General features: G+C 44.9%; 1 protein-coding gene across 1 annotated transcript; it reads right to left on the bottom strand.

Moving 5' to 3' along the window:
* Positions 1-19,168: 19,168 nt before the first annotated feature.
* Positions 19,169-21,074, bottom strand: LOC103698631 (transcription factor LAF1-like). The gene is made up of 3 exons (XM_017840943.3): positions 20,792-21,074; positions 20,339-20,468; positions 19,169-20,106 (listed from the first exon to the last, which is right to left on the bottom strand). Exons 1-3 carry the CDS (start codon positions 20,925-20,927, stop codon positions 19,491-19,493), a joined length of 882 nt encoding a protein of 293 aa, XP_017696432.1. The 5' UTR covers positions 20,928-21,074; the 3' UTR covers positions 19,169-19,490.
* Positions 21,075-72,089: the final 51,015 nt, after the last annotated feature.

The following is a 72,089-nucleotide window of genomic DNA, read 5'->3' on the forward strand; positions in this document are numbered from 1 at the left end:
GATACTCATTTTTTTTGAAAAAAAAAATATCAATTGGGCATCATATGACCAAATTGTGGCCTCTTGAAGATGGAAGAATTGCGAAAATAAGGCTTATATCCTATTTTCTTTTATTGATTCTTCAAAAGAAATAAGATACATAACTTTTATTTATAATGTGAGGTCCTCCTTAACATAATTTGGGGCGAATTCCTCTTCTTAATCCTAGTAGAACTTTTTTTTTCTTAAATAAACATATCTTAAAAAAATAAAAATCTCAAAAAGATAGATATCAATTTCTACATCAATTCTACCTGCTGTCACTCCATCTAATTTTTCTTAGATAGAGAGCTATGCCCGGTCAAAGTTTTATCCGAAAAGAAAACTTTCAGTTTGACTAGCCCATTTTGGGGTCTAACGGTGGAGTTTCATCCCAATTTTACCTCCTAATTGTCTAATCTCGAAAAGATACCTAATTTTTTTAAAAAACGTTTGTCTCAATTGGGCATCCTATGACCAAATTATGGCCTCTTGAAGTTTGGCTTGCGACTCGACTTTTCGATGTGGCGGAGCTTTTTCCGAATTCTGTCCAGCCTTGCTCGCAGTAGTCAAAGTGATCAATATCGAGTTTGGAGATCCTTCTGAATAATTATAGCGACCAAAGTATTTTACATCGAGTTTGGTGATCCCCTTGGATACTCGTAATGGCCAAAGTGATCCACATCGAATTTGGTGATTCTCTTTATTGCTGGTGGTCCAAACCGAGAACGATTGACACAGCGGTGTGAACGGGGTTCCGTCTGAGTTGTCTTGGTTGGTGTTGGTTACGCTCCACCTTCCACCGGGAAACCTGCAAGCAAGCCTCGCACCACCACTGGGGTAGTGGGGGCCCTCCGACGATCAAGTCAGAGGAGATTGGAGGAGGAGGAGAGATGATAATCGCAAGCAAGAGAGTGCTCTGGAAGATATTGCTTACCCCCCCCTTCTCCCTCCAGCCGCATATATACCTGGCTGGGGGGTCTCTCAGGGGGGTTTGTCATCGTGGGGCGCGATGGAGTGGCCACTGACATGGCCGTTACAGGGCGTCGTGGAGCAGCGCTGGGTACGGCCATGACAGGGCGTAGTGGAGTTCCGCTTTGTACGGTTGATACAGGAGATCGTGGAACAGCATCGGATACAGCCGTTGCAGGGAGTAGTGGAGCAGGAGGCCTCGGCGTGCCTCTGGGAAGCAGCCTGTCGTTATCAAGAGATCTCCGACTTGGGGTCAGATTGCTGGATCAAAGGACAGCCGTAGTCTTCATGGGCGCGCGTGCCGGTCACGTGGAGCATGGCGGCTTAGTTCCCCCGTAACAGTAGCCCCCCACTTCCGAGCCTGGAACCAGAAGGGGAACGGGTGAAGGGAGTGATGCTTCGAGATTGCCGCCATCCCTCGGAGAGGCGCGCGCGCTTCGAGCTCCCCGCCTTCTTTATGGCGTATGGCGGTTGTTGCTGATCTGGCAGTCTGAGGATTTCGGCGGACATCCTTCCTTAATGGTGTCGATTTGCCTTTGGGGCGCGAGCGACCCTTCGGCGGCCAGGCGTCCTCTGGCGTCATCGAGGCATCACCCGCCTTTCCGCCTATTTAACCGGGGATCCTCCCCCGTCCGTCTTTCTCTTTATAGACATTTTCGAGTTTCCCCTTTGCGCTGCCGTTGTTGCCGTCGGACTGTTCGCTTGCTTCTCCTTTGACGCTCTCGGAGCCGTTCTTCCTTCTCTTCCGGTGAGTTACCCCATTCTTCTGCTTAGGGCTCTTCATACTTTCTCCTTTTGTACTAGTGTACCCCAGTCGTCCCGGTCTTTCCCCCCTTCTTGTCCCCGTCCTGACCGTAGGTTTATTGGCCATTAGGAATGGGCGAAGTGAGAGCAGACCACATTAAGTCGGAGCTGGTCGCCGAGGACTTAGACAAACTCGTGGCTCGGTACCACCTTCCCGAGGCCTGCAACGTTACGCTCCCGGAGCCTGAGGAGAGGATGTCCCATCCTCCTCCAGGGAAGATCGCCATCAATGAGGGCATTCTCCAGGCTGGGTTCTGCTTTCCCCCTTCGGACTTAGTCGTGCAGGTACTCCGGGGTTTAAGAGTTGCGCCGACGCAACTGGTGCCGAACTCGTGGCGTGTCCTGACGGTCTTCCAGGTTTTCTGCCGCATGCACGAGATTCCCGCCACTCTGAATGTTTTTTGGGAGTTCTACAGCCTGAGTGGCCACCCCCAGGACAAAGGGTGGTGGTGCTTTGCGGCGCGGCGAGGGTGCAGCCTCGTCAAAGAGGCTCCTTCCTCCATTCACGGCTGGAAGGAGCGTTTCTTCTTCATCGATGTAGATCCCTCTTGGGGAATCAGGGCGACCTGGGAGACGCCGATGAAGTCCCCGATCGGCCTATCGAGACTGTCGAGGGAGGAATCCGATGGCTTGGCCGCCTTGAAGGGGTTGGTTGCCGAGGGCCAGCTCCCCCCGGTGGCCCGCCTTATTTCCGAGGATACCTTGGTGAATGTCGGTCTGAGCTCGGTCCCCACCGATCGTGAGCCCGCCACCATTTCTTTTTTGACTCTTTTCTCCTCTTTCGTCTCGTTCTTTCCTTCGGTTTCTCAGCCCTCGACCATCTCGTTCTTGTTGCAGAGATTGACGACGTCATGCGGTCGGACAAGGGACCGGCTGTTGGTAGGTCATCCCTACTGGAAGCGGTCCGGAGGAGGAAACGAGCTCCTCCGAGCGGGGCCCCGCCGGCGAAGAAGTCCCGCAAGGAGGTGCCCCCGACGCCGACCGACGAGTCCGGGCCCACCGATCAGGGAGACGCCGTGGGCACGGACCGGCAGCTGACGCTGTATCAGCCCTCCGGTGGTGAGACTGCCGCTATTCCGGAGGTATCATCCGAGCCCGCTCGAGACGGACGGGTCGGACGTGATCGGTCCCCGGCCCGGCCTTCGACTCAGCCGGCTCCTGATGATCCGAGGAGGGACGCGCCGAGGCCCCGGCCGAGCGGGGCCCTATCAATTCCTGGAGTGACCCCCGCCCCGAGCACAATCAGCAGGACTCTTCCCCAGGCGATGGATAATGGTAAGGCTGCAGAACCACCATCCGACTCCGGGGAGAAATCGGGGTCGGCCTTCACTACCGATGGCGCCCGAAACCTCATCGAAACAGTGCTGCTGGAGAAGGACCGTCGGCGGGTCCGGGAGTTGGGGGTCTCTGACGTCGGGGCTGCCAGCTGTGTCTGTCTCATGTCGGTGAGTGTTCTTCTGGCCGCTTTTCACCATTTATTAGCTCTGTTGTTCTCCGCCTGACGCCCTCACTTTTCCTATCTCTTAGCTCGCCCAGTACATGATCCGTCTAGAGGAGTGCTACAAGGAACAGGCGGGGCTTCTGGCGAAGGCCGAGGACCGACTGAAAGCAGTGGAAGAGGGAGGCCAGGCTGTGGCGGGCAGGACGACCGGGGACCTCGAGGCGAGGCTCCGGGAGGCCGAAGAGCAGGCACTCGGCTTCGCCGCCCTCGAGAAGCAACTGTTGGAAGCTCGGGAGCAACTCAAAGTCGCCTCGGGCCTCGAAAGCAGGGTTAAGAAGGCGGAGGAACGAGCTGAAAAGCAGTCCCGGAAGGTCGCGGACTATCGAGAGAGGTGGGAGAAGGCTCAGCGGTCTGCCGACAGCGCCCGCAACCGAACCCGGTCTCTTGAAGCCAAACTGGGCGAATTGGAGTCAGCCTTGGAGAGGTCCCGCGCGAACGACCAAGAGCTCCGTTCGCGCCTGGAGGAAGCTGAGGCCGCTCGCACTGCTGCCGAGGCAGAGCGTAAGGAGGCTCAGGCTAATCTGCTGAGGGTCTCCTCCGAGGCTGAAGACCGGATTGTGGCGAAGGTCTTGGAGGCTAAGGCTCAGATTACGGAGCGAGCAGAGGCGGCGCTGACCGAGAAGAGTGCGGAGATCGGGCGCCAGGCGGTACAGGCTTATCGTCAGTCCGCCGAGTTCACCCGTGATATGTCGGAGGCGGTACGGGCCTATCGTCAGTCTGACGAGTTCGTCCGTGACGTGTCGGACGCGGGGTCCGAATCCTTCATCTTAGGCTTCGAGGAGGGCCTGGCAAGGGTGTCGGCTAAGTACCCCGAAGTTGACCTGAGTGGGATTTCCCTTCTCGACTCCTCTCCGGCGCCATCGCCTGCTGATTCTCCTACCGCCTCCCTACCCCCTGCGGACGAGCCCGACGCTCCCGACCCGGGGGTTCCTCCAAGCTGACCTCTTGTACCTTTCGTTGTCCTCTTTTTTTGTATGTCGGCATTTTGCCAAATTGTATGGGCCTTGGCCCTGAAATAATGAAAATTAATACAAGTCGAATGTTTCTTCATCTCGCTTTCGTCCTCCTCTTTTTTTTTTCTTTTTAACCCTTGGCAGCGTCTTGCCGACTCCTGACTCTCGAAGTTCTTCCGGCCCTAAGCCAGGCATCCGAGGGTTAGGCCTCAGAAAATTCTTCCGGCGCTAAGCCAGGCATCCGAGGGTTAGGCCTCAGGAAATTCTTCCGGCACTAAGCCAGGCATCCGAGGGTTAGGCCTCAGAAAATTCTTCCGGCGCTAAGCCAGGCATCCGAGGGTTAGGCCTCAGGAAATTCTTCCAGCACTAAGCCAGGCATCCGAGGGTTAGGCCTCAGGAAATTCTTCCGGCACTAAGCCAGGCATCCGAGGGTTAGGCCTCAGGAAATTCTTCCGGCACTAAGCCAGGGATCCGAGGGTTAGGCCTCAGGAAATTCTTCCGGCACTAAGCCAGGGATCCGAGGGTTAGGCCTCAGGAAATTCTTCCGGCGCTAAGCCAGGGATCCGAGGGTTAGGCCTCAGGAAATTCTTCCGGCGCTAAGCCAGGCATCCGAGGGTTAGGCCTCAGGAAATTCTTCCGGCACTAAGCCAGGCATCCGAGGGTTAGGCCTCAGGAAATTCTTCCGGCGCTAAGCCAGGCATCCGAGGGTTAGGCCTCAGGAAATTCTTCCGGCGCTAAGCCAGGCATCCGAGGGTTAGGCCTCAGGAAATTCTTCCGGCGCTAAGCCAGGCATCCGAGGGTTAGGCCTCAGGAAATTCTTCCGGCGCTAAGCCAGGCATCCGAGGGTTAGGCCTCAGGAAATTCTTCCGGCGCTAAGCCAGGCATCCGAGGGTTAGGCCTCAGGAAATTCTTCCGGCGCTAAGCCAGGCATCCGAGGGTTAGGCCTCAGGAAATTCTTCCGGCGCTAAGCCAGGCATCCGAGGGTTAGGCCTCAGAAAATTCTTCCGGCACTAAGCCAGGCATCCGAGGGTTAGGCCTCAGAAAATTCTTCCGGCACTAAGCCAGGCATCCGAGGGTTAGGCCTCAGGAAATTCTTCCGGCGCTAAGCCAGGCATCCGAGGGTTAGGCCTCAGAAATTCTTCCGGCGCTAAGCCAGGCATCCGAGGGTTAGGCCTCAGGAAATTCTTCCGGCGCTAAGCCAGGCATCCGAGGGTTAGGCCTCAGGAAATTCTTCCGGCACTAAGCAGGCTCGAGGTTGCCAGGAATTCTCCGGACTTAAGCCAGGCAAGGGGGGTTAGGCCTCAGGAAATTCTTCCGGCACTAAGCCAGGCATCCGAGGGTTAGGCCTCAGGAAATTCTTCCGGCGCTAAGCCAGGCATCCGAGGGTTAGGCCTCAGAAAATTCTTCCGGCACTAAGCCAGGCATCCGAGGGTTAGGCCTCAGGAAATTTCGCTCGTTGGTCGGCCAAGGCTGGCGCAAGCCGAGGCGACCGGTCGGGGCTTCAGGCTAGTCTGGTCCCGGGATGGTCATCGGGTTAGCCTGGCATCCGAGGGCCGAGCCTCGGGAGATTCCGCTCGTTGGTCGGCCAAGGCTGGCGCAAGCCGAGGCGACCGGTCGGGGCTTCAGGCTAGTCTGCTCCCGGGATGGTCATCGGGTTAGCCTGGCATCCGAGGGCCGAGCCTCGGGAGATTCCGCTCGTTGGTCGGCCAAGGCTGGCGCAAGCCGAGGAGACCGGTCGGGGCTTCAGGCTAGTCTGGTCCCGGGATGGTCATCGGGTTAGCCTGGCATCCGAGGGCCGAGCCTCGGGAGATTCCGCTCGTTGGTCGGCCAAGGCTAGCGCAAGCCGAGGCGACCGGTCGGGGCTTCAGGCTAGTCTGGTCCCGGGATGGTCATCGGGTTAGCCTGGCATCCGAGGGCCGAGCCTCGGGAGATTCCGCTCGTTGGTCGGCCAAGGCTGGCGCAAGCCAAGGCGACCGGTCGGGGCTTCAGGCTAGTCTGCTCCCGGGATGATCATCGGGTTAGCCTGGCATCCGAGGGCCGAGCCTCGGAAGATTCCGCTCGTTGGTCGGCCAAGGCTGGCGCAAGCCAAGGCGACCGGTCGGGGCTTCAGGCTAGTCTGCTCCCGGGATGATCATCGGGTTAGCCTGGCATCCGAGGGCCGTGCCTCGGAAAATTCCGCTCGTTGGCCATGCGCCTGTCGCTTGCAGCCCGACGGGGTTTCTCCGTGGCCAGCTGCGATCGTGTTTCTCCTCTTCTCCAAGCGTTGCCTGGGGAACACCAGAAGGGCATTAAACGCTAATTGATGCGTTACCTGGGAAATCGGATCGCCAGTTGCTGCTTGCGAGGAGTGTCAGTTAAGCGGCCGCGATGCGCGCGTTCTTCGAAGCGGATGCGGCCTGGGCGCGAGCGGAGTTACGTGGACCTAGGGGTACAGGCCACCCGGAGTGTCCTGCACAAAAAATGCGATTAAGGAGAATGACGCTTAGGAAATCGCGGGAAGATACGCCTTGAGAGCCGGATCGGCTCCGGATTCAATGCGCCCGCATTTATTGGAGCCACCCGTATCGGAACGACCGGGGGGCCGCAGTTTGGCTATAAATATAGGTGCAGGTGCGATGGAGCCTGCCAAGCCGGAGCTGTTCAAGTTGCCATGGATCGTGGACCTTCTCTCTGGCGCATGGCTGAGAGACTCCTGCCGAAGGAACGGGAGGCGCGCCCCTCGCGACTTCAGCCAACTAGCCGTTTCATCTGGGATCAGCAAGGAGGGTCTCCCCGGCGGAACTCCGCTCTAGGCGTTTCATCCGGGATCACATCTCCCCTCCTTGAAGTTCAGCCTCCCGATTGAGCTCTGCACCAGACGCCTGATCCGGGACCGCGCCTCCATATGCTCTTCCCCCTCGTATTCCTTCTCTCCCCTAACACTGGGGAGGACCAGAATATCCCTTGGAGGTGGCGTTCCTCTGGAGGCAGCGGGAGCTTCGTCGGCGGCGGCTCCTCATCCTCTTCGTGGGGCGTGGATGGCGCCTCCGGTTGGAGGCAGTGTGGACTTCTCCTTCGTCCACTTCTTCTTCATCCGCGCCGGCTCTTCATCTCTTTCGTGAGACGCCGATGGCGCCTCCGGTTGGAAGCACCCACTTCCGACGGGATTGCAACCGCTTCAGATGGAGGTTTCGGGATCCCAGATCTTCAGCTCCTCGGAGTCTCCACCTCTTCTTTACTTTCTTTACACCCTAATTCCCCCCTGGGAATTCCTTGTAATCACACGAGCACGCCGTTGTAACCAGAAATTATTGAAATGCAAAGTGTTATACATTTTTGAACTGTCTTTCTGGCATCGTCGTTCTACTGGTAATACATCCGCAGGTTAGCGGAATTCCAGCTCCTTAGAATTTCTCGACCATCTAGGGCCTCCAGCTGGTAGGAGCCAGGTCGGTTTACCCAGCGAACCTTATATGGGCCTTCCCAATTTGGCGCTAGCTTCCCACCTTCCGCAGGTCGAGATGCTTTAGCTCGCCTTAGCACCAGATCTCCGATTCTGAAAAGCTTCGGTCGGACCTTGGAGTTGTAATATCGGGCCACCCTCCGCTGATACATCGCCATCCGAACCTGCGCCATTTCCCTCGCTTCTTCCAAGAGATCCAGGTTCCCTCGGAGTTGTTCCGAATTGGCCTCGGGTCGGTGCGCGGCCACCCGAGGTGAGGGGAGTCCGAGCTCCACGGGGACAACGGCTTCCGTGCCATAGGTTAGGCTGAAAGGCGTCTCCCCGGTAGGGGTCCGATGCGTGGTCCGATACGCCCAAAGGACATTCTCGAGTTCTTCGACCCAAGCTTGCCCCGTCCGACCGATTCGCGCTTTGATTCCTTGGAGGATTGTCCGATTTGTGACCTCGGCCTCGCCGTTGGTTTGGGGATGCGACACAGATGTGAACCGATGCTCGATCCCGAACTCCTCGCAGAAGTCACGGAAATGCTTGTTGTCGAACTGTCGACCATTATCCGAGATGAGGACCCGAGGTACCCCAAATCGGACAATGATGTTCTTCTTCACGAACTTCCGGACTTGCACCTCCGTGATAGTGGCCAGCGGCTCTGCCTCCACCCACTTGGTGAAGTAGTCGATTGCAACAATCAAAAATTTCTGCTGAGCTGAAGCGACGGGGAATGGTCCGAGGATATCCATTCCCCACTGGGCGAAGGGCCAGGGTGCAGTGATTGGTGCCAAGGGGACAGAAGGGACTCTCTGGACGTTGGCGTGGCGCTGGCAGGCGTCGCATTTCCGCACATGATCCTTTGAGTCCTCCAACAAGGTAGGCCAATAATAGCCTTGCCTCATGATCTTATGCGCCAAGGACCTAGCCCCCAGGTGCGATCCGCAGATGCCTTCGTGGACTTCGCTGAGGGCATAGGCCGCTTCCGAGGGGCGGAGGCACCTTAAGAGGGGGGCGGTGAACGAGGTCCGATACAGCCTCCCTTCATAGAGTACGTAGTGGGCGGACTTCATGACGAGTCGCCGAGCTTGATCTTCGTCCTCTGGGAGGATCCCTTCGGCGAGGTAGGCGACGAGCGGGTCCATCCAAGATGGCTCCGGATCAATCGCCATCACCGCTCCGGCCTCGCCGATGCTCGGGGCATCCAGGGTCTCCAGGTAGATCGCCCTCGACAAGTTGTGCGCGTCTGCGCCCACCAAGCGGGACAGCCTGTCGGCCCTGGCATTTTCGCTTCTTGGGACCTGCTGAATGTCAACACTGCCGAGGTCGGGAATGAGTGCTTGCACCTTCCAGACATAGCTCTGCATGGTCGGGCTCCGAGCCTCGAACTCCCCTCGGACCTGCCCGACCACCAGCTGGGAGTCGGTGAAGACCTTCAAACGCCGGATGCCGAGCTCCTTGGTGAGTTTGAGTCCTGTGACTAGGGCCTCGTATTCCGCCTCGTTGTTGGTCACTGGAAATCCGAACCTCAAGGCATACTCGGCTATCACTCCATCGGGACTGGTAAGGACCAGCCCGGCCCCTCCACCTTCGGGGTTCGACGACCCATCAATGTGAAGCGTCCAGATTGGGAGGTCGAGGCTGGGTGTTTCTGGCGGCCTAGGTTCCGCCTCCTGCACAGTGCACTCAGCGAGGAAGTCCGCGAGCACCTGGGCCTTGATGGCGGGTTGGGGCTGGTAGCGGATGTCGAACTCACCAAGTTCTACTGCCCACTTCACCAGCCGTCCCGCATTCTCAGGATTGCTGAGGATCTGCCGCAGTGGTTGATCGGTCAAGAGGGTGACGGGATGAGCCTGGAAATAGGGGCGAAGCCTCCTGGCCGCGGTGAGCAGCGCGAAGGCGATCTTTTCCGCCTTCGTATACCGCGTCTCGGCATCCCGTAGGACCCGGCTGATGTAGTACACAGGCTTCTGGAGCTTTGCCTCTTCCCGAACCAGTACTGCGCTGACTGCGGTTGGGGAGACCGCCAGATAGAGGTAGAGCATCTCCCCCTCTTGCGGCTTGGACAGCAGGGGAGGAGACGCCAAGTACTCTTTGAGTTGGTCGAATGCCACTTGACATTCGGCCGTCCAAAGGAAGTCTTTCGGGCGCTTCAACACCTTGAAGAACGGTTGGCAGCGTTCGGCCGATTTTGCCACAAATCGTCCGAGCGCGGCGACCCTTCCAGCGAGCTCCTGAACCTCCTTCACTTTGGTCGGAGGGGACATATCTTGGATGGCCTTGATTTTGTCAGGGTTGGCTTCGATCCCCCGCTGGTTGACAATGAAACCGAGGAACCTCCCGGCCGAAGCGCCAAAGGCGCACTTCGCTGGGTTCAGCTTCATGCGAAACTTCCGCAGGGTGGCAAAAGTCTCCTCCAGATCCGCGATGTGCTGGTCGGCATGGCGGCTCTTCACCAGCATATCGTCCACGTACACCTCCATGTTCCGGCCGATTTGCCCTTTGAAGATTTTGTTGACGAGGCGCTGGTAAGTGGCGCCAGCATTCTTCAGACCAAAGGGCATTACCTTGTAACAGTACAGCCCCCGGTCTGTTATAAAGGCAGTTTTCTCCTCGTCCTGTGGAGCCATCATTATTTGGTTGTAGCCGGAGAAGGCGTCCATGAAAGACAGCAGCTGATATCCGGAAGTCGCGTCGACCAGTTGGTCTATCCGTGGAAGCGGAAAGCTATCCTTGGGGCACGCCTTGTTCAGATCGGTGTAGTCGACGCACATCCTCCACTTCCCGCTCGCCTTCCGGACAAGTACGACATTTGCCAGCCATTCGGGGTAGCTGACCTCCCTTATGAATCCTGCCTCCAAGAGCTTGTCTACCTCCTGGTCGACCACTCGGATCCGATCCGGGGCACAGTGTCTCTTCTTCTGCTTTACTGGTCGGTGGGTTGGGTCGACGTTGAGGGCGTGAGAAATGACCTCCGGGTCGATCCCAGGTACATCGGCCGCCGACCAGGCAAATACATCAGCATTGGCTCGGAGGAATTCCACTAACCTGAGCCGAGCTTCCGAGTCGAGGTTGGCACCGACCCGGACCGTACGGTCCGGGCGACCCTCTTCAAGGGGAACTTCGATCACACCCTCGGCCGGCTCCCCGTGCCGCAAAGCCACCTCGTCTCTGGCGTCAAGGGACTCGACGCTTAGGGCCTCCACGGGCTTCTTCCCTTTGAGAGTTGCTAGGAAACATTGCCGTGCGGTCGGTTGGTCACCTCGGACCTCTCCAATCCCGGCCGCCGTGGGGAACCGCATTAGCAAATGGTATGTAGAGACTACCGCGCGAAGGGCGTTCAGTCCGGGTCGTCCGAGGATAGCGTTGTAGGCCGAGGGAACACGGACGACCAAGAACCCGAGCCGCACCGTGGCTTCTGCGGGTGCAACGCCCGCAGTCACATGCAGCTCAACGACACCTTCGGCCGAGATAGCATCTCCAGTGAATCCTATGAGGGGGGTGGATGTTTTGTGCAACACTTGTCGGGACAAGCTCATCTTTTGGAAGGCCTCGTAAAACAAAATATCAGCTGAGCTTCCACTATCCACAAGAACACGCCTTACATCATAGTTCGCCATAGTGAGGGAGATCACCATGGCATCATCATGGGGGGTCTGAACCCCCTTTACATCCTCATCACAAAAAGTGATTACATTTCCGACCCGCTGCCTCTTCGCGATGGCCACCCCTGATGCTTCCACCGAGCCCCCTGCGTTCCTCACGGGCCGAGAGCAGCCCCCAGTGATGGTGTGGATCACGCCCGCGACGGGTCGATTCTGCTCCCGAGGCTCCTGAGGGGCCGGGTCGGCCGGACGCGGGTCTGCGGGGGGACGTCGGTCGTTTACATATCGACCGAGACGCCCTCGGCGGATGAGAGCCTCGATCTCGTCCCGAAGCTGGAAGCAGTCTTCGGTGTCGTGGCCGTGGTCTCGGTGGTACTCACAGTACGCTCGAGAGGGCCTCCTCCCAGGGATTTTCTTCATCTGCCTCGGGACCGGGAGGTTCTCCCGCCCCTTGACCTCCATAAGGATCTGGGCCCGGGGGGCCAGGAGTGGGGTGTACCGGTTGAAGCGTCGGTGCGGAGAACGAGGGCGTGGGGTGCCGTGGTTCCTCGCCGGTGACGGGCTTCTGCGCCGATGTTGAGGCGTCGGGCTCCTCCTCTGGGGTGCCTCTTTTCGCCTTTTCTTCCCGAGCTTTAGAGGGGCCTCGGCGGCCTCCTTGTTCCGGTGGGCGGCTGCCTCCTCGGCGTCTGCATACTGGTTCGCCCGAGACAACAGCTCCGGGAAGCTCCGCGGCAGGCGTTTGTCCAGGAAGAAGGTGAGTCTGCCCTTCCGGAAGCCATGCTTCAGGGCTGAGAGAGCCACCTCCTGGCTCAGGTTCCGGATCTCCAATGTAGCCTTGTTGAAGCGGGTAAGGTAATCCCGCAGGCTTTCTCCCTCGTTTTGCCGGACATCAAAGAGGGAGTCGGAAACCAATCGCCGCCGGCTACTGACGGCGAAATGGCTGATGAAGAGGCGAGTGAACTGGTCAAAGGACTGGATAGAGTCAGCCTCCAGGCCGGCGAACCACGCCCTGGCTGGGCCACGGAGGGTCGCCGGGAAGGCCTTACAGAGGAGAGGATCTGATGCTCCATGGAGGAGCATAAGAGTCCTGAAACTCTCCACGTGATCCCGCGGGTCCGCCGCCCCGTCATAGGGCTCGATCGCCGGCATTTTGAATCCCGGCGGATTTGGGGTCCGCAGGATCCTCGAGGCAAGCGCCGGTTGGGAGGAGATCTCCAAGTCGGCGAAGGGATCTTTAGAGTGGCCCTTCAGGACCTGGAGTTGTCGGTGGAGATCGTCCACCCGCCGGTCCAGGGAGCGCGACCGATGGGTGGGGGACAAGGAGCACCGAGAGGGGGACCGACTGGAGCGCGGGTTCCTTGAGGACTGGGGGGTCTGGGAACGCGCCCGGGCCCGCCTCTTGTACCCCGCGCAGCTTCGATGGGACGGTCCCGGCAGAATGGACCGTGCTCGAGAATCTCCCTCGCGCCGGCGCTCCTCCCCATGGGAGAGGAAGGAGCGCGGGTTAAGGAGGACGGGTGAGCGCTCAGGGAGCAGCGGCTCCTGGGCCCGCTGCGGCGCCCGAGACATCACACCCTGCAGGTTCTGCACCGCCTCCGCGAGGGTGCGGACCTGCTGGGCTAACTGGTCGAACTGAGCGGCTTCGACCATCTGAATCGGGGGTGGAACGGTGGAGTGTTGCTGAGAATGTGTTGGAGACGCAGCGGCCTCCCGACCGGAGGCGTGAGAGGCCCCGCGACCGGAGGCATTGGAAGCTCCACGACCACCTCGCCGTGCCATTACGATCGCTCTGAGATCAAGCCCTCCTTCTAGCGCCAACTGTTGCTGGTGGTCCAAACCGAGAACGATTGACACAGCGGTGTGAACGGGGTTCCGTCTGAGTTGTCTTGGTTGGTGTTGGTTACGCTCCACCTTCCACCGGGAAACCTGCAAGCAAGCCTCGCACCACCACTGGGGTAGTGGGGGCCCTCCGACGATCAAGTCAGAGGAGATTGGAGGAGGAGGAGAGATGATAATCGCAAGCAAGAGAGTGCTCTGGAAGATATTGCTTACCCCCCCTTCTCCCCCCAGCCGCATATATACCTGGCTGGGGGGTCTCTCAGGGGGGTTTGTCATCGTGGGGCGCGATGGAGTGGCCACTGACATGGCCGTTACAGGGCGTCGTGGAGCAGCGCTGGGTACGGCCATGACAGGGCGTAGTGGAGTTCCGCTTTGTACGGTTGATACAGGAGATCGTGGAACAGCATCGGATACAGCCGTTGCAGGGAGTAGTGGAGCAGGAGGCCTCGGCGTGCCTCTGGGAAGCAGCCTGTCGTTATCAAGAGATCTCCGACTCGGGGTCGGATTGCTGGATCAAAGGACAGCCGTAGTCTTCATGGGCGCGCGTGCCGGTCACGTGGAGCATGGCGGCTTAGTTCCCCCGTAACACTCTTAAATACTCGTAGTGGCCAAAGTGGTACACATCGAGTCCGGTGATCCTTCTAGATCACTCTTATTTTTTATTTTTTGTTCTTTTATTTCTCTCTTTCGTTACCATTTCTTCTATAAAATGTAAGGTGACCACCCAACATTTTTCTCAAAATATATTATTATGTAAATAATAAACTAGATTCTTATATCATCATGACTGACTAGAATATATTAGTAAACAAGTTTTGAATTTTAAATGTTGGCATGCTCTAACACTACTTGGTTTTACTTTAGAATCAAGTAAAGTAACTATAGTTTGATATTCTATTAGTAGTCCTTGATGTAGACATGTATGCATTCAATATTAATCCAAGCTCTTACGAAAGCTTACATATATTCAACCTATTATTGAAGAATAGATCTTTGTATGATATTTCTTTTTATTAATCTAAATAGTGTATCTTTTGATTAGTATTCTTCTCAACTCAACCCATCTAAACTCAACTAAGCTTTAATCTGAAATTAGATAGAGTAGGCTACATGAATCTTTTTCTTCTATTCCACACTATTTAAAGTCATACTTTCTAAGAGATGTTGAGATATCAAATCCTTCTTTAGTATTTTATTCTATATGATTTTCAGCCTATGCCTTTCCCTCTTTCTTTCTACATGTATCAAATCATACCTTCGTACTGGCACATTCCTTTAGCATATATTCATTACGTCTAAACCATCTAAGATGTCTTTCTCTCAATTCATCCTTTATTGATGGTACTTTCATCTTGATATGAATGACTTCATTTTGTATTCTATATTTTCATGTATTACCATACACTATCTCATTATTCTCATTTTGTCCATACTCATCTTGTGTATATATTATTTTCTAAATATTCTGTATCATAATACATAGCTAGTTGTTATAGCGGTCCTATAAAATTTTTCCTTTCACTTAGTATATATCTTACAATCACATAATATCTCAGTTGTACTTTTTCCGTTTATCCAACCTACTTTAGTCCAGTAGATAATATCCTCATCGTTCTCCCACTTCTTATGAATAATCAATCCTAAATACTGAAAGTGATAATTCTTAGAATTTCATGATCCTTAATTTTTATGCCAACTTCATCTCTATTTCTAATTTTATTAAAATTATATTTTATTATACCCTCTTAGTTTTACTTAACCTAAAATTCTTAGATTTTGATATACTTCTCCAAAAATATTCTAATTTCATCCACTAAGACTATATCATTTGTAAATAACATGTGCAAAAAAATATCATCTTTAATAGGACTAATAAAGCCTCATCCATAACTAGCATAGAAAGGTAAAGATTTAGAGTAAATTTTTGATATAAATCTATTATGATTAGAAATTCACTAGTACTTTCAGTAGTTGACTCTATTTTATATTTCTTTAAATCAATAATAATTAAATGAAGATCTTGTCTCTTTTTTCTATACTTCTCTATTAACCTCCCAAGGAGAAAAGTAGCTTTCCTTGTCGACCTTCCTAGCATAAAATCAAAATAGTCCTTCGATATTTTTGTATCACTTGCTTAGTCAATACCATAATAGTTAGAGCAATTTAAATATCCCATTTATTCTTATAAATCAGTATTATAGTGCTCTTCCACCATTCAACAAGTATCTTTTTGGTTTTTAAAATTTTAATTAAATAAATTAGTCAACCATGTTACTTCGACATCATCCAAATACATTCAAATCTCGAGAGGACCCGTGCGGGTATATGTTTAGTCCTATTTCGACTATATATTGGATAGATCTTAGCTACTTATGTAAGGCCAATAAATCTAAATAATAGCTTCTAGCTAGCCTTCTTTTAGATGACGTCTTAGGTTATTATCAATGGTATCGGAGCAGACCCATCTTATGTCCCATATGGACTAGGAGATACTCTAGCACAGGCTTGTTTTAAATTGACCATAAGCTGATTGTGGTATTTATGATTGGATATATGGTGCTTATGAATAGATTTGGAACCTTAGCATGATGAAGATCCTAGGGCTTAAATGAGATGAGTATGTGAGGACCCGTGAGGAGTGTGTTTAGTCTCACAATGACTATGCATTGGATGAATCTTGGACACTTATATAGGACTAAGAAACCTAAATAAAACTTTTGGCTAGCCTTTTTTTTTTTTTGATGAGGTCTTGGGTTGTTACACATTCTCTTCAATTTTCTAAAACACACATCCAAAATTATCATTCTATGTTGAGTGGTTAAAATTTCATCCAGTATAGCCTTACAATCTTTATAGAAAATTCTCATTCGGTGATGTTTTGAAAGTTAGCAACTAAGAGTCCTTCTTTCTAAAATAATGTTAGCCAATATTAGGTCATATGCTATTGCAAACTCTAAAATAGCATCTCTTTCCTTGTTTCTATCTCCAAAATTGTAAGCTCCTACTGCAACCTTTTTCTTTATCCCATCTTGGAGTGACTATGTACAAAATATAGGTAGAATATAGAACATACTATATGCATTTTTAGTATTTTAGTACACTAATTGATCAAAAGTATAGTTACCTTTACCTTCCTTTTCTAAATATTTAGATATATGAATATATATTTTTTCTTTTTTAAAGGTCACCTTTTGTTTCATTAAAAATTATATGTTATGTTTTTTTTTTCGGTACCTGATTGCCTTCAACTAATATTGGCTATAGAACCACAACCTGAAAGATAAGTGTTTTTTTATTGGCGAGAGAAGATAAATGTTCATTATTGTCAAGAGATTTAGTCATAAAGAAAATAAGGCAATTCTATCAATTCAGTTAATTTGGATCTTACAAATAAATAATAAAAAATAGGGTTCTATGTTCCTTCTACTTTTATTAATTAAATAAAAAATTTGATTACAATGCTTATATCTATAGTAGTGAGGTCTGAGTCTCCAAATTCGAGTTACTTTTCTTTACTATTTGAAAGATATTAAAGTTTTAAAATAATAAATAACTAGTAGAAAAATTACATCCAAGGTAAATCTCTCTTTAGGTATATCTCGAAGCCTACATTAATTTTGCATTATGTTATATCACCTATTTTTTTTGGATTGCCAAAAATGATAAAATTTAGTTTGACTAGATATCTTGTAGGCCTAAATGATCATGGAATAGTGTTGTTGGGAGTCTGGCGGGCCTCTTGGTTGATTCCTATCTGAAAAATTACTCAAATTTGAAAAATATGTCAAAATAGACATTGGCTGTATTTGTGCTCTCCGAAAGTTTTGGTGCATGAGCTAGTTATAGGTATAGCGGTCTTGCTCCCGAATCTTATTGAGATCTATCGAAAGTGGCAAATGTTTACCACCATGGTTCTAGTTATCTACAATGGGTGCAGTGATCCTTCTAAATCAAGATCTTTTGTATTGTGGGTCTAGTGATCAGTGGGTCTTCCAACCTTCAACTCTAGCTGAGTCACTCGGCACTAATGAAAACAAATCATTATTTCTTTGCATCATTGGTTGTGCCAGCATTACAGATGGCATTTATCACCACGTCAAGCTCTGATTCATAGGACATTCTTGTCTCCACCATAAGCTTCTTCTAGGAAGGTGAATAATATTCATTGGCGCTTCTTTCGGGCAGAGTCGCTCTGGAGGAGAAGAAAGCAAAATTGATGCTCGTCCTCCATGGTCCAGTCCATTACAATATCTTTGTGAGGATCCATGCAGACGTGTATTTAGTTTCACAGCAGTTATTCGCTGGATAGATATTGGGTACTTATACAGGATCAAGGAATCCAAATAATACCTTCCAGGTAGCCATTTTGGGTAAGATTTTGAGTTGTTACAAATGGTATCAGAGTGGATCCAGCCCATAATCTATGTGGACTAGGAAACACTGCAGCACGGATTCATTAGAGCTGACCACGGGCCGATCGTGGTATTTGTGATTAGATTTGAATAGATTTAAATTCTTAACCTGATGAGGACATCAGGGCTTAAACGAGAGGAGTATGTAAGGACTCATGCGGGCATGTGTTTAGTCCCACATCGGTTATTCGCTGGGTAGATATTGGGTACTTATACAAGATCAAGAAACCTAAATAATACCTTCCGGCTAGCCATTTTGGGTGAGGTCTTGGGTTGTTACAGTCTTCCTCTCCTTGCATATGCCCTGTGGCTATTTTTCGTTTCTTGGGTGTAACAGGGCCCCTAGCTCTGCTTTTGTTTTTGCTTGTTGCATTGGGATGTTGCCTGGTTCCCTACATAATGGTAAGGGACTGATATGGGTGTTAGGTTAAGATGCTTTCTGAGAGGGAAGTGTGACAACCCAGAACTTCACCCAAAATGACTAGCTGAAAGGTATTATTTGGGTTCTTTGATCCTATATAAGTATTCAAGATCTACCTAGCGAATAACCGATATGGGACTAAACACACATCCATATGGGTCCTCACATACTTCCTCCGTTCAAGCTCTGACATTCTTGTCAGGTTAAAGGTTCAAATTTATTCAAATCTAATCACAAACACCACGATCGGCTCGTAGTCAGTTCAATGGATCTGTGCCGCAGTGTCTCCTAGTCTACATAGATTATGGGCTGGGTCTACTCTGATACCATTTGTGACAACTTAGGATCTCACCCAAAATGGCTAGCCGGAAGGTATTATTTAGGTTTATTGATCCTGTATAAGTATCCAAGATCTACCTAACAATAATCAATATGGAATTAAACACACGTCCGCATGGATCTTTACTGGAAGGATTGTTGTTTTCCCTCCATCTGGGTCAGGTCACCCTCCTGATTTCTTTCTTTTCTGTTTCTTTGAACCGGTCTCTGTTTGGGTTAGGCAGCCTCGCTTTTTGTTATCATTTTATAATAGTCTATGAAATGGTGGCTACTCCCATTGATTCCTCTTCCGAAAATATGTAGTTACAATTGTGGACACTCGAACTGAATTTGTTCTCTTATTATATAAACAGCTAAGGGTAGCCGTTTGAACACTTTTCATGCTCTTCAAGAGGCCAAACAAAAGACTTCTGCGCTGCGACCATTCAACCACCAAACTCTCACAATTCACAAATGAGTAGTTAGTAATATTTTTCTTGCATCTCTCGGACATTTCATTCTTTTATCATAATTTTATCCTATTATATTGGTGAAAGCTACTGGTTCCTTAACTTCTACTCATTAGTCGTATTGGATAAAAAAATGATGAATGAATGTACGGCAAAAATTAAAATATGGGATACTTGCAGAGTTCAAACGCTAAGGAATGGTCGTATCAGACCCTTCACTCTCTTTGCCAACTCTTTCATAAAAATCGAGCCGTTTATATAGCATAATCATCCATATTAATTTATTCAGTGTCTTTTTTATACATTATTTGTCAGAAAAAATGGAGTACTTAAACAGTTTTTTTGTATGAAATGCTGATGAAGTGCATTGTTTTTATGAAAGAGTTGGTAAAGAGAGTAAAGCCTCTGATAATTCGGAACACTTGCTATGACGAATGATAGAAGAATTTATGCTGATGGAAGATGAAGCTTTTGGCAAGAAAGATATGCTGAAAAGTTGATAAACTTCTACATTCAATTTCGAATCAAACATGGTCCCTAGTCCATGTTTCTTCCAGTATTTGGACTTCTTTTTTCTTGATTTATTATATTTTTGCCATGCTTCCTGCACAAAGATTTCTCAAATGACAATGCCACATTTTCTCTCATGAAATGCATTGATGGGTAACCCCATCCTTCTCTTCAAGTCAATGACATGTTTATTCACAAGTAGAGCAGTTCCTACCGCATTCATAATCTTGTCTATATGAATCAATAAATTACATCCTGGTTTGTGTCAAAACTACGACCAGTCTCATCCATGGGCAAATCATCATAAAATGCCCCTCCTAGGATCTGACCTCCAGGCTCATACTGTAACTGAAACTCCCCATAGATGCTTGTGTCTCCAAATCCATGAAGAAAATCACTGCTAGATGGATCATCAACCCGAGACGATCCATACTGGAAGACATCGGCATTCAGATTGAAGTCCCATTGGCAATTCATTCCACCATCTGTGTTTGGTAAGCTCTGGCTGGTCGCATGGTCCATGGATAACCAATCTGCAAACAAAACTTTGGGCAAGGGAGGATGGAGTGTCCCTCTACAAGAATCATGGTCGATACTACATTGCGCGGATGGGCGTGAGTCCACCGAAGATGATTCTAGTGGCTCAAGAAAACTGGAACCTAGAATTTGTTTACTCACTTCTTCAGGAATTTGGCTCATTTTTGGACTTTGGTTACCTGATTCTTGAGATTTGGTTCCTGAGGCATAAGAATTTGATCCCTCAAACTTTACTACCTTCTTCTTAAGATAGGAGTTCCTGTAGTTCTTCACTTCATTATCAGTCCTTCCCGGTAGGTGCATTGCTATCCGAGACCACCTATGACATCAAAAGCTGAATGCATTAAGCTAATTTGCTTATATTGCAAGAATTACCATAGAAAACAAGAGATGATATGATGGATAAATCGACATGGCATGCTCATCACTGAGGAAGAAAGAGGAGGAAAAAGAAGCTAGACTAGCTTTCTGTAAAAAAGCTGAGACCTAAGTGATAGTTGGTCTTGGTTAAATAGAACACAAAGATCAAATGCACGTTGACAACTGCTTACTTGTTGCCCCACATGGCGTGAAGGTTTATGACTGCTTCCTCCTCCTCAGCAGAGAAAATGCCACGTTTTAGTCCGGGTCTCAGGTAGTTGATCCACCTCAATCTGCAGCTCTTTCCATTTCGTTGTAAGCCTAGAAAAAAAATGAAGCGGATTAATTTCGAAGACAATGGTTTGATGAGTATTGGTGCGGATGGAATTCTTAGTTGTCTTTTACCTTAAATCCTTCTACAAAGTTAATTAACAAAGAATGCAAAGCCTTCTAATTTTTGTAGCTAAGAAAAAAGCCAAAAGAATGATCAATGGACCAGCAAATACCCAAGTACATAAACTGTTTCTTTACGATAAAAATGAAAGCAAATTTGTCACATTGTATGCCTTGAGACATGATTTCTGCAGTACAAATTAATGTTGACCGTTTGGAAGGCTTTGATGGATGGAAAGGTGGAGACTCACCAGCTTTGGCAGCAACTGTGCTCCAGCAGCCATGGCCATGCTTAAGGATGTAATCCCTCAGCCTTTGGTCCTCCTCAGGCGACCACAACCCCTTCCGATAATTTACCTTCGGTTTCTCGCATCTCCCGCATCCCATTGCCGGCCAGCAGATGCTTGCAGGGCCAGCAATCCAATTTGGATAGTTGAGCAAGTATGAGAGAACTCAGCCTCAAGGGTCTAGCCTTTGTGACGAACTGGGAGAAGAGGGCTAGAATTTAAAGGGCGATAGCTCGGAGAATTTTCATAGCAGACTAACAAATTAAACAATTACATGGAAATAAAACAATGCAATACTAAGCGAGTGACAAGGTCTTCTGCCAATGTTTTCTACTCTTTGCGCTGCACGCGTTTGTGGAGTCTTACTTAATTACCTAGGGATCAGATGGTTAGCTAGCCCTACCAACATTCATTTAATTTAGTGGTGTTTGCAAAAGAAAAATGAATGAGTACTCCATGTTTCAGAAGTTAAATTTAATGGTGTTTGTAGGCTCCTTCAGCATAAAGTATCAATAAGTAATCAATCGTTGTGGGTATAACAAACTTCTAGATGTGTAACATCAAAAGAAGACTTAAAAGCCACAGGCTCCCTGCCACGTTTTACAATGCTGCTAACCTTTTAGACCATTAGTATGGAAACGGATGGAATCTCAGGAACAAGGATAGGCCTGCCCCTTGGCGAGGAGCAATTGAAAATAAAATGAACCCGTAAGCATATATTGGAATGACTTGTAACTATTAAAGTCAGCTCTGTACTTTGTCATGACAAAACACCACCATCCAACTAATCTCTATGCTTTTGTCTCAATTTTCTTCTCGCGTGTTCTCCAAATGCATAGTGCTGTTAGGTTTCTAGAAATATATTACAGATTGTCCTCACACAATTAGGAAAATCTTTGAGCCATTCTTGTAGCTCAAACCCTAATAATAGTATATGCATTTTTTGAGTGCCATACCCACAAAAGAATTCACTGCCGATGCTGTACCTCCTCTTCCATGCTTTCTTGTTGCATTTTGTCAGACATTGGGATTTACCCTCCGTTTGGGAGTTTTGGGGAGAAAAGAAAAGAAATAAAAACTTTAATAAGGAAGGAAAAAAAAAAAGGAATAGAATAGACTTTCCTCTCCTTTTGTTTGAGAGTTTTAGGAGGGAAGATGAAGTACTTTCCTTCTTTTTGTTTGGGAGTTTAGAGAAAAAAGAAAAGAAAGCATATCTTTTTAACATTTTAACTAAAATATCCTTATTATAAAAGGAGCATGCTTATAAGTAGAGGTGCAAATGGATCAGGTCGGACCGGGTCATGAGTGACCCCGACTCAACCTGGATCCTTGCTCGGGTCCTAATTTTAAACCCAGACCCAACCCACTAGAAAATCAGGTCGGGTCGGATCGGATCGGGTTGGGTCCCTAGGATATATTTGTCCTTTTAATTTGGTACTTCTTTAATTTAAGGGTAAAATAAGTATTATAAAAAAAATATTAAGTTTCACTTCTTTTTTCTCCAAATCCTCCCACTTATGGGAGGAAAGAAAGGAGAGAATTGAAGCCCAAAATTTTTCCTCCTATTCCCTCCTTTTCTTTTCCTTTTCCTCAATTAAAAAACTCCCAAACATTAAAATTTTTAACTTTTCCTTTCATTCTATTCCTTTCTCCCCAATTCCAAGTTTTCAAACTGAGCATGTCCAAAGTGAGCAAATTCATATCATTTTAGCTGCCCGACTCTTCATATATATGTATTTCATCCTTTGAAGCTCAATGGGTGAGCTAGTGAAGAGGCGTATGCTTGATAATTGAAAAACCAAAAGTTCGGCAATTAAAAGCCATAAAATGGCTAATTAAATTGAATTAGTGGGATGGTTCATTTCTTATGAGTTTCACTAGGGTCGGCTCGTAAAAGGGCTGGTTTTTACCGCTTTCTATTTTTTGTCTACGGCCACTCTGAGGTTGACTCAACTTATGCTGGGGTCGACTCGTGCTTAGTAGGAGTCGACTCATGATTCTTCAGGGTTGACTTATCCACTATAAAAACTCTCAAAACTCTTCAAAAAATTTCTCCATGCTTCTCTAATCTTTCAACTTCTTCGAGCTTCCTATAATACAAATTAACTACTCTAAGAACAGAAAAATCATTAGTATCATACTCAAATATTTTGTTCTCATTAAAATCAATCCATTGGGTCAACAATAAGAGATCTTGGAGAGCCTCATCTATTCCATGACAGCACCTATACAACCTACGCAAGGAAGTATCCAACAACACCAAAAGGATCTTGATGCCTATGAGACATTGTGCAAGAATGATTAAATTGTGCGCTTTACTATGTTAAGCAGTATGCATAATGATCTGATTGGTGAGTTTGAAGAGTACCAAACTGCGCGTTTGATGTGGGATGCTCTCATACTAAGGTTTGGTGGCACTATGGCCACTAAACTACATGGATTGACCATGAAATTTGACTCCTACAAGATGCATGCTCAGCATAAGATGAAGTTGTATTCTAGGGTGATGATATCCATGATCCAACAGATGAAGGCTATTGGAAATAACTTAACTGATGAGCAGTAAGTTCAGGTTGTGCTATGCTCTCCTCCCAAATCTTAGAAGACTATGTGCCAAAATTTCACGTACAATGAGAATGTTAAAACATTTGAGGATGTAAAACATCATTTAGAATATGAGTCTGTGCTTGGCAGCTGCTAAACCAGTAGAGAGTTCTACTTATGTGGCCAAGTTGAGCTTGTGCAAGCATAAGCACAAGAATCCAAGAAATGGCCCTAAAAAGGGTGCAACTGATGACATGGCACCTAAGAAGGTGACTGCAACGAAGCCCAAATAGGGGCAAGCATAGGAAGAAAGACGAGTATGCTGGAGTGCTTTGTTGGGAACCCGCCCATGCTGCAGAAAATTTTAAAAAATTCAGATGCAGCGGAAGAGGCATGCACGGGATCAACCGTTCATCGCATGAACGTTGTTGCAAGAACCTATGTAGATAGATTAGAATTAAAAACTTTTAAAATAATTGGAAGATCAGATCTTCACCTTGTGCGGATAGATGATCACCGCAAACTGGAGTTCATGGTTTTAGGATGAAGGTTCGCTTGAAGCCGCACAAGCGTCCGGCCTCTACGGGTATCCACACGAAGCAGAGGACCAATCCAAATGCTCCAATCTCCTCAGGGTGCTAGCTTCCTTGCAGAGATTACTTTGATGGCTGATCACCTCCCTTTCAATCAACCCTTGAATGCTAGAGGAAGGAGGAAGAAGATGAAGGGATCAAGGGAGAAGATCCAAAAGGCTAGATGCGGCCTTTCCTTTCCCTTGCGTTGAATCCCAAACGGAGGAGGAAGAAGGAGACCGCCAAGGGTCTTTTTCTCTTCTTGCTTGCGGCTGATCCAAGAGGAGAGGAGAGGGGGCGTACGGCACAAGGAGAAGGGCTTTTAATACCCTAGGTGCTGCCCCCCTCTTCTACTTAAATAGGATGTGGAGCTCCTACAAATTAGGAGCTCCTTGATTGATTTCCAAGAGGGGCGCCGGCCCCTCTTGTCTTGCTGCACCAAAGAAGAGAAAAGGGGAGGGGCGTGAGCCCCTCCCTTTTGTGTTGCCCCAATCCTCATTAAGTAAGGATTGGGAGGCCCTAATGTGGCTAAGCCCTAATCTAATTAGGCTTAGTCCAAGGGTGAACCAATTGGGTTTAATCTAGGTAAGTCCTAATCCAATTAGAACTTAATGAACTATGACTCAATTGAACCCTTCAATCCTAGTCTAATTAGGAGTCATCTTGATTTATTAGATTAATAATTAATTGGGACTTAAGAAGTCCTAATCCAATTAGGATTTATTCAATTTTAGTCCTAATCTAATTAGGACTCTAATTTGAATCCGAAGTTCTAATCCAATTAGGATTTCTAGGAATCCTATTCTAAGTAGGAATCCAAAATAAATTTAAAATCTTAATCTAATTAGGATTGTGGGAATCCTACTTCAAGTAGGAATCCCAGTCCTACTCCAAGTAGGACTCCCAGTCCTAATCCAATTAGGACTCTAGGAATCCTACTCTAAGTAGGATTTGTATTTAAGTCCAATTAATTAATCCCATTGTTCCTTCTTCAACTGATTATCAATCGAATTGATTACTTGTGATTCCTAATCACTTTTCAACCATCGGATCGGTCAATACTTCTAGTGTGTGTGACCCCATAGGTTCTATTCTGACTGGTAGTGAGATATATTGTGATCTCTATCACAATATCATTGAAAACTCCTTTCAATGGGTTAGAACGATTCCAACTCAACTCATTAGGGTTTATCGATCATCGAGATATTCCCTGTGAGTCTCACCATCCACCAGTGACACCTAGCAGCATATAGTGGCTACCCAGTAGAATAGAATGATGAACCTCTAGGTGCAGTTAACGTGTGATACAGTCCTACTATCGTGGATCCCTACAGGACGGAGGTCATGGACAACTCGTCAAACTCCATCGTCTGTCGTATGTGAAGATTTATTTGACTTAAGTTCGAGAGTGGAAAACTCTTTCTCTACTATGCATACTGCCCCGACCGAGATCTTACGAACTCAGTCTTATAAATCATATAGGATCTCTCCTTATCTACCAAGGTCGATAGATTCCATATAGGTGCATACCCTACTCCTACAGTGAACCTACTGTAGCCAATCTACACTGCATGGTCCCATATGTCTAGAGGCCATGTGTATGCGCAGTCAAACTACAATAACCTCACTGTGAGTAGCCGAAGCACCGCAGGTCAAAGGACCAGTTACACTACTGCAACATCAAGCAAGTCACTGACGAGTGAATAGACATCCAAGTGACTTCTTGTATTGGTCACGCTCAGTACCTTGTTCTCTAACAAGCACCTGCACTATTACTTCAGTGTCTCCACACCGTAGACTCGAGTCTCGTCCATCCATAAGGAAAGCAATGTGTGCACTGATCGGATCGATCACCGTCCTCGTGATGATCCATTGATTAGGAGCATTCAGAAATTTAAGCACCAATGATGCATGGCTCAAATTCTTAACTCTTAAGAATATGCATCATCATCTTATTAATTCTTGGACGATTCATAGACACATAAACAATATGAATGAAAAAGATGCCCTTTATTTATTCAATAATAAATAATCAAGTACAAAATTATGTCCCTAGAATTAACAATGTGTCAGCCAGATTGGCTTCTAGGGCATACATCTAACAATCTCCTACTTGCACTAAAGCCAATTGGTCATATATCTTAGTCCCATCTTCTCAAGGTGGGCTTCAGTCTTTTGCTGACTCAGCTGCTTAGTGAATGGGTCTGCCACGTTGTTCGCGGAGTCTACTTTCTGCACCTCGACATACTTCTTCTCAACATAGTCGCGTATGAGGTGGAAGCGCCGCTCTATGTGCTGGACTTCTGATGAGACCTTGGCTCCTTAGCAAGAGCTATGGCGCCATTATTATCGCAGTAGAGAGTTATGGCATCTGATGTCATCACGTCCAACTCTGCAATAAATTTCTTGAACCAGAAGCCTTCTTTAGCAGCTTCAGAGGCGGCGATGTATTCAGCTTCCATAATAGAATCAGCAATGATCGGTTGTTTAGAACTTTTCCAATTCACCGTACCACCATTGCACAAGAACACATATCCAGATGTTGACTTCCTATCATCGACATCAGTCATGAAGTCTGAATCTGTGTACCCTTCTACCTTTAACTCTGATGATCTTCCAAAAATCAAGAATAAATCTTTAGTTCTTCTCAAGTACTTAAGAATATTCTTCACAGCTGTCCAGTGTTCTTCACCTGGTTCGACTGATATCTGCTTGTGACACTCATAGCAAGGGCTATATCAGGTCGTGTACATAGCATGGCATACAGGAGGCTCCCTATTGCTGATGCATAGGGGATCTTGCTCATGCGTTGAATCTCTTCAGATGTGTTGGGGCACATCTTCTTGGAGAGATGAATTCCATGCCTTAGGAGTAAGAGACCCCTTTTAGAGTTTTCCATGCTGAACATTTTCAGCACTTTCTCTATGTACATCTTCTGTGATAGGCCAAGCATCCTTTTAGATCTATCTCTATAGACCTTTATTCCCAAAATATAGGATGCTTCCCCAAGGTCTTTCATGGAGAACTCTTTTGACAACCAGACCTTGACCGAGGTTAGCATGGGAATATCATTCCCTATCAGGAGGATGTTGTCCACGTACAGTACGAGAAATACGACAGCACTCCCACTATTCTTTTTGTAAACACACGGTTCCTCTTCATTTTTGATGAAATCAAACATTTTGATTGCGTCATCGAAATGAGTGTTCCAACTCCGAGATGCTTGCTTTAGTCCATAGATGGACCTTTGCAGCTTGCAGACCTTGTGATCTCCATCACTGGAAGTGAAACCCAAAGGCTGTTCCATATAGATATCTTCATCAAGATATCCATTCAGGAAAGCAGTTTTCACATCCATCTGCCAGATTTCATAATCATGAAATGCTGCAATGGCAAGCAATGTTCGGATGGATTTTAGCATGGCTACAGGTGAAAAGGTCTTCTGATAGTCAATGCCTTCGCGTTGACTATACCCTTTCGCCACTAGCCTTGCTTTATAGGTCTCTACCTTTCCATCCAAACCTATCTTCCTTTTGTAGATCCATTTGCATCCAATAGGTACAATACCTTCTGGTGGATCTACTAAGGTCTAGACTTGGTTGGAATGCATGGAGTCTAACTCTGACTTCATAGCTTCCAACCATTTCTCGGAATCGATATCAGATCTCGTCGTAGGTTTTGGGATCCTGTATGTGATCCCTATCTCCCACTAGGAATATTTTCTCGGTATCCTCTTCTAGTATACCTAAGTATCTATCGGAAGGATGGAAGACCCTACTAGATCTGCGAGGTGGTTGAGGGACATCGTGTACTGGCTCTATATGAATGGGTTCGATAGGATCCATGACTCGTTGCTTTTCAGAGACTTTCTCTTCAAGCTCAATTTTCCTCCCACTGCCTCTATCAAGGATAAACTGATTTTCCAAGAAGATGGCATGACAGCTCACAAACATATTGTGATCCTCTGAGACGTAAAAATTGTATCCTAATGACTCTTTAGGATATCCTATAAAATGAGCACTTATGGTCCTAGCCTCTAGTTTGTCCGCCTGTAGTCTTTTGACGTGGGCCGGACATCCCCAAATCTTGAGATGACCAAGACTTGGTTTCTTACCATGCCATATCTCATACGGTGTGGTAGGAAGGGATTTAGAGGAAACTCTATTCAGTAGATATACTGCGGTAAGTAAGGCATCTCCCCAAAAAAATATCGGTAGATCAGTGAAGCTCATCATGGACCGGACCATATCTAATAGAGTCCGATTTCTCCTCTCTGACACCCCGTTGAGTTGAGGTGTACCCGGAGGAATCCATTGTAAGACTATGCCATTGTCCTTGAGATAGTTCCGGAATTTTCCACTAAGGTATTCTCCTCCTCGATCTGATCGAAGAGCCTTAAGAGGTTTTCCAGTTTGTTTTTCTACTTCATTTCTGAACTCTTTGAACTTTTCAAAAGATTCAGATTTGTGTCTCATAAGATACACATACCCATACCGTGAATAATCATCGGTAAAGGTAATGAAGTACGAATAACGTCCCCTAGCTTGCACATCGAATGGGCCACACACATCTGTGTGTATTAGGGTAAGTATTTCAGTGGTCCTCTCCCCATGTCCTACAAAGGGCAATCTAGCCATTTTCCCTTGAAGACAGGACTCGCAAACTGAATATGACTCAGAAGTCAATGAGCCGAGAAGCCCATCTTTATCCATTTTGTTCATTCTGTCTTCTCCAATATGGCCAAGTCTGAGGTGCTACAAATATTTTTAGTTTATCTCATCCCTGGATCTCTTGGATCCTTTGGCACTCACTTCTTGCTCAGACACATTTACAGATACATCCATATGCAAATGATAGAGACTGTCAATCATAAAACTACGTGCGACTATTTTATTTCTGAAATAAATAGAATAGCAGTCTTTGTCAAATGTAAAAATATGACCTTCCTGTGCTAGACATGAAACAAAAATCAAATTTCTACTAGCAGCAGGTACATAATAGCAGTCTCTAAGTAATAAACTAAAACCAGACAGTAGTCGCAGATGGTAGGTGCCCACAGCCATAGCAGCAACTTTTGCCCCATTGCCAATCCGAAGGGTTACCGCACCTTCCGCCAGCCTTCTACTTTCCTTTAGACCCTGCATGGTAGTGCGTAAATGAGCACTAGAACCAGAATCTATAACCCAACTAGAAGTAGAAGAAACCGTTAGATTAGTTTCAATTATGAGCAAGTCTATACCTTCTGAAGGTGTGTCAGCCTTCTTGTTCTTCAGGCTCTCGAGGTATGAAGGACAGCTCCTCTTCCAGTGGCCGTCGACATTGCAGTGGAAACATTTTCCTTTGTCATTAGCCTTTTTCTTTTGAACTTCCTTCTTTGGCTTCTTGTCTTTCTTCTGCTTCTTTGCAGGCTTTTTTTCTTCCAAGTTGACTTTCTCTTGGAACCAGAAGTTAGCTCAGCAGCAAGTACATTGCCCCTTGAACCTTTCAAGGCTCCCTCAGCAGTTACCAACATGTTTAATAGTTCAGTCTTAGTGCATTCAATCTTATTCATGTGGTAGTTTACTATAAACTGTCCAAATGAATCAGGTAGGGATTGAAGGATCAGATCTACTTGCAATTCCTTGTGTATGTTCATACCGAGTTTCTCAAGCTCCTTCAGATCCTTGATCATAGTCAGATCGTGATCATGGACAGACTGCCCCTCACGCATCTTTGCTTTGAAGAGCCTCTTGGATACTTCAAAACGAGCTGTGCGACTCTGCTCACCATACAACTCTTGCAGGTGTGCCAGTATGCTCCTAGCAGTCTTCATATTCTCATGCTGGCATTGGAGTTCATTGGACATAGATGCCATGATATAGCACTTGACCCTAATGTCATCGTCTGTCCACTTTTCATGCGTCGCACGCTGATCAATAGTCGGACGTGCTGGTAATGTGGGGATGTCATTGTCGAGCACATAGCCTATTTTCTCGCAACTCAGAACAATTTTGAGATTCCTAAGCCAGTCTCTGTAATTGGTACCGGTCAATCGGTTGGTCTCAAGAATACGGATCAAAGGGTTTGAGGCTGACATTATGATCTGCAGAGAGTAAAGATTCTAGTTAGACTTTTGTACTTGATCCTAATCTGTTCTAGGGTCTTTTAGAACAAATGTACCTCCTACCATTTTCACGAATTCCTCACACTCCCCTGGTAGGAAAACGGAAATCCTACACGACTAGAGTTTTTAGTGGGTACTGCGGTCCCACCGATTTACATGCCACCTCACCTAACAGTTATTGGTGACACACAAATAGATGAGTGTACAACTCTTGTACAATGCTTCTTAAGCATTTTGCAGTGCTACTTGGTCTCTAAGTTATGAAGACCTCACCTAACAGTTATTGGTCCCATTCCTTAGTTAAGTCAGACCCACCGTATAACCGTAGAAATAAAGTCGTCATTGGGTCCTCACCTAACAGTTATTAGTGCCCAACCCCACCTTTATCCTACAACATCTCATGTCTATAGAGAGGTCCAGCCCCCCGATGCAACTTGCCCACTGTGTCCAGCCGAGACAAATCAACATCAGAAAGACCTTAGCAACTCTACTACAGTGGAAGACCTTTAGACTTAATATCAATTAATCAGGTCATAGTGTTTGCAACCTTGAGCTCTTCATAAGAGGTAATCGATCAATTGGCCAGGTAAGCAGGTGGAAGGCTCCCCTTACTCAGAGAGTAAGGTCCTAATTAAGTAACCACCTTTCATGCTTTCCTAGACACCAATTAGATCAATTAATCTAATATGACTCGCTCATGTTGGTTCACTCTTGACTTGATTGAGGAGGTTTTAATTTAGGTCTCAATTGGGTTTGCTACATCACATGTAAACCTATCTACCCCGCTCTCATTTACATCACATGCAAACGGCACATCGCAGGCAGTTATAATCGCGACAATAAATAAAGCTAAACTTTAAGTAGGTGATGATCATGGATTCTAATTAGGTCATATTATAAGCACATATACGTTAATCAATCAACTGGTCTTCAACTCTTGAATTGGTTCCAAGCCTCCTTGATTCGATCCTTGATCAACTCTTGATCCAATCGCCATCAACCGCTCAAATCGCCGTTCATCCCATGTATTGTCTTTGACTTGATCGTTGACGTACATCACATCACAGATATACAACAAGATATATATAAAATAAAAATATATATTACATCCCCTTTTAGGAGGCACGCAGGCCCCTCAAAACATCAAACAAGATGCATGCAAGCATCTAAAAAATTACATGACATTACACATCGCAGGTCATTACATTTGATACCAAAAGGGTTTGAATCCTATGATCATCACCGTATGCAACAATTATAATTTTCAGATCTGAAATTTGATTGATTATTTTATGACATGGGTTGCTGATCATGCTAAACATGATTTTAAACTTTGTAATCCCATTAACAATGCAATTAGAATCATCAATTTATCACATAAAAATCAGCATGTAAAAATCAGCATCCTTGAAAAAATCTGCATGCAGAAAAATTTCAGCATGCATAATCTTTCAATTTTCAGATCTTATATGCCTATTTAAAATTAATTCTAATCTTAAACTACGAAGCCTAGGCTCTGATACCACTGTTGGGAACCCACCCATGCCGCAGAAAATTTTAAAAAATTCAGATACAGCGGAAGAAGCATGCGCGGGATCAACCGTTCATCGCATGAACATTGTTTCAAGACCGTTCGTAGATAGATTAGAATTAAAAATTTTAAAACAATTGGAAGATCAGATCTTCACCTTGTGCGGGTAGATGATCACCGCAAACTGGAGTTCGTAGTTTTAGGATGAAGGTTCGCTTGAAGCCGCACAAGCGTCCGGCCTCTACGGGTATTCACACGAAGCAGAGGACCAATCCAAATGCTCCAATCTCCCCGGGGTGCTAGCTTCCTTACAGAGATTACTTTGATGGCTGATCACCTCCCTTTCAATCAACCCCTGAATGCTAGAGGGAGGAGAAAGAAGATGAAAAGGATCAAGGGAGAAGATCCAAAAGGCTAGATGCAGCCTTTCCTTTCCCTTGCGTTGAATCCCAAACGGAGGAGGAAGAAGGAGACCGCCAAGGGTCTTTTTCTCTTCTGGCTTGCGGCTGATCTAAGAGGAGAGGAGAGGGGGCGTACGGCACAAGGAGAAGGGCTTTCAATACCCTACGTGCTGCCCCCCTCTTCTCCTTAAAAAAGATGTGGAGCTCCTACAAATTAGGAGCTCCTTGATTGATTTCCAAGAGGGGCGCCGGCCCCTCTTGTCTTGCCGCACCAAAGAAGACAAAAGGGGAGGGGCGTGAGCCCCTCCCTTTTGTGTTGCCCTAATCCTCATTAAGTAAGAATTGGGAGGCCCTAATGTGGCTAAGCCCTAATCTAATTAGGCTTAGACCAAGGGTGAACCAATTGGGTTTAATCTTGGTAAGTCCTAATCCAATTAGAACTTAATGAACCATGACTCAATTGAACCCTTCAATCCTAATCTAATTAGGAGACTTAAGAAGTCCTAATCCAATTAGGATTTATTCAATTTTAGTCATAATCCAATTAGGACTCTAATTTGAATCCGAAGTCCTAATCCAATTATGATTTCTAGGAATCCTATTCTAAGTAGGAATCCAAAATAAATTCAAAATCCTAATCTAATTAGGATTGTGGGAATCCTACTTCAAGTAGGAATCCCAGTCCTACTCCAAGTAGAACTCCCAGTCCTAATCCAATTAGGACTCTAGGAATCCTACTCTAAGTAGGATTTGTATTTAAGTCCAATTAATTAATCCCATTGTTCCTTCTTCAACTGATTATCAATCGAATTGATTACTTGTGATTCCTAATCACTTTTCAACCATCGGATCGGTCAATACTTCTAGTGTGTGTGACCCTATAGGTTCTATTCTGACTGGTAGTGAGATATATTGTGATCTCTATCACAATATCATTGAAAACTTCTTTCAGTGGGTTAGAACGATTCCAACTCAACTCATTAGGGTTTATCGATCATCGAGATATTCCCTGTGAGTCTCACCATCTACCAGTGACACCTAGCAGCATATAGTGGCTACCCAGTAGAATAGAATGATGAACCTCTAGGTGCAGTTAACGTGTGATACAATCCTACTATCGTGGATCCCTACAGGACGGAGGTCATGGACAACTCGTCAAACCCCATCGTCTGTCGTATGTGAAGATTTATTTGACTTAAGTTCGAGAGTGGAAAACTCTTTCTCTACTATGCATACTGCCTCGACCGAGATCTTACGAACTCAGTCTTATAAATCACATAGGATCTCTCCTTATCTACCAAGGTCGATAGATTCCATATAGGTGCATACCCTACTTCTACAGTGAACCTACTGTAGCCAATCTACACTGCATGGTCCCATATGTCTAGAGGCCATGTGTATGCGCAGTCAAACTACAATAACCTCACTGTGAGTAGCCGAAGCACCGCAGGTCAAAGGACCAGTTACACTACTGCAACATCAAGCAAGTCACTGACGAGTGAATAGACATCCAAGTGACTTCTTGTATTGGTCATGCTCAGTATCCTTATTCTCTAACAAGCACCTGCACTATTACTTTAGTGTCTCCACACCGTAGACTCGAGTCTCATCCATCCATAAGGAAAGCAATGTGTGCACTGATCGGATCGATCACCGTCCTCGTGATGATCCACTGATCAGGAGCATTCAGAAATTTAATCACCAATGGTGCATGGCTCAAATTCTTAACTCTTAAGAATATGCATCAACATCTTATTAATTCTTGGATGATTCATAGACACATAAACAATATGAATGAAAAAAATGCCTTTTATTTATTCAATAATAAATAGTCAAGTACAAAATTATGTTCCTAGAATTAACAATGTGTCAGCCAGATTGGCTTCTCGGGCATACATCTAACATGCTTCAACCGTGGAAAGGAAGGACACTTTTCTCGTGAGTGCACTGAGCCAAAAAATGGTACCCCCTAACTTAGAAACTCGCAATTTAAATATGGATAGTCATGTTATGGTTGCTTTCTCTTGTTTTTGCGTGGATTGTAGATTCAGCAGCAATTGAGCATGTAGTGAGAGACCGATCGAGTTTGGTTCGTGGAGTACCGCCAAATTTCTGCAGGGAGTCATGGAGTGACCATAGGTAATGGAGATAGTGTTGAGGTGCTAGGAATTGGTACCTGCAAGCTAGATTTGCAGGTTAGCTGCACCCTATTGTTCCATAACGTCCTTTATGCTCCGAAAGTTTGGTGGAATTTACTTTTAGCTGTAACTTTGCTTAAATTAGATTTTCATTTCATTTCAAGTCCGAGAGTAACGAAATTTACTTTGGAACATTTTACTATGGTTGTGGCTTTGTTTTCAATGGTTTTATAGTGTAGGACTTTGATTCAATTAATAATAATTCAACTGTTTTGTTGGCTTCTGTTGATAATGCTTATGATGGATCTATTAAAAGGCATGCTAGACTAGGCTATATTGGGCAAGATAGGATGGCTAGGTTAGTTCAAGAAGGCCTTCTAGGCTCACTTGCTAAAGTCTCTTTGCCCACATGCAGACATCATCTTATGGGAAAGATAATAAGAAAATCATTTGGAAAAACCAACCGGGTATCTTGTATGTTGCAATTAGTCCACTTGGACATTTGTGGCCCAATTAATGTGAAGGCAAGGCATGGAGCTTTCTATTTCATTACATTCATATATGATTATTCATGATTTAGTTATGTTTACTTGATCTCCTACAAGTCAAAAGCATTAAAGTGCTTTAGATGTTTTAAAGGCAAAGTAGAGAATCATAAAGACAAGAGCATTAAAGCTCTTAAAACTGACTATGGATGTGAATATTTATCTGAGTAATTTAAAGTCCTTTGTGAGAAATATGGAATCCAAAAACAACTAACATTGCTTGGAACTCTATCACAAAATGATGCAGAAGAAAAAAAGAATAGGATATCGTTAGAAATGGTTAGGTCAATGATGGCATAAGCAAACCTACCAATATCTTTTGAGGGGACGCATTTTTGATTGTTGCCTATATTCTTAACTGCGTACTTTCTAAATTAGTACCTTCCATCCCATATGAGTTATGGACCGGCAAAAAGCCCCATTTGGGTCATTTGAGACCATGGGGATCAGTGTGTTTTGTTCACGATACTTCTCATAAACATGTAAAGTTAGGCCCAAAAGGAAAGAAATATAGGGGAGCAACATGTTGGAAGTGTGATTGAAATTGAGTCACAAGATGTGGATTTCATCAAGGATGAATTCCCAAGTAGAGGTGAGGTTAATAAAGAACTAGAGTTCTACAAAATGGTGGATTAGGAAGCAGGTGCTTCAAGTATCCTGGTAGAGGAAAGGAAAAAATCTTGAACCTCTCAGGGATAGTGGGAGTGACTCACAAGCTCGTGGGAGTACATGAAGAGAAAATGATTCACAAGAACCTCAATTGCATAGAAGTAGCCATGAAAAATTCCATCATCGTCATTTTGATGTTGATGGGGAAGCATTCATGGTTGTTGTGCTCGATGATGATGAGACAAAGAGATATCATGAGGCTCTCTCATCCCCTACTTCTGAAGATTAAAGCAAGAAATGATGAAATGGAGTCTATGAGAACTAACCAAGTTTTGGAGTTATGGATCTTCTACCATGGCATAAGGCTATTGGGAGCAAATGGGTCCTAATGAGCAAGAGCAAAGTAGATGGTTCCATTAAGAAATATAAGGCTCGCCTCATGGCTAGAAGCTAATCCTAAAAGAGGACATAGATTATGAGGAAACCTTTCCACCATAGTAAGGTTTGCCCCAATTCGTCTGATATTGGCTATTGTCATGCATCTAGATTTGGAACTACCCCAATTGGATGTTAAGATGGCTTTCCTAAATGGAGAATTTGATGAAGAGGTATACATGGATCAACCAATTGGCTTTATAGTTGAAGGGCAAGACCATAAAGTGTGCAAGCTCAAAAGATCCATTTGTGGTCTAAAATAATTGTCTTGGCAATGGTACCTTAGAGTCCATCAAGCCATTATTTTTGAGAGGTTTACGATGATTAAAGAGGACCATTGTGTTTTTGTTAAATGGTCTAAGGAAAGTTTCTATTCTTTCATTGTATGTCAACGACATATTATTGGCCAACAATGATAACGAGATGCTTGTTGCCACTCAAGGGTGGCTGTCCTCTTCTTTTGCAATGAAGACCATGGGTGGAGAAAATTACATCCTTCGAGTAACAATCTTCGGAGATCATTCAAAGAAATTTCTCGGTTTGTCTTTACAGACTTAAATTAAGAAGGTTCTAAAATGCTTTAATATGCAAAACTGTAAATCCATTGACACTCCTATTGGGACTCCTATTGCTAAGGGTGAAGCTTTGAGCCTAGATATGTATCCCAGGAGTCAAAGTGAAAAGGAAAAGATGGCTTATGTTTCTTACTCTAGTGACATGGGAAGCTTGATGTACATAATGATGTGTACTCGGCTAGATATTTGTTATGCTATCGGGTTGGTTTGTTAATTCCACTCTAACCTCGGACTTGCTCGCTAAATCATAGTGAAGAGGATACTTCAATACCTTAAAGGGATAGTAGATGATGTGCTTTGCTATCATGGTTCAGATTTGCGCCTAATTGGATACAGTGATGTCGACTAGGGTAGTGACTTAGATGAGTGCAAGTCCACTTCTAGATATGCTTTCTTACTTAACCATGGTGCCGTTAGTTGGTCTAGCAAGAAGCAACCCTATATAGCTTTGTCTAGCATGGAGGCAGAGTACGTAGCTTGCTCAGCTGCTGTGTAGGAGGCAGTTTGATTAAGAAGATTTCTTAGGCATTTAGATGTTGCCACTTATGCTTCTGATCCGGCGACAATCTATTGTGATAGTATGGCAGTTCTTGTCTATGCCAAGGACCCCAAGTACCATAGAAAAATCAAACACATATTGACATTACTTTTCACCACATGAGAGACATGGTTGCATAGAAAGAAGTGAAACTAAAATATATTTCTACTAGTCAAACGATTGCTGATCCCCTAACTAAGCCTATTACTAGAGATATTTTTTAGGCTCATGTTAGGAGTTTAGGACCATGGAGACTATGATTGCTGTATTTTCTAATTTCTATTTCTTTACATTAGATGTACTCTTTATGGGATATTATTTATGAATGAATATGATGTTATTTTGTATTAGTTTAATATTATATTATATATTTATTACTTGGCACACACATTCACCATGAGAATAGAAGCATGGTGTAGAAAGCATGTCAACAGGCTAGATCGGCTTCCTCACAAAAGCAAACACCTTGGATTCTAAGAGTAGAGAATAGAGATGAGACATAGTGTCCTTTGGCGCTATTGTAGTGAGCAAAGTTAATGATTTTTTGGTATTCTTGAACACATAGTAAAAAGACACATCATAATATGTTCTCCTTAGCTAGAGGTAAGATGAGGTCTATTATAGTATATTGGTTGTGCTATGAGACTTAATGATTTAGAAGAATTATTAGACTCGATGTGGATCACTTTGGCTACTATCAGTGACTAGGAGTATCACTAGACTCGATGTGGATCAAATTATCCACTATGAATATCCAAAAGGATTACTAAACTCGATGTGGACCACTTTGGTCGCTATAGATAGGGTTGGATAGGGTCTAGAAGTGAGATTCTCCATATTAGAAAACCAAATTCGTACCGAACTCCCAAATACTATAGCTTAGTCATATGATGTCCAATTGAAATGATTGCTCTTTTTCTTCCAAACTAGGTAACTTTTAGAGGTCTACGAAGTAGCACCAACCCCATAGGAGGTTGAAATGTGATGAAATTCTATTATTTGAGTTCCAAAATAGGAAGGTCAAATTGAAAGGATTTTTTTTAATAAAAATTTTGATTGAGTGTATCTTCGAATCTATGAAGAATTATGTAGAGTGATATATTATAAAGTTGATGTAGAAGTTGAGATTTACCTTTTGTAGGATTTTAGTTTCTTTTTCATGATTATTTCTACTAATCATATTTAATGTTGGAATCTTAGTCTTATTTGAACTAGGAGAGAAATTCAATCCAAATTGTATAAGGAACGATCTCAGTACTATTATAAATAGAAGCTATGTACCTCAATTTATAATGTATGGATCATTAATAAAAGAAAATAAGACATGAACCCTACTTTTGTTATTTTTTTACTTTTTTTCTTATTTTTTTTGAGAGTTTTGAATTGAGCGGATTGAGAAAAATCTTTCTTCTTTCTAGTTGGATCAAGTTAGTATCAGAGCTTTGGTTCTATGCTTGATTCAGTCTATAGGGACACTGCTAGAAAAGTGATTAAACTGAAATTAAATGTCATGAGGTGAAGGGAATACTATTTAGAACCACATACATATTTCATAGTCCCTGCAACAGGTTGCCACTTCCTAGGGTTGTAATATAATCATGAGTATATTAAAATGATGGGACTAAATGAGGTTCTGAGATTGAAACTCGAGATGGAATAGAGACACTTAATTTGATATGGTGGCTAGGATTTGTTAGAAAATAAAAAAAGGATACTGAGTACTATTTGAAACAAACATTAATTTAGTCTCCAAGATCGCACAACCTATTAGAAAGTATAATTGGAGCAAGAGAGATGCATGACAAGGCCATGCCCACTATGGGTGAGTGGTAGATGTTAGACATTGGGATTTATGCCCAATATAAGAGCACCCAAAATGGGCAAATCCATATCTTTTTAGTTGCTTGACTCTTCATATTTTAAGATTTGTACTGCATGCTTGGAAGCTCAATAGGTGAGCAAGTGAAGGGGCGTACACTTCGTAATTGAAAAGCCAAAAGTTTGGCAATTGAAAGCCATAAATTGGCTGGTTAAATTAAGTTAGTGGGATGGCTCATTTACTATGCATTTCATGGGGGAAGTCCTACATAGGCCTCCATCCAATTATGATGTACGTAAGCCAAGAGGCAAAAATATTATTCAAAAAAAAAAGCTCCCTCCTTCTCTTTTTGTTGTCTAAAGCTTTTAGGCTATGAATTTGTTTGTAACACTCTAGTAGTAGACTAGTAGTGTATACCACCATGAGTAAATATGTTCGGTTTGTGACGAAGTCTCGCTCAAAAGATTACCAGCATGCTAATCTAGGTTTCTAGAGCTTATTGGTTGTTCAAAACGTGTATAAACCAACATGAAAAGCCCATTTGAAGATCCTAAGTGGCCGATTTCATATGAGTGAGATATATACGAAACCGATAAGCTTCCGCTTGATTTTATAAAATCTTTTTTTTTACACTTTTAATGCTTATGTTCTTATCTGTCAGGACCATGTCTTGATCGAAAACATTAATTTCTTATATTTTCCTTACTAATTGTGCTACTATTTTAGTCTAGATGGTATTATATCACCTTTTGCTTACAACTTGAGCATAGTTGAATCAACAATCCTTTTAGTAATTTCTCTTCCAATAATTTCGAGTTGTCAGCTCCCTCCGCTGGCAGCTATAATCAAACCAAAGGGAAGAGAAAGATGTTTCATTGGATAGAACTGTGGTAGGTAATGTACCCAAAAGCTGGACACAGATGTGTGACATTTATATTAGTAGCAAAGAGTCCATGTGGATCTTAAAGTATTCAAAAATCCATTTCTTATGTCTGAAGTATGCAAAAGTCCTAGAGGGTACGAGATTTTGTAGAAATTGCTACTACTTGGTATAAAATAGAAATCATAGATTACTTCAATGACACTCAAACCCAAATCTCTAGATATGAATACCAACCCTCAAGTACAATTTGAGATCATTTTGGATATATGACTACTAGTATATAGCATAAAGCAACAGTTTTTTCTAGTGTCAATTTTGAATGTGGACATAATTTGGGGGCTTATAGTTCTCTTCAGAAAGGGCGCAGAACGGCTGGTAGAGAATATTCAGGCCAATAAAATTTTCTTCTGAGAGTAACAAAATGGTACTAAACTTCTGTGATGCATACATCTGATAGTTTACCAAACTTACAGTGGAGAACTTAAATGCTTTCAAGAACATCCACTACTTATGTGAATCACTTCATGTTTTTCACGCAGTAACAAAGTGATTAAGGTTAATCCTCCATTGATTATAATCTGCCCTGTGCTTTAACTTAAAATTGTCAAGAGAGATAATAAAAGTTTACAAAATATTTCACCTATTAGCTTAAGTGGCACTTCTCAGATTCTAGAAGGATGAAGTCAAAAAATAATATTGCCGACAGTCCCAAGAAGTGAACTAAGTCATACATTGGAAGAATAGGACAAATTATATTTTTCAGGTCGGATTGCTGGTTTTAGGAAGCAACCAAATTGCATTTAAATAAGTTAGCAAAGTACATGCTCAATTAGGTGAGATACGCGTGGTAACCTTTTTTATTTTTTATCCAATCAAAGCTGGGTCTTCCTGAAACTGAAATAAAAGAAAAGGAAAAAAGTAAATTCGTATTAAAGAAATGGGAGTTTACATGTGACTTAAAATTTTTTTTGTTGCCTTTCAGACAACTGATATGCCATGTTTTTATTCATTTCAAAATGTGTACTCTAGAAATATTGAAGAGATCTATGGAAGTGTTTCATACTATTGGTCTATCTTCTTACTTTCTACTTGTTAATAAAAAAATTGCGCATCCTCACTGAAAAATTATAAAAAAGGAACAATAGCAGATCACGGTAATGCACTTGGATCTTGCCTTGTTCCTATTAAATCACAAACAAAGACAGATGGTGACTTCATTTCTTCATAATTAGGAGCTTACACCTACTCATTGAAAAAATGCACTACCTTCAAACATTAGCCAAATTAATTTGTACCAGGACTGATTAAATAAATGCCTTTCCATTGCCACTCTTGCTTATGAAAAGAGAATTTAATGGGAAGCTTTTGAACAAAAGGAAGATTCTCAGTTCACATTGTAGCTTCAGACTTTGTTGACTTACACACAGTTTTAGTTTACAAATAACAAGAGAAGTCCACTAACAAATTTTAATATGTTTGCTCATTTTTATTGAAAAAGAAAGGAATTAACCACACTTAAGATATTTTAGATGTCCAAAACCTAACTTATGTGTGTGTAATATTAGGGATGTAGGATCTAAACGTTTGCTATTCTATTGATCTATTCTGCTGTTTCTGTAAAACTAATTGCAGCCATGACCATGGTGGGAATGATTATTGATCTAAATCCTAAAATTATGTTAAAGTTTCCACCACTTTCTTCATAATTTGGGGCTCACCGAGATGGATTAGCTAACGTTAAATCTATGCTTCATAAAGGGAAATAAATGTCGTCCCAATTGTTCAGGTTGGCTGTTCCTTCCGGAACCATTTCAAGCAAGATTCTACTTTTGGCTGCTCTCTGTGAGTTTTAACAATCCTTGGATCAAGAGGACTATTACTGTGTCTTCACTAAGAAGTATTTGAGAGGCAAAATATAGGAAACCACCTTGATCTAATGTGAACATCATATTTCTTTCATGACTAGCATAATGGTCTTTAACATAAAACTGAGTAGCTCAATGGTCTTTAACAGTCAAAACTTATTAATTCCCTTCACCCAAATGAATTTTATTCTCAATTAAAGGTGTTGTCCAATTAGTAAATGTTTTACTGCTATTCCTTTACCTTTCTTGGACAAGCATGTCATCCTCTATTCACAAAATTATAAAATTTATGTTGATTTTTGCTTAAATTGCCATTTTGTTGTATTGGAATATTGGAACAATTGTAACTCCCAAGATAGAACTCATATAGTTCTGTGAAGGACTTAAGGGCATGATGGGTATCCAAATCAAGATGCGCCAATGATTTTATCTAATATCAACATATGTTAATAAATTTATTGGCAAAGTCGAACTACATTTGTCTTTCCAAATGATCGAACTTTCCATTATTTCTTTTGTCACAAAGAAAATGTCCATTTTGTTATTTTTAAAATATTTGTAGAAAGAAAGAAAAACAAGAGAGAAAGAGAGAAAGATCTTTATATTTCTATTTCTTCATATTGGGTATATCTCAGGGTTATATACAGTAGTGTACAAACTCTATACAAGAAAAATAATATAGGTTGATATAGGATCATATTGACAAAGAAAAATATTACGAGCTAATAAAGGTTGCTATGTGATCTCTAAAATCACTCTAACAAAATCATACTAATAAAGAAAACTAATACAAGCTGATACAAAATTGCGCTAACAAACTAAAATATTACGGGTTGATACAGATTGTTACATGATCTCTAAAATTACACTAACAGTTATCATACCAAAAATTCATCTATGCTAGATTGCAAATGACCATTATTGGTCCTTACCTATTATTGATTGTAAGCATATGTTAGTGACCAATATTTTTCTTTTTAATCTGAGTTTAACCATAATTGATCATAGTTGACCCTGCCATGTTGTTGTTTAGGGATTCTGTCATGGTGAATACTTGGAAATTGTTTCCCTAGAAATTTTCTCTCACTTTTTACGCATAAATGCGATCATGCAGGCTCCTAGAGAGTGAAAGAGTCGGTTTTAGAGACTGAATATCTAACTATAAGCTACCAGTGAAGGATTAAATAGTCAAAAAGAAAAAACGTTTGGAAGAAAAAGGTACAAAATGCGTGCCTAAAGTGGCACAGTTAATCACCGGGGCAGCATGATCAAACAGTTGAGAGCCAGAGAGAGGAATAGATGAAGGGGAAAACGGGAAAAGAGGATCTTTTGAATATTTCACAAGGTACCGATTCCTCCTGATGCTACTAAAAAACCTTTTTCTTGCGTAGCCCATGCCCCCACCACCTCTTCTTTGGAGAAAGGGAATGTGTAGAGCGCGGTCAGAAAAATACCAGCTGAGAGGTTAGTTAATTCACAGCCGACACTCTAACTTCGTACATGGTTGGAATTCTGGAGTGATAGGACAAAAAGAAATCCCGTGCAACAATAGGTTAATAAATTGACAACAACAGATGATTGGCATCCAAACATTTTTTTGTGGACAGATACGGTGGAAAATGAGCCTAATAATATGGCATGACTCAGATTTCTCCAACTCAAAGTTGATGTAGCAATCTGTGCGGTCGAGCCAGGTTTACCCCGACTAATCTAAGAGTAGAGACGAGCATATCAAAAGCAACAGACCTCCGAGGTCGCGTGCCGCTTGGTGTAAAGTTCTGTAGCTTGAACAAATAAGCACCCAGCTCGGCATTCATCGACTAACATGACATCTCTCTCTTTTTCCGGAATTTAAGCCTTCTCTTTGGTAATATCTTTTTGAATAACATTCATGAAAACTATATAATAACTAGTATTGTGGCTCTATCTATTATGCCAATTACGATATCTTTTACCCTTCAACTTTTCACGGGAATAAATTTTGTGGCCTTCCAGCATCTTAATTTGTTTATCTTTAAGCAGATGATCATAGATTTGTTTGTCGTTGGCAATGTCCAATTAATATTTGAAAATTCAGCCTGGTAAGTGCCCTGCAAACATAAGGTTTACCAGTCAATTTTTTTCAGCAATATCTACTTCTGTTTCATCCAAATCAGTAGGCGCACATTCTGAATGAGCATCAATTGCTGAGATTTAATCATGTAGGTCCTTATTTTTCTCTATTTTTCTTCCCTTAAAATAGTTCCATAATTAACCATTTGGGTAGTCAATTGAAAGAGGTCTGAAAACTCGACTTGTAAATTTCTTTCTTAATTCTAAATTAAGGCCGTTTTGTGCAATTTTTATGTACTCAACCTCTCCTAATGATGCATGGTACCTATTTCTTGCCTATTTGAACCTCGTCATGTATTTCTCAATCGATTCACCAAGTTGTTGTGTCAATCTAGCTAATTGACCATGGAGACTTCAGGCTCAATTCTATAAAATTGGGCATGAAATTGGCGTTCTAGGTCCTGCTAAGTATGAATATAATTAGGTGGTAGATTAACATACTAGGCAAAAGTGGAATTTGTCAGAGAAATTGCGACCAGCGTCAATTTGACAAAATCATTACTACCCACCATTGGCACCCTTTTTCATCTATTTTGGGCAAGCCAGGAATCTAGGAATCCTTGAGGAGCTTGCTCGGTCGAGGTAGAGGGTCACCTACCAAGCTTGATTGGGTGAATCCTCAATGCATGCACAGGCGCGCCATTAGCATCGAGCTAGTCGAAAAGGTTTGGTCGAATGGAGGATGGAGTGTAACATGGATCTAGGTTCCTTAACTTGCAAGAACTTTCGATCCGTAACACTACTATTTGAGAGAGATAGAAATGGATGTGTGTATAACACTAGGCTATGGTGGAAAGGATATAGCACTAGCCTATGGTAGGGGTGCAACACTAGGCTATGGTAAGAGTGTAAAGTTGGGCTACGGTAGAAAGTTAAGGTATGCCTACTTTTAGGATAAAAAACAAAGATAAATGTAAAGATAAAGATTAACTATTTGGATTGGTTGTCGAAAGGTCCTATATAAAGTACAATTCTAATTATCTATACTAATACATAATAGCTGCCCATAAATACAATAATTGCCCATTGTGATGGTGGCTTCCCACATTTGATCTCCATCCCTTGCGGTTCTAGTAACATACGCCAATTGTCTTCCCATGCATAAGAACAACCATTTTGCAATTGTCAAACCGATTATCGCACCTCATTGGCCTTTAACTTATATTGACATAGCTCGTGTTGGCCATTTCTCTTTATTTAGCCTACAAAATGGTCATATATTCTTGAAAATTTAAGACTGGTATCTTCGCCTCGGTCTTCTATTCTATTGACTTAAGATTTAATCATTGGGTCTATTTTTTTTCCACCTTAGGGCCAAATTCTATCTGCTCGGCCTAGATCTCCACCGATGTGTGATTTTATAGCCGAAGTCTATCTAATTTTAGTAAGAGTCATATTATTTTCAGCTACTTTGATTTAATCAACTTAATCCATATGGTACTTACTCCTAGCTGCCGACTAGATGGTTGAGAAATAGTGTAAGCAATGCCCCTCATATCTTATTGGTCGAGGATCATGAGACTGATAGGATGTTTGTTATTGCCATCTTGATATCTATAGAAGGAAATTTTTTGCAATTATAGCTTCGATTAGCTGATTAAGAGTTGCTCGTATCTCTTCAGTTTCCACTATGCCTTCTTGTCTTGTCATATCTTCTCATGTAGAATGTTTTTGGTACCAAAATGGCCTACACACTACTCGAAGGATTCTCTAAATCTATTGGGATTTGACATTATCTTTGGTATTAATAGTAATTTTGGTTTATCTTCAAGTAAGACATGCTTCTCCTCTATAAATAGATCCTGCACTCCTCTTTTTGATACTATACTCATTCTTCTTCTTCCTGACTATCCTCATGCCTTCTCACATTCTTCTTTCCTTTACCTTGAAGAGTGAACCTGAGTATTTGCTAGCACAACCCATTAGCTTTGACCAACTAACTTTCGATTGATTTGCCCAATTCGAATACCATCAGAGATTGGATTGTCACCATGAATGATGACATTGCTAAATTGGAATACCATCACTAGCAGCTTGCTACTTGGTTTAGGGCTTCTAAATGGTAGGTCAATATCTTTCTAGCCAGAATTTGGCTTATCCCATGCTCTCACCTTCTTTGGTTGGTTCGTGTGGATCTTTTCATGTTCCTCTCCCATCAACTGATCTACACTATTGACAATAAAGGGTTGATTTTGATGATGCAAAATAATTGAAAAAATGGATCACTAATCTATTGCCTTGAGTATGCTTGATTGATTTCAAAAAGCTAAGAAGAAAGCCTTCAGTTTATCTAAAGCTCTACGCCAAGAAATACAACTCTAGAAAGGCCTTGAAGAAATCTTTGGAAGTTCACATGCAGATATAGAAAATTTTGTTCTAAGTTATCTCAAGAGTCGACTCTGAGTTTGCAATGAGTTAACTCTCATACATTATCACTGATTGATATGCTTTCACGAGTTGAATCATGCAGAATGCGAGTTAAGTCCAGAATAGTCTTAGAGGACAGGCAGAAAGCTGTGGAATTCATGGTATTGGCAAGTCGACTCATGAAGAATATGAGTCGACTAGAGTCTAATATGAGTCGACCCCTGAATGGCCACAGAGAAAAGATAAAGGGCTAAAAACTTCATCACATTGGCGAGTCGACCCATGAAAAATACGAGCCAACTATAGTAAAATAAGAGTCGATCTTAGAGACAAGTGAGTCAACCCCAGAATGGTGATAGTAGAAAGTTAGAAAGCAGTAAAACTCAGTCTGTTGAAGAGTCTACTTCTAAAAATATTGAGTCGACCCTTATCACTAGATGAGTTGACGTCTGACTAAGAGAGCTGACTCCACAATGATTGTAAAAGAAAGACAGAGTCCGGCAAAAATAACGACAAGTTTAAGTCGACCTCCAATGATCATAAGTCGATTGCTGGAGATCATGAATCGACCCATGAAAATGTTGAGTCGACCCCTCTGTGCATGACAATAATAATGGCTAGTTTTTTTGTAAATTAGAATAGTTGTTTTCATCTTACAATGGCTCTTTCAACCTGTCTAACGACTAGGGGAGTGTTCCTACCACTTTCAAATGGTATAAGTGCATGAAACACCAAAAGAAACAAAAAAAATGAGAAGTGAGAAAAGAAATCAATAAAAATAAGAGAAAGAAAGAGAAAACAAAAAAAGAGAGCTTTGAAGAGAAAACTACTCAAGAGCATTACTAAAAGATGAAAGATCATATCCTCTTTTACCGAGAGTTGGTGAAGTTCATTCAAGATCAATCAAAGTCAACCAACTAAGTCAAGCTCCATTTATTACTTTATATTTATTATTCAGGAGCTGTACTTCATTGTATGTATACACTACTTTTTATACTCTATTGTAATAAATTTCAGGGACTGAAACTTGGAAAAAGGTCCATCCAAATTATGCATTGGACTGTGTTGAGCTTGGGGATAGGGTCGATGTTGGTTTTTGGTTGATAACCAGTGAAAATCAATTAGATTGATTCTAAGCCTAGGTAAAACAATTAGAATGTAATTCTAAGAAAATTATAGTGAAAATTCTTAAAATGGGTGTCTTGGAGAGTGGACGTAGGTGCAAGGTTGGCACCGAACTACTATAAATTTTATATGTTTGTGTTTTTTGATTTGCCTAAATTGATTTTCTGTATAGTCACTTATTAGTTAGTTGCTGAAATTAATATTCACTTGTCACATTTTTCTTCTGCTGAATTATATTTAAGTTTTCGAGAAGCCTAATTTTTCTTCTTCTTGGACCGCATAACTGGGCAACAAGTGGTATCAGAGCCTGATACTTAAGCCTCTCATTGACCTAACTATCAAGAGTTAAAGATCTATGGCAGCCTCAATTGGAACCTCTCTTGTCAAGGGACAGTCTACAAACAGACCTCCACTTTTCAATGGAACAAATTACACCTATTGGAAAGCATGCATACGCATCTTTGTTCAGGCAATAGACTATGACATGTGGAGTGTCATAGTTAATGGTCCTCACACATTCACAAAATATATTGATGGTGTCTCTTCCCAAACTCAAAAGGGAAGGAGATGAGTTTGATAAAAAGATGACGTAGCTAAATGCTAAGCCCATGAATATTCTTTATTGTTCATTAGATGTTAATAAGTTTAATCGCATATCAACGTGTTAGTCTGCTAAAGAGATTTCGGATAGTCTAGAAGTAACCTATGAAGACACTAACCAAGTCAAAGAATCTAAAATTAATATGCTTGTACATAAATATGAACTATTTAAAAAGGAGTCTAGTGAGTCAATTACTAAAATATTTACTCGTTTCACTGATATCATTAACAGTCTTACAAGCCTTGGAAAATTCTACATTAATAGTGATTTAGTAAGAAAGATTTTTAGGTCACTACCAAGAGCTTGGGAGGCCCAAGTCACAGCCATTCAAGAAATGAAAGACTTCAACGCCCTTCTCCTAAAAGAATTGATGGGTTCTCTAATGACTCATGAGCTATCCAGGAAGTAGAACCTTGAAGAAGATGAGTCAAAGAAAAGGAGAACCATCGCTCTCAAATCAATAGCTCAAGAAGAAGAAGAGAGTGAAGAATCAGATAGTATAGAGGGTGATGAGGAAATAGCCCTAATTACAAAAAAAGTTAGAAGATTCAAAGAAGAAGAAGGCAAGGAATAAGAAGAAGGCCATTGACCAAGGGGGAGCCAAGCAAAGAAAAAGAAAAGGAGAAGCCGTTGGTATGCTATGAATGTGAGAAGTCAGATCCCTTTAGAGCAAACTATCCATTACTTAAGAAAGCTCTCAAGAAGCCAAGATAGAAAGCAATGGTCACTATATGGAGTAATAGCAACGAATCAAGTTTAGAGTAGGATACCCAAGAAAGATCAAGTCTATGCCTCATGGTTCATGAAGATGAGATAAACTCTAAACCGTTTAATGATTTTACCGTTGATGAACTTCAAGAGGCTTTCAATGATTTATTAGATGAGTTTAGAAAGCTCAGTCAAAGAAGTAGAGAACTAAAATTGAAAAACCAAATTTTTATAAATAAAAATGAAAAGACATTAAAAGCAAAACAAATCTTACTAGAAGAAAATCAGAACCTAAGTAAAGAAGTAAATAAATTAAAACCAATTTTTGAAAAATTTAACTTAAGTTTTGACAGGTTGAACTTGATTCTAGATAGCGAACAAGCTTTTTTTGATAAAGCTGGACTTGGCTATATTCCTTTGCTAATAAAAAAAAATTTAATAAATATGTTTGTCATATCATCAAGCAATCACTCAAGCCAGAACATGTTTTAACTGTGGTAAAATTGGCCACAAATTCTTCACTTGTAGTTATAAAGCAATAATTAGTAAAGTAGCTATTACGAAAATATGGATTTCAAAATGAACCAGAATAGCTAACCTTCAAGGCCCTAAGAAAGCTTAGGTACACCTAAGACAACAACTTGTTTTCTATAGTGCAAGTGTGTCTAGCAGCCCATGGATCAAATAGAAGATGGTACTTAGATAGTGGGTGCTCTAGACAAATGGCAAGGGATGAATCACAATTCATTTTTCTTAAAAAAAAGATGAAGGGGTGGTTACCTTTGGCGACAACGACAAAAGGAAGATCATTGGAATTGGTAACATTAGTATCACTCACTCTACATTTATGGGGTGTGTACTTTTAGTAGATGGTCTTAAACATAATCTTCTTAGCATTAGTCATTCATGTGACAAAGGCTTAAGTAATATTTGATCCTCTATATGCATTGTTTCTAGTCCTAATGATGACAACATAAAGTTTACAAAGCATAGGTATGAAAATGTATGCATGGTCAATCTTGAACATTTATTAATGACAAACATACAATGCTTGGTTTTCATGAATGCCAAAATCAGTGAGACTAGTTGGTTGTGGCAACATAGATTAGGTCATGCAAGCATCGATCTTATTTTAAAATTAGCTAGAAAAGATCTAGTTATAGGTCTGTCCAAATTAAGCTTTGAAAAAGATAGAGTCTGTGATCCTAACTAAAAAAGCAAACTAGAGTTTCTTTTAAATCAAAAAAGATAGTTTCAACTTTTAAGCCTTTGGAACTTCTGCATATGGATTTGTTTGGGCTAACTAGAACTTCAAGTCTAGGTGGCAGACATTTTGCTTTTGTCATTGTTACGGGGGAACTTAGCCACCATGCCCCACGTGACCGGCACGCGCGCCCAGGAAGACTACGGCAGCCCCTTGATCCAGCAATCCGACCCCGAGTCGGATATCTTCGGCTCCGCAGCCCGACCCCGAGTCGGCTGCCCCTTGATCCAGCAATCCGACCCCGAGTCGGACATCGTCGGCTCCGCAGCCCGACCCCGAGTCGGCTGCCCCTTGATCCAGCAATCCGACCCCGAGTCGGACATCCTCGGCTCCGCAGCCCGACCCCGAGTCGGACATCTCTCGACAACGACAGGCTATTCCCCAGAGGCACGCCGCAGCCTCCTGCTCCACTACTCCCTGCAACGGTTGTATCTGGCGCTGCTCCACGATCCCCTGTAACAGCCGTACAAGGCGGAGCTCCACTACACCCTGTCATGGCCGTACCTAGCGCTGCCCACGACGCCCTGTAACGGCCGTGTTAGTGGCAGCTCCATCGTGCCCCACGATGACGAACCCCCCTGAAAGACCCCCCAGCCTGGTATATATACGGCTGGGGGGAGAAGGGGGGGTAAGCAAGAACTTCCAGAGCATTCTCTTACTTGCTACTATTATCTCTCCTTCTCCTCCAATCTCCTCTGACTTGATCGTCGGAGGGCCCCCACTACCCCAGTGGTGGTGCGAGGCTTGCTTGCAGGTTTCCCGGTGGAAGGTGGAGCGCAATCAACACCAACCAAGGCAACTCAAATGGAATCCCGTTCACACCGCTGTGCCAATCGTTCTCGGTTTGGACCACCAGCAACAGTTGGCGCTAGAGGAAGGGCCTGATCTCAGAGCGATCGTAATGGCACGGCGAGGTGGTCGTGGAGCTTCCAATGCCTCCGGTCGCGGGGCCTCTCGCGCCTCCGGCCGGGAGGCCGCTGCGTCTCCAACACATTCTCAGCAACACTCCACCGCTCCACCTCCCATTCAGATGGTCGAAGCCGCTCAGTTCGACCAGTTAGCCCAGCAGGTTCGCACCCTCGCGGAGGCAGTGCAGAACCTGCAGGGTGTGATGTCTCGGGCGCCGCAGCGGGCCCAGGAGCCGCTGCTCCCTGAGCGCTCACCTGTCCTCCTCAACCCGCGCTCCTTCCTCTCCCATGGGGAGGAGCGTCGGCGCGAGGAAGATTCTCGAGCACGGTCCATTCTGCCGGGACCTTCCCATCGGAGCTGCGCGGGGTACGAGAGGCGGGCCCGGGCGCGTTCCCAGACCCCCCAGTCCTCAAGGAACCCGCGCTCCAGTCGGTCCCCCTCTCGGTGCTCCTTGTCTTCCACCCATCGGTCGCGCTCCCTGGACCGGCGGGTGGACGATCTCCACCGACAACTCCAGGTCCTGAAGGGCCACTCCAAAGATCCCTTCGCCGACTTGGAGATCTCCTCCCAGCCGGCGCTTGCCTCGAGGATCCTGCAGACCCCGAATCCGCCGGGGTTTAAAATGCCGGCGATCGAGCCCTATGACGGGGCGGCGGACCCGCGGGATCACGTCGAGAGTTTCAGGACCCTTATGCTCCTCCACGGAGCATCAGATCCTCTCCTCTGCAAGGCCTTCCCGGCGACCCTCCGTGGCCCGGCAAGGGCGTGGTTCGCCGGCTTGGAGGCTAACTCAATCCAGTCCTTCGACCAGTTTACTCGCCTCTTCATCACCCATTTCGCCGTCAGTAGCCGGCGGCGACTGGTCTCCGACTCCCTCTTTGATGTCCGGCAAAACGAGGGAGAAAGCTTGCGGGATTATCTTACCCGCTTCAACAAGGCTACGCTGGAAGTCCGGAACCTGAGCCAGGAGGTGGCTCTTTCAGCCCTGAAGTGTGGCTTCCGAAAGGGCAGACTCACCTTCTCCCTGGACAAACGCCTGCCGCGGAGCTTCCCGGAGCTGTTGTCCCGGGCGAACCAGTATGCGGACGCCGAGGAAGCGGCCGCCCACTGGAGCAAGGAGGCCGCCGAGATCCCTCCAAAGCTCGGGAAGAAAAGGCGAAAAGAGGCACACCAGAGGAGGAGCCCGACGCCTCAACGTCGGCGCAGAAGCCTATCGCCGGCGAGGAACCACGGCGCCCTATGCCCTCGTTCTCCGCCCCGACGTTTCAACCGGTACACTCCTCTCCTGACTCCCCGGGCCCAGATCCTCATGGAAATCAAGGGGCGGGAGGACCTCCCGGTCCCGAGACAGATGAAGAGGATTCCTGGGAGGAGGCCCTCTCGGGCGTACTGTGAGTACCACCGGGACCACGGCCACGACACCGAAGACTGCTTCCAGCTTCGGGACGAGATCGAGGCTCTCATCCGCCGAGGGCGTCTCGGTCGATATGTGAACGACCGACGTCCCCTCGCAGACCCACGTCCGGCCGACCCGGCCCCTCAGGAGCCTCGGGAGCAGAATCGACCCGTCGCGGGCGTGATCCACACTATCACTGGGGGCTGCCCCCGGCCCGAGAGGAACGCAGGGGGCTCGACTGAAGCGTCAGGGGCAGCCGTCGCGAAGAGGCAAAGGGTCGGTAATGTAATCACTTTTTGTGATGAAGATGTAAAGGGGGTTCAGACCCCCCACGATGACGCCATGGTGATCTCCCTCACTATGGCAAATTATGATGTAAGGCGTGTTCTTGTGGATAGTGGAAGCTCAGCTGATATTTTGTTTTACGAGGCCTTCCAAAAGATGAGCTTGTCCAGACAATTGTTGCACAAAATATCCGCCCCCCTCTTAAAGTGCCTCCGCCCCTCGGAAGCGGCCTACGTCCTTGGCGAAGTCCACGAAGGCGTTTGCGGATCACACTTGGGGGCTAGGTCCTTGGCGCACAAGATCATGAGGCAAGGCTATTATTGGCCTACCTTGTTGGAGGACTCAAAGGATCATGTACGGAAATGCGACGCCTGCCAGCGCCACGCCAACGTCCAGAGAGTCCCTTCTGTCCCCTTGGCACCAATCACTGCACCCTGGCCCTTCGCCCAGTGGGGAATGGACATCCTCGGACCATTCTCCGTCGCTTCAGCTCAGCGGAAATTTTTGATTGTTGCAATCGACTACTTCACCAAGTGGGTGGAGGCAGAGCCGCTGGCCACTATCACGGAGGCGCAAGTCCGGAAGTTCGTCATTGTCCGATTTGGGGTACCTCGGGTCCTCATCTCGGATAATGGTCGACAGTTCGACAACAAGCATTTCCGTGACTTCTGCGAGGAGTTCGGGATCGAGCATCGGTTCACATCTGTGTCGCATCCCCAAACCAACGGCGAGGCCGAGGTCACAAATCGGACAATCCTCCAAGGAATCAAAGCGCGAATCGGTTGGACGGGGCAAGCTTGGGTCGAAGAACTCGAGAATGTCCTTTGGGCGTATCGGACCACGCATCGGACCCCTACCGGGGAGACGCCTTTCAGCCTAACCTATGGCACGGAAGCCGTTGTCCCCGTGGAGCTCGGACTCCCCTCACCTCGGGTGGCCGCGCACCGACCCGAGGCCAATTCGGAGCAACTCCGAGGGAACCTGGATCTCTTGGAAGAAGTGAGGGAAATGGCGCAGGTTCGGATGGCGATGTATCAGCGGAGGGTGGCCCGATATTACAACTCCAAGGTCCGACCGAAGCTTTTCAGAATCGGAGATCTGGTGCTAAGGCGAGCTAAAGCATCTCAACCTGCGGAAGGTGGGAAGCTAGCGCCAAATTGGGAAGGCCCGTATAGGGTTCGCTGGGTAAACCGACCTGGCTCCTACCAGTTGGAGGCCCTAGATGGTCGAGAAATTCCAAGGAGCTGGAATTCCGCTAACCTGCGGATGTATTACCAGTAGAACGACAATGCCAGAAAGACAGTTCAAAAATGTATAACACTTTTCATTTCAATAATTTCTGGTTACAATGGCGTGCTCGTGTGATTACAAGGAATTCCTAGAGGGAAATTAGGGTGTAAAGAAAGTAAAGAAGAGGTGGAGGCTCCGAGGAGCTGAAGATCTGGGATCCCGAAACCTCCATCCGAAGCGGCTGCAATCCCGCCGGAAGTGGGTGATTCCAACCGGAGGCGCCATCGGCGTCTCACGAAAAAGACGAAGAGCCGGCGCGGATGAAGAAGAAGTGGACGAAGGAGAAGTCCACACTGCTCCTACCCAGAGGCGCCATCCACGCCTCACGAAAAAGACGAGGAGCCGCCGCAGAAGAAGCTCCCGCTGCCTCCAGGGGAACGCCACCTCCAAGGGATATTCCGGTCCTCCCCAGTGTTAGGGGAGAGAAGGAATACAAGGGAGAAGAGCATATGGAGGCGCGGTCCCGGATCAAGCGTCTGGTGCGGAGCTCAATCGGGAGGCTGAACTTCAAGGAGGGGAGATGTGATCCCGGATGAAACGCCTAGAGCGGAGTTCCGCCGGGGAGAACCTCCTTGTTGATCCCAGATGAAACGGCTAGTTGGCGGAAGTCGCGAAGGGCGCGCCTCCCGTTCCTTCGATAGGGGTCTCTCAACCATGCGCTGGAGAGGAGGCCCACGATCCATGGCAATCTGAACAGCTCTGGCTTGGCAGGCTCCATCGCACCTGCACCTATATTTATAGCCAAACTGCGGCCCCCCGGTCGTTCCGATGCGGGTGGCTCCAATAAATGCGGGCGCATTGAATCCGGAGCCGATCCGGCTCTCGAGGCGTATCTTCCCGCGATTTCCTAAGCGTTATTCTCCTTAATCGCATTCTTTGTGCAGGACACTCCGGGTGGCCTGTACCCCTAGGTCCACGTATCTCCGCTCGCGCCCAGGCCGCATCCGCCTCGAAGAACGCGCGTATCGCGGCTGCTTAACTGACACTCCTCGCAAGCAGCAACTGGCGATCCGATTTCCCAGGTAACCTCTCAATTAGCATTTAATGCCCATCTGGTGTTCCCCAGGCGACGCTTGGAGAGGAGGAGAAACACGATCGCAGCTGGCCACGGAGAAATCCCGTCGGGCGGCAAGCGACAGGCGCACGACCAGCGAGCGGAATTTCCCGAGGCTCGGCCCTCGGATGCCAGGCTAACCCGATGATCATCCCGAGAGCAGACTAGCCTGAAGCCCCGACCGGTCGCCTCGGCTTGCGCCAGCCTTGGCCGACCAACGAGCGGAATTTTCCGAGGCTCGGCCCTCGGATGCCAGGCTAACCCGATGATCATCCCGGGAGCAGACTAGCCTGAAGCCCCGACCGGTCGCCTCGGCTTGCGCCAGCCTTGGCCGACCAACGAGCGGAATTTTCCGAGGCTCGGCCCTCGGATGCCAGGCTAACCCGATGATCATCCCGGGAGCAGACTAGCCTGAAGCCCCGACCGGTCGCCTCGGCTTGCGCCAGCCTTGGCCGACCAACGAGCGGAATTTCTCGAGGCTCGGCCCTCGGATGCCAGGCTAACCCGATGATCATCCCGGGAGCAGACTAGCCTGAAGCCCCGACCGGTCGCCTCGGCTTGCGCCAGCCTTGGCCGACCAACGAGCGGAATTTCCTGAGGCCTGACAACCCTCGGATGCCAGGCTAACCCGATGATCATCTCGGGAGCGGACTAGCCTGAAGCCCCGACCGGTCGCCTCGGCTTGCGCCAGCCTTGGCCGACCAATGAGCGGAATTTCCCGAGGCTCGGCCCTCGGATGCCAGGCTAACCCGATGATCATTCCGGGAGCAGACTAGCCTGAAGCCCCGACCAGTCGCCTCGGCTTGCGCCAGCCTTGGCCGACCAACGAGCGGAATTTCCCGAGGCTCGGCCCTCGGATGCCAGGCTAACCCGATGATCATCCCGGGAGCAGACTAGCCTGAAGCCCCGACCGGTCGCCTCGGCTTGCGCCAGCCTTGGCCGACCAACGAGCAGAATCTCCTGAGGCTGGGCCCTCGGATGCCAGGCTAACCCGATGATCATCCCGGGAGCAGACTAGCCTGAAGCCCCGACCGGTCGCCTCGGCTTGCGCCAGCCTTGGCCGACCAACGAGCGGAATCTCCTGAGGCTTGGCCCTCGGATGCCAGGCTAACCCGATGATCATCCCGGGAGCAGACTAGCCTGAAGCCCCGACCGGTCGCCTCGGCTTGCGCCAGCCTTGGCCGACCAACGAGCGGAATTTCCTGAGGCCTAACCCTCGGATGCCTGGCTTAGCGCCGGAAGAAGTTCCTGAGGCCTAACCCTCGGATGCCTGGCTTAGCGCCGGAAGAAGTTCCTGAGGCCTAACCCTCGGATGCCTGGCCTAGCGCCGGAAGAAGTTCCTGAGGCCTAACCCTCAGATGCCTGGCTTAGCGCCGGAAGAAGTTCCTGAGGCCTAACCCTCGGATGCCTGGCCTAGCGCCGGAAGAAGTTCCTGAGGCCTAACCCTCGGATGCCTGGCCTAGCGCCGGAAGAAGTTCCTGAGGCCTAACCCTCGGATGCCTGGCCTAGCGCCGGAAGAAGTTCCGGAGGCCTAACCCTCGGATGCCTGGCCTAGCGCCGGAAGAAGTTCCTGAGGCCTAACCCTCGGATGCCTAACGTAGCGCCGGAAGAATTCCCTGAGGCCTAACCCTCGGATGCCTGGCTTAGCGCCGGAAGAAGTTCCTGAGGCCTAACCCTCGGATGCCTGGCTTAGCGCCGGAAGAAGTTCCTGAGGCCTAACCCTCGGATGCCTGGCGTAGCGCCGGAAGAAGTTCCTGAGGCCTAACCCTCGGATGCCTGGCCTAGCGCCGGAAGAAGTTCCTGAGGCCTAACCCTAGGATGCCTGGCCTAGCGCCGGAAGAAGTTCCTGAGGCCTAACCCTCGGATGCCTGGCCTAGCGCCGGAAGAAGTTCCTGAGGCCTAACCCTCGGATGCCTGGCTTAGCGCCGGAAGAAGTTCCTGAGGCCTAACCCTCGGATGCCTGGCCTAGCGCCGGAAGAAGTTCCTGAGGCCTAACCCTCGGATGCCTGGCGTAGCGCCGGAAGAATTCCCTGAGGCCTAACCCTCGGATGCCTGGCTTAGCGCCGAAAGAAGTTCCTGAGGCCTAACCCTCGGATGCCTGGCTTAGCGCCGGAAGAAGTTCCTGAGGCCTAACCCTCGGATGCCTGGCTTAGCGCCGGAAGAATTCCCTGAGGCCTAACCCTCAGATACCTGGCCTAGCGCCAGAAGAATTTCAAGAGTCGGGAGTCAGCGAAACGCTACCAAGAGTTAAAAAGAAGAAGGACGAAAGTGAAATGAAGAAACTCTATTTGCATTAACTTTCATTGTTTCAGGGCCGAGACCCATACAACTTGGCAAAACGCCAACACACAAAGAAAAGTACAGAGGGTCAGCTTGGAGGAACCCCCGGGTCGGGAACGCCCGGCACGTCCGTAAGGGGTAGGGAGACGGTTGGAGAATCAGCAGGCAATGGCGCCGGAGGGGAGTCGAGAAGGGAGATCCCACTCAGGTCAATTTCGGGGTACTTAGCCGACACCCTTGCCAGGCCTTCCTCGAAGCCTAAGACAAAGGAGTCGGACCCCGCGTCCGACATGTCACGGACGAACTCGTCAGACTGACGATAGGCCTGTACCGCCTCCGACATATCACGGGTGAACTCGGCGGACTGACGATAAGCCTGTACCGCCTGATGCCCGATCTCCGCACTCTTCTCGGCCAGCGCCGCCTCTGCCCGCTCCATAATCTGAGCTTTCGCCTCCAAGACCTTCGCCACAATCCGGTCATCCGCCTCGGAGGAGACCCTCAGCAGATCAGCCTGAGCCTCCTTGTGCTTCACCTCGGTAGCAATGCGAGCAGCCTCAGCCTCCTCCAGGCGCGAATGAAGCTCCTGGTCGCTCGCGCGGGACTTCTCCAAGGCCGACTCCAATTCGCCCAGCTTGGCTTCAAGAGACCGGGTTCGGTTGCGGGCGTTGTCGGCTGACCGCTGGGCCTTCTCCCACCTCTCCCGGTAGTCGGCAGCCTTCCGGGACTGCTTCTCGGCCCGCTCCTCCGCCTTCTTGATCTCGCCCTCGAGACCCGAGGCGACCTTGAGTTGCTCCTGAGCCTCCAACAGTTGCTTCTCGAGGGTGACGAAGCCGAGTGCCCGCTCTTCGGCCACCTGGAGCCTCATCTCGAGGTCCCTGGTCGTCCTCCCCGCCGCAGCCTGACCTCCCTCCTCTACTGCCTTCAGTTGGCTCTCGGCCCTCGCCAGAAGCCTCGCCTGTTCCTCGTAGCATTCCTCCAGGCGGATCATGTACTGGGCGAGCTAAGAGATAGGAAAAACGAGGGCGTCAGGCGGGGATCAACAGAGCCTATAAATGATGAAAGCGACCAAAAGAACACTCACCGACATGAGACAGACGCAGCTGGCAGCCCCAACGTCAGGGACCCTCATCTCCCGGACCCACCTGCAGTCCTTCTCCAGCAGCACCGTCTCGATGAGGTTTCGGGCGCCGGCGAAAGTGAAGGCCGACCCCGACTTCTCCCCGGAGTCGGACGGTGGTTCTGCAGCCTTACCCTTACCCATCGCTTGGGGAAGAGTCATGCTGACCATGCTCGGGGCGGGGACCGCCCCTGGAATTGACAGGGTCCCGCTCGGCCGGGGCCTCGGCGCGTCCCTCCTCGTATCATCCGGAGCCGACCGAGTCGAAGGCTGGGCTGGGGACCGATCACGTCCGACCCGTCCATCTCGGGCGCGCCCGGGTGATGCCTCCGGAGAAACGGTAGTCTCGGCATCGGAGGGCTGATACAGCGTCAACTGCCGGTCCGCGCCCGCGGCGTCCCCCTGATCGGTGGGTCCGGACCCGTCTGTCGGCGTCGGAGTCGCCTGCCGGCGGGACTTCTTCGCCGGAGGGGCTCCGCTCGGAGGAGCTCATTTCTTCCTCCGGACCGCTTCCAGTAGGGACGTCCTACCGACAGCCGTTGCCTTGTCCGACCGCATGATGTCGTCGATCTCTGCAAAAAGGACGAGATGGTCGGAGGCTGAGAAACTGAAGGAAAGAAGAAACGAAATAGGAGAAAAGAGCTAAAAAAGAAATGGTGGCGGGCTCACGGTCAGCGGGGACCGAGCTCAGACGGACGTTCACCAAGGTATCCTCGGAAATAAGGCGAGCCACCGGGGGGAGCCGGCCCTCGGCAACCAACCCCTTCAAGACGGCGACGCCATCGGATTCCTCCCTCGACAACCTCGATAGGCCAATCGGGGACTTCATCGGCGTCTCCCAGGTAGCCCTGATTCCCCAAGAGGGATCTGCATCAACGAAAAAGAAGCGCCCCTTCCAGCCGTGAATGGAGGTAGGAGCCTCCTTGACGAGGCCGCACCCTCGCCGCGCCGCAAAGCACCACCACCCTTTGTCCTGGGGGTGGCCGCTCAGGCCGTAGCATTCCCAAAAGACATTCAGGGTGGCGGGAACCTCGTGCATGCGGCAGAGAACCTGAAAGGCCGTCAGGGCGCGCCATGAGTTCGGCACCAGTTGCATCGGCGCCACTCTTAAACCCCGAAGCACCTGAACGACTAAGTCCGAGGGGGGAAAGCGAAACCCGGCCTGAAGAATGCCCTCATTGATGGCGACCTTCCCTGGAGGAGGATGGGACATCCTCTCCTCAGGCCCCGGGAGCGTAACATTGCAGGCCTCGGGAAGGTGGTATCGAGCCACGAACCTATCTAGGTCTTCAGCGACCAGCTCTGACTTAATGCGGTCTGCTCTCACTTCGCCCATCCCTAATGGCCAGTGAATCTACGGTCAGGACGGGGTCAAGAAGGGGGAAAGGACCGGAACGACTGGAGTACCCTAATACAAAAGGAGAAAGTATGGAGAGCCTTGAATTGAAGAATGGGGCAACTCACCGGAAGAAAAGGAAGAACGGCTCCAAGAGCGTCAAAGGAGGAGCAAGCGAACAGTCCGACGGCAATGACGGCAGCACAAAGGAGAAACTCGGAGATGTCTGTAAAGAGAAAGGCGGACGGAGGAGGGCCCCCGGTTAAATAGGCGGAAAGGTGGGTGACGCCTCGGTGACGCCAGAGGACGCCTGGCTGCCGAAGGGTCGCTCGCGCCCCAAAGGCGAATCGACGCCATTAAGGAAGGATGTCCGCCGAAATCCTCAGACTGCCAGGTCAGCAACAACCGCCATACGCCATAAAGAAGGCGGGGAGCTCGAAGCGCGCGCGCCTCTCCGAGGGATGGCGGCAATCCCGAAGCATCACTCCCTTCACCCGTTCCCCTTCTGGTTCCAGGCTCGGAAGTGGGGGGCTACTGTTACGGGGGAACTTAGCCACCATGCCCCACGTGACCGGCACGCGCGCCCAGGAAGACTACGGCAGCCCCTTGATCCAGCAATCCGACCCCGAGTCGGATATCTTCGGCTCCGCAGCCCGACCCCGAGTCGGCTGCCCCTTGATCCAGCAATCCGACCCCGAGTCGGACATCGTCGGCTCCGCAGCCCGACCCCGAGTCGGCTGCCCCTTGATCCAGCAATCCGACCCCGAGTCGGACATCCTCGGCTCCGCAACCCGACCCCGAGTCGGACATCTCTCGACAACGACAGGCTATTCCCCAGAGGCACGCCGCAGCCTTCTGCTCCACTACTCCCTGCAACGGTTGTATCTGGCGCTGCTCCACGATCCCCTGTAACAGCCGTACAAGGCGGAGCTCCACTACGCCCTGTCATGGCCGTACCTAGCGCTGCCCACGACGCCCTGTAACGGCCGTGTCAGTGGCAGCTCCATCGTGCCCCACGATGACGAACCCCCCTGAAAGACCCCCCAGCCTGGTATATATGCGGCTGGGGGGAGAAGGGGGGGGGGTAAGCAAGAACTTCCAGAGCATTCTCTTACTTGCTACTATTATCTCTCCTTCTCCTCCAATCTCCTCTGACTTGATCGTCGGAGTCCCCCACTACCCCAGTGGTGGTGCGAGGCTTGCTTGCAGGTTTCCCGGTGGAAGGTGGAGCGCAATCAACACCAACCAAGGCAACTCAAACGGAATCCCGTTCACACCGCTGTGCCAATCGTTCTCGGTTTGGACCACCAGCAACAGTCATCATTGATAATTTTTCAAAATTAAATGGGTTTTATTTTGAGGACATAAAGATGAAACTTTTCCTACATTTTCAAAATTTCACAAAAGAATTTCAAATGAAAAAGATATGCAAGTTCTCAAAATAAGATGTAATTATGAAACTAAATTTGAAAATTATGATTTTAAAAAGTTTCATGATAAAAATGGTATAGAACATAATATTTTTGTATCGAGATCACCACAATAAAATGGGATGGTAGAAAGAAAAAATAGAACCCTTGAAGAAATGGCTAGAACTATGCTGTGTGAGAGCCATCTTCCAAAATATTTTTGGGCTGAGGTAATCAATACAGCTTGTCACATTTTAAATAGAGTTTCAATTAGTCCTTTATTATAAAAAAACACTATACGAGATTTGAAAAAATAAAAAACCTAATATTGGGTATTTTTATATTTTCGACTGCAAATATTTTATACTTAATAATGAAAAATATAAACTAGAAAAATTTAATGCCAAATCTGATAAAGCTATCTTTCTTAGATAGTCTTTCTCTAGCAAGGCATATAAAGTATTTAATAAAAGAACTCTAGCGGTAGAAGAGTTCATACATATTATTTTTAATGAAACTAATGATCTTCCTTCAAGAAAGGAAAAAAAACTTTTGATGATGATGCAAATTCTTTAGGCAAGAAAATACAAGACCTTATCCTGAACGATTTGCCTACCCAAGGTGCAAGGGAACATGAAAAAAAATAATGGTGATCGTTAATAAGAAGAGGATTAGCCACAACAACAATCTGAAGATAGATATGACTTACCTAGACACTGGAGGTATGTTCATAATCATCCTAAAGAACTTATTCTTAATGATCCATCACGTGGGGTGAGAACTAGGTCCTCTATTAGTGATTTATGTAATCATTTGGCCTTTGTATCTTAGATTGAATCTAAATCTATAGAAGTTGAACAAGATCATAATTGGTTAATTGCCATATAAGAAGAACTAAACCAATTTGAAAGAAGTAAAGTTTGGAAACTTGTTAGTAGACCTAAGAATTATCCTGTAATAGGAGCTAAATGGGTATACGAAAACAAATTAATTGAAGATGGAAATGTTGTAAAAAACAAAGCTAGACTAGTTGCTAAAGAATATAATCAAGAAGAAGGCATTGATTTTGATGAAACTTTTTCTCCTGTAGCAAGATTAGAAGCTATTAGAATTATTACTTGCATGTGCTAGCTACATAAATTTTAAACTATTCCAAATGGATATTAAAGTGTATTTCTAAATGGACTTATACCTGAGGAAGTTTGTATGGAACAACCACTTGGATTTGAAAATCATAAATATTCAAATCATGCCTTCAAATTAAATAAGGCATTATATGGTTTGAAGCAAGTTCCTAGAGCTTGGCATGAAAGATTAAGTAAATTTCTTTATATAAATAACTTTTTAAGAGGACACATGAATAAACTCTCAATAAAACTCTCTTTATAAAAAGAAAAGAAGACGATATCTTGATTGTACAAATATATGTTGATGATATTATCTTTGGTGTTACTAATAAAACTTTATGTCAAGAATTTGCTAAGCTCATGCAGGAAGAATTCAAGATGAGCATGATGGATGAACTCACATTTTTCTCCAAACTTCAAATTAAATAAACAAGAGATGGGATCTTCATTAGCCAAAGCAAGTTTACAAGAGAAATCTTGAAGAAATTTGGCTTGGAGAAAGCAAAGCACATTGGTACCCCTATGAGCTCCTCTTGTAAATTAGAGAAAGATGAGCATAGTAAAAGTATTGATTTAAAGCTTTATAGAGTTATGATAGGTTCTTTATTATATCTTACTGCCAGTAGACCTGATATCATGTTTAGTATTTGCTTGTGTGCAAGATATCAATCTAACCCTAAAATATCACACTTAATTGCTATTAAAAGAATCTTAAGATATGTAAATGGAATACAAAATCTAGATTTATGGTGCTCTAAGTAATCCTCAATCAACCTAGTTGGATATTCAGATGCAAAATTTGCTGGTTGAAAATCGATAAAAGAAAGTACTAGTAGAACTTGCCAATTCTAAAGAGTTAACTTAATCTCCTAGTTTAGCAAGAAATAAAATTTGGTAGCTTTGTCTATAGCTGAGGTTAAATACATAGCAACCGAAAGTTGTAGTGCTCAAATCTTATACATTAAGCAACAACTTGTGGACTATGGTATAAAACTTGATAAAGTATCCATAAGATGTGATAATACAAGTGATATAAACTTAACTAAAAATTTCATACAACACTCAAGAATTAAGCACATTAAGATAAGAAATCATTTCATAAGAGATCAAATTCAAAATAATGAAGTAATGAATGATTCTGTTTGTTTAGAGAAGATATTTTTACAAAACCTCTTAGCGAAGACAAGTTTTGTTTGATTAAAGGTGTACTTAGAGTTTGTAAATCTTTATATTGATATTCTTCTAATTAAACTTTTACTTAGTATAATGGATTAACTCAAATTCAATTTGATCCTAATAAAAATCTTAAATTTCTTTTCCTTGTGAGCCGACTCTGAATCTGAGTAGTTAACTTAAAAGTAAGTTCGAGTCGGCCCCTGTGTTGGGAGATAGATGTTATATTCGAACGATCCCAATTTTTTTTTTATTTCATCTACTCCCTCGTTCTATTTGAAACTCTCTCCTATCCTCTTCTCCACCAAAATCAGTTCATTCTCGGCCAAGATTTCTTTTCTTTCAAGTGGATTGGTCTCTCATGGCCCAAAGAAGCAGATTATTTAGTGGATAAAACAGACAGAAGGCCTGAAGGGCCGAGTCAGTCCTGCCGCCTGCCAACGTGGATGCGTTGGAGGAGTAGGGTGGTTTATACCACTAGGGGTCCCTGAACCCACTAGCGAGGCCCTGTCGGAGTCCGGAGTCGGGTAAGGTTAGTCAGAGTCGACTCGTGGCGTTATGGGCCCCTGCGCTACTTTAAGGAAATAAAGTTGCACCTTCACTAATACCTGCGGATTTTGGTGTAATGGTAGCGCTTGATCCTGACACTTGGTATCAGTGCCATAGGTCTCGAGTTCGAAACCCAGGCATCACGTTGGGGGGGATTGTTGGCAGAGGCCTGAGGGGCCGAGTCAATATTGGCGGAGGCCTGAAGGGCCGAGTCAGTGCTGCCGCCTGCCAACATGGATGCGCTGGAGGACTAGGATGGGTTATACCACTAGAGGGTCCCTAAACCCACTTGCGAGGCCCTGTTGGAGTCTAGAGTCAGGCGAGGCTTGGTCGGAGTTGACTCATGGCGCTATGGGCCCTTGCGCTAGTTTAAGAAAATAAAGTTGCGCCTTCACTAATACCTATGGGTTTTGGTGTAATGGTAGCGCTTGATCTTGACAATTAGTATCAGAGCAGGTGCTCTAATAGTATTTGTTGATCTCACGATCAAGAGCAAAAGATCATGGCAGTCCAAATAGGAAGTTCTATGAGTGAGGCGCAATCCACAAATAGACTTTCCTTGTTTAATAGCATAAATTACACATATTGGAAAGCTAGGATGATGATATTTATCCAAGCCTTAGATTATGATTTGTGGAATATCATAATTAGAGGACCACACACACCCACACTTAACATAGATGGCACAATCATCCCTAAACCTGAAAATGATTGGGATGATAGTGATAGAAGGCTAGCTCAATTAAATGCAAAAGCCATTAATGTACTTTATTGTTCTCTAGACATAAAATAATTCAATAGGATATCTACATGTACCTCAGCTAAAGAAATTTGGGATAGGTTGGAAGTCACACATGAAGGTACAAATCAAGTAAAGAAATCTAAAATAAATATGCTTGTACATAAATATGAATTGTTCAAGATGGAACCCACTAAGTCCATAACTGAAATGTTCACTAGATTCACCGACATCATAAATGGACTCAAGAGTTTAGGAAAATCATATACTAATTCTGATTTGGTGCGAAAAACTCTCAGGTGTCTACCAAGAGTTTGGGAGGCCAAGGTTACAGCTATTTAAGAGGCAAAGGATCTCAACATACTGCAACTAGAGGAGCTTCTAGGATCACTCATGACCCATGAGTTGACAATGAAGCAAAACTCAGAGGAAGAGGTAAAGAAGAGGAAGACGATTGCTTTGAAGTCCACAACTCCAAAAGACGATAGTGAATCAAATAAATCAGATGAAGAAGAGGAATGTAATGAGGAAGAAATGACAATACTTGCAAAGAAGTTTAGAAAATTCATGAGAGAAAAGAGGAATTTTCAGAAAAAGAAGCCTCTCTTCAAAGGTAGTTGAAGCAAGGAAAAAGGAAAGGACAAAGAAAAAGAAAAAGAGGGGCCAATTTGCTATGAATGTAACAAGCCCGGGCATTTCAAAATGAATTGTCCAAAATTAAAGTGGATGGCAAAGAAGCTCAAAAAGAAGACTCTCATGGCTGCATGGAGTGAGAGCGAGGATTCGAGTTGAGACGAGGAAGATCAGCAACACACTGCTCAAATCTGCTACATAGCCAATGAGGATGAGGTAGACATTGAACTTGATTGTGATTTTACAGTAGATGAATTATATAATGCATTTTTAGATCTTATGGAAGAGCACAAAAAACTAATACATAAAAAACAAAAGTTTAAAGCATGAAAATCAGTCACTTATGGAAGATAAACTAAAACTATCTAAAGGTTATGAAGCTTTGAGTAAGAAGTTCATTAATGAAACCAAAAATCTAATTATAGAAAATACTAAGCTAAAAGAAGATGCAGAAAAATATAAATCCTTAATAGATAGATTTACACTTAGCTCTATGAAACTAAATATAATTCTTGACAGTCAAAAAGCCGTTTATGATAAAGCAGGTTTAAGATATAAAACAAACAGAAAGCAAAAATACCTGAAGAATATATTTGTAAAACCCCAAAATGAAAACATTACATGTTATTGTTGCAACAAATTAGGGCATAAAGCATATGAATGTGATTTTAGAAAATTCAGCTATAATAGATTAGGTGAAAAGGGCAAGTTAAAATATAAAAAAATCTGGGTTCCAAAAGGAACATCAAACACTAACCCTAAATGATCCAACATAGTTTGGGTACCTAAAATGCATCTTTGATTTTGATTACAGGGGTGTCTTACAACCAATGAGAACAAAAGACGTTGGTATCTAGATAGCGGCTGTTCAAGATACATAACGGATGACATGGAGCAATTCGTCACGTTGGAGTCTAAAGATGGTAGAGTGGTAACCTATGGAGATAATGAAAAAGGGCATATCATTAGAAAGAGTAAAATCCGTATCACTCCATCTGTTGTTATATATAATGTTTTGCTAATTAATAGTTTGAACATAATTTTATTAGTCAGTTTTGTGATAAAGGTTTTAAAGTTACTTTTGAATCTTCAGTATGTATAATAACTAATTCTAAAAATAAAAGCATTATACTTATGGGATATAGGCATGAAAATATTTATATGGTAGATCTTGATAACTTAGCCAAGAAAAATGGATTATGCTTAATCACTAATGAAGAAAAGATAAATGAAACAAGTTGGCTATTGCACCGAAGACTAGGACATGCTAGTATGGACCTATTCTCAAAACTAGTCAAAAAGGATTTGTTAAAAGATTTGCCAAAATTAGTTTTTGAAAAGGATAAAATATGCGGCCCATGTCAATTAGAAAAGCAAACAAGATCATCTTTTAGATCAAAGAATATAGTGTCAACCACTAGGCCTTTTGAACTCATCCACATAGACTTTTGGACCAAATAGAACTACAAGTCTAGGACAAAAAAATTATGGATTAGTAATTGTGGATGACTTCTCAAGGTACACATGGGTATCCTTTCTTGCACACACAAAAATGAAGCATTTTCAGAATTCTTGAAATATTACAAATAGGTTAAAACTGAAAAGAATCTTAATTTGGGAGCAATTCATAGTGATCATGGAACCGAATTTGAAAACCAACATTTTGAAGAATTTTATATGAAAATAAAATTTCACATCAATTCTCAGCCCCTAGAACGCCCCAACAGAATGGGGTTGTTGAAAGGAAAAACAAGACTTTGGCAGAAATGGCATGCACTATGCTATATGAGTCAGATCTTCCAAAGTACTTTTGGGCTGAAGCTATAAACACTGCTTGCCATATTTTAAACCGAGTTTTAATCCGTCCAATTACTAAGAAAACCCCATATGAACTATGGAAAAATAAGAAACCAACTGTTAAACACTTTAGAGTTTGCGGTTGTCGATGTTTTATCTTAAATAATGGCAAGGAAGATCTAAGAAAATTCGATGCCAAGTCAGATGAGGGTATCTTTTTGGGATACTCTACTTCTAGCAGGGCATACAGAGTCTTCAATAAAAGAACTCTTATTGTTGAAGAATCAAGTCATGTTATTTTTGATGAGTCTGATAGTGAGTCCCCTAGGAGAGAAAATACTCTTGATGATGATGCAGGGATATTTAAGTTTGAAAAGCTAAATCTTAATGATATACCAACTCAAGAAAAAGAAGATGCATCGAAGAAAGATGAGGAGGAGAAAGAAGATGATCATAATCTACCGCAATTTTAAGACTTACCAAAGAAATGGAGGTATGCACATGGACACCCCAAAGATTTAATTATTGGTGATCCTTCACAAGGGTTAAGAACTCGATCTTTCTTAAGAAATATTAACAATTATCTTGCTTTTATTTCACAAATAGAACCTAAAACTTATGAAGAAGCAGAACATGACATAAACTGGATTAATGCTATGCAAGAAGAACTAAACCAATTTAAAAGAAACAATGTATGGACACTAACTAAAAGACCAAAGCATAATTCAGTAATTGGAACTAAATGGGTCTTTAGGAACAAGTTAGATGAAAATGGTATAGTTACAAGAAATAAAGCTAGGCTTGTAGCCAAAGGGTACAATCAGAAAGAAGGTATAAATTTTGAAAAATATTTGCTCCTATGGCTAGATTAGAAGCTATTAGACTACTACTAGCATTCTCATGTTTCATGGATTTCAAACTTTATCAAATGGATGTAAAAAGTGCCTTTTTGAATGGTTATATAGAAGAGGAAGTTTATGTAGAGCAACCTCCTGGTTTTGAAAGTCATGAATTTTCTGATCATGTATTCAAACTACACAAGGCACTATATGGGTTAAAACAAGTACCTAGGGCATGGGTTGAAAGACTAAACAAATTTTTGTTAAACAACGGATTTAATAGAGGAAATGTAGATAAAACACTCTTCATAAAAAGAAAAAACAAAAATCTGCTAATGGTACAAATATACGTAGATGACATCATTTTTGGTACCACTAATGAAACCCTTTGTAAAGAATTTGCTGAATTAATGCAAGGAGAATTCGAGATGAGTATGATGGGAGAACTTAATTTCTTTCTCGGATTACAAATTAAGCAAACTAAGGAAGGAATTTTCATTCATCAAACTAAGTTACAAAAGAAATACCCAAAAAGTTTGGAAATGAAAATCATAAGGAAATAGGAACCCCTATGAGCCCCACCAATAAGCTAGACAAAGATGAAACAGGAAAGAGCGTAGACTCAAAACTCTATAGAGGCATTATAGGGTCTTTGCTCTATCTCACTGCTAGTAGGCCTGACATAGTATTCAGTGTAGGCATATGTGCTAGGTACAATCAGATCCTAAGAAATCACATCTAAGTGTTGTCAAGCGAATTCTTAGATATCTAGAAAGGACGTCAAATATAGGACTATGGTATTCTAGAGACTTTTGTCTTGACTTACTTGCATATTCAGATGCCAATTTTGCTGGATATAAGTTAGATAGGAAAAGCACCAGTGGGACATGTCAGTTTTTAGGGGCCAACTTAGTGTCATGTGCTGATCCTAGGTTTGATTTTGATGATCACAAAACCATGAATTATATTTACTAATGATTGTGTCTTTGGAAGAAAGAAAGAACTAGCATTTTCTAGGATTTTTTTGATAAAGAAAGAACCTCAAAGCATAGAAGAAGAGTCGACCCCTTTCCATCCAAAGGTCGACCCCGAGAAGTCAAAATAAAAGAAAAGAAGAGCAAAGCACTGCGCTCGAGTCGACCCTAGCACCTCAAGAGTTGACCCCAGCAAAGCTTGAGTCGACCCCAGCAAAAGATGAGTCGACCCCAGACAACCCGCAGAAAAGAAACAGAAAGAGGTTTCTGTCGGACTGAGACCGAGCCGACTCGGAGGATTTTCGAGTCGACTCAAGTCGATCATGAGTCGACCCCAACAAAGACGAGTCAACCCCAGATAGCCCGCAGAGAAGGAGATAGAAGAAATGGTTTCTGTCCGACTGAGAGAGCCAACTCGAAGGATTCCCGAGTCGACTCAAGTGAATCACGAGTCGATCCCATAAAGACGGGAGTCGACCCCAGATATGCCTCAGGGCAAAGACAGCCGAAAATAGCCAAGCTCTAGAGTCGACCCAACGCAGATCCGAGTTGACCTTTGGACAGCTTGAGTCGACCCCAATATTAAAGGAGTCGACTCCTTAAGAGTCTCAGAAAATTTCAGAGAGCTGCAAAAACCAGCCAAGCCTAAATGTTGACCCCACCCAGATTCAAGTCGACCTCTGGACAACACGAGTCGACCCCAGAATAAGTGGAGTCGACCCCTTAAGTTGCACAGAGCAAATCCAGAGAGCAGCGAAAGTCGCAGGCAAGCAAGAGTTGACTCCAAGACTTACCGAGTCGACTCGTGAGGAACACGAGTCGACCCCTGAAATCAGGAGTTGACCCCAGGCGACGGGATGAAGCTGCAACGGCGATTTTTCCATGGCAACGGCTAGTTTGTTTTCATCTCCAATGGCTCTATTTCATCCCCAATGGCTCTAAAACAATTTCCAAGAGTTTCTAAGGTATAAATACAAGGGAACCAAGTGGATTAAAGTAGTGCTTAATGACCAAACTTCATGACATCAATTTGAGAGCCCAAAATCCAGAGTATTGAAGTGAGCAAACCATTGTAACCATCAAGTTCAATCATTCTACATCAATTCTCACCTCTAGAAGTTGGTGAAGCATTCAAGATATCTTTCTACACCAACGACTACTCTATTGCTCCTATCACTGTTTATATCTATTCTTTTACTATCTCAGCAATAGTGTGTTTAAATTCTTCCTATCTTATTTGTTCTAGTTTCAGAGGGTTTTGAAACTTGGGGGAAAGTTTTGTCCAAACCTTAATTGGAGTGTGTAAAGGTTTTAGTTGGTGAGCCTTGGAAAAACCAACTGAGTTATTTGTGAACCCGAAAAATAATTAGTTAGGTTTTAATCGGTGATCCCGTAAAACCGACCGGGTTCGTTGTGATCCCGGAAAAACAACAAGTTGGTTGTAAGCTTGTAAAACAACCAGACTGTAATCGGGGTGATTATAGTAAAATTTTCAAAAAATTTTGGGGGACGTAGGTGGAAGATTGGCACCGAACCGCTATAAAATCCCTGTCTTTGTATTGTTTTTTTTTCCAATTGCTTTCTCATCTAGACTCTATTACTGCATATAATTAAAATCAAGAAAGCTTTCCTAATCAACACTAGACAACTTATAAACATCCAACGAACAACTGCCTAATATCTTATTGTTGCAATTAACTCTAAATGTGTTAAAGCTTAAATCTCAAATAGGGTAAATTTATTGAAAACCCAATTCATCCTCCCCTCTTGGGTTGTCACCTTGGGCAACAAGTGGTATCAGAGCAGATGCTCTAATATTAATTGTTGATCTCACGATCAAGAGCCAAAGATCATGACAGCTCAAACAGATAGTTTTCTAGGAGAGGGACAATTAATTGATAGACCTCCACTACTTAATGGCAAAAACTTCACACATTGGAAAGCACATATGCGCACTTTTATTCAAGCACATGACTACGATTTATGGAGTATCATAGTCAATGGGCCACACACAAGCACTAATCATGATAAGAAAATGGCTCAGCAAAATGCAAAAGCTATGAATGTTCTATTCTGTGCATTAGATAATAGGGAACTTAATTGCATATCCTCTTGCACAACTGCTAAGGAAATATGGAATAGGCTTGAAGTTAAATATGAATCCACTAACAAATCTGAAACATCATGTGTAGAAGAAGAGCAGTATCATATTGCAAATCCATGCTTCATGGCACATGAAGATGAAATATATGAGGTACATGCTGAAACTGAAAATGATTTTACATTTGATGAACTTCATGATGCCTTTTCTGATTTATATTTAGAACATAAGAAACTTATTTGTAAAAATAAAAACTTGAAGAATGAAAATCAAATTCTAATAGATGAATAACTGAAACTGACTAATAAAATTAAAATCTTAATTAAAAAAAATAAAGAACTAAATCAGAAAAATCAACTTCTTACTAAAGGCCATGATAAACTCAAGAAGAACAATGAAGTGTGAGGATGATAGTGTTATTTTGATGATTAACAAGCAATTATCTAAAGCATGCTATAAGCTAAATTGATGCTTCATTTATAAGTTCATTACTCTCAGTACATTTGTTTAATTGAGAATATATATATGGTCTTGTTCATTTGAGTGAATCTAACCTTAAGAATGCAGCAAAGTGTGGATTGAGTCGACCCATAGGTTGATTGGGTCGACCCCGGCACATCAAGGAATCATCTGGCACACTCCTGCAAAAACAGCACAAATGAACAGTGAGTTGGGTCGACCCAAGGTAGGCATGAGTCGACCCAACCTCCAAAGAACCTCAAAATGCAAAGAAAAAATGCTCTCTGGATTTACTGAGAGGGTCGACCCACACAGTGGTTGAGTCGACCCAAGCTTGAGTCGACCCAAACCCTGAGAGGGTCGACCCAAAGGCAAGACAGAAAGACAGACAGAAAATGGTTCTCTGGAATTACTGAGAGGGTCGACCCAAGAAGAAGTTGAGTCGACCCAAGTGAACTTTGAGTCGACCCAAACCCTGAGAGGGTCGACCCAAATGGAAGACAGAAAGACAGACAGAAAATGGCTCTCTGGAATTACTGAGAGGGTCGACCCAAGAAGAAGTTGAGTCGACCCAAGTGAACTTTGAGTCGACCCAAAGAATGGTTGGGTCGACCCAAGTGAAGGAAGTTTGAAATTCATGTTTCTGTGTTCTCTGAGAGGGTCGACCCAAGGAATGTTTGAGTCGACCCAAGGCCAAGTTGGGTCGACCCAAGGACAGGTTGAGCCGACCCAAACACGGGCTGAACATAACGGCTAGTTGTGCAGAAATGCTTTTTGGACTCCCAACGGCTATAAACGGCTAGTTTCTTCAATCCAACGGTCAGAAAGGACTATTTGGAGGTTGGAGAAGTATTTAAGAGGGAGTATTCATCAGAGGAAGCAAGCTTTTGGGGAAAATACATCAAGTGCATTCAAGAGAGAACCCTAGCAAGACAAGCTTCATCAAGAGCTTCATTCAAGAATCAAAGAAAGGGATTGAGCAGATTCAAAGAGGCATTAAGAGCTCCTTCCCCCATTGAAGAGTGAAGCTTCCTTGACCAAGAAGAGCAAAGCGACT

The sequence above is a fragment of the Phoenix dactylifera genome, chromosome 5 (genome assembly GCF_009389715.1).
Source record: "Phoenix dactylifera cultivar Barhee BC4 chromosome 5, palm_55x_up_171113_PBpolish2nd_filt_p, whole genome shotgun sequence".
Taxonomy (NCBI): Eukaryota; Viridiplantae; Streptophyta; class Magnoliopsida; order Arecales; family Arecaceae; genus Phoenix; species Phoenix dactylifera.

Excerpts from the sequence above, each read along its gene's own strand:
- LOC103698631 (XM_017840943.3), bottom strand. The coding sequence starts at position 20,927 with ATGGGATGCGGGAGATGCGAGAAACCGAAGGTAAATTATCGGAAGGGG. Across the intron at positions 20,469-20,791 it reads CACAGTTGCTGCCAAAGCTG|GCTTACAACGAAATGGAAAG; the intron begins GTGAGTCTCCAC and ends TTTTTTTTCTAG. Across the intron at positions 20,107-20,338 it reads CACGCCATGTGGGGCAACAA|GTGGTCTCGGATAGCAATGC; the intron begins GTAAGCAGTTGT and ends TTGATGTCATAG.